Source organism: Neoarius graeffei, chromosome 4, assembly GCF_027579695.1.
Source record: "Neoarius graeffei isolate fNeoGra1 chromosome 4, fNeoGra1.pri, whole genome shotgun sequence".
Classification (NCBI taxonomy): Eukaryota; Metazoa; Chordata; class Actinopteri; order Siluriformes; family Ariidae; genus Neoarius; species Neoarius graeffei.
Window position 1 is genome coordinate 38,487,492 of NC_083572.1, and position 72,089 is coordinate 38,559,580.

General features: G+C 42.6%; 1 protein-coding gene across 2 annotated transcripts; it reads right to left on the reverse strand.

Annotated features, from left to right (window-relative positions):
• Positions 1-28,325: 28,325 nt before the first annotated feature.
• On the reverse strand, positions 28,326-51,514 carry tnfrsf18 (tumor necrosis factor receptor superfamily, member 18). Of its 2 annotated transcripts, XR_009654536.1 has the most exons (8): positions 51,385-51,514; positions 50,862-51,029; positions 50,515-50,602; positions 50,355-50,425; positions 33,323-33,385; positions 31,950-32,060; positions 30,948-31,108; positions 28,326-30,824 (listed from the first exon to the last, which is right to left on the reverse strand). XR_009654536.1 is itself a non-coding variant. In XM_060919222.1 (7 exons), the coding sequence occupies exons 1-7, from the start codon at positions 51,512-51,514 to the stop codon at positions 31,017-31,019; spliced, it is 723 nt and encodes a 240-aa protein (XP_060775205.1). In that variant the 3' UTR covers positions 28,326-31,016. The 2 variants fall into 2 exon arrangements, 1 of the variants encoding a protein (XP_060775205.1); XM_060919222.1 differs by having other exon boundaries at positions 28,326-31,108.
• Between the last annotated feature and the right edge of the window lie 20,575 nt (positions 51,515-72,089).

Here is a 72,089-nt window from a genome sequence, read left to right on the forward strand (position 1 = left end):
CGTTTGGGTTCATTGTGTTTGCCTGGCTTCTAAAGTGCAAGGTCATGAACTGAACTGAGAACTACTGCAGGGACTTCACTGCTCTAAACTAACAACAGAGAACTGGGTACAAACTAATCATGGCAGAACTGAGAGCTACAGGACTGAACCTGTGAGCTTTGTCTTACAGGGCAACTGTTTTACTTTGTGCTAGTCTGCACCACAGGCAAGACAGCACTAGTAAAAACAATAGAACATGTACACAAAACATGTATTAGTGTAGCTTGGTATGAGAAAACAAAATATTCAAAAGTATCTATGAATAAAGGTAAAATACTGTTGCTGTCTTCAAAAGAGATATCATATCAGTATAATTTTGCATGATTCAACAATACAATATATACAAACCTATACAATTTACCAATATATATGTATGCAAGATAAGAACTAGTCAGAGTCTTCGCTTTCGCTTTTTGTTGTCCCCCTCGCGGATGTGCGATCTGTCGCTGTTGTTGTTGGAGTCACGCTGGCTGCCGGTGTCACGGTCAGACCGTGACACCGCCATGCATCTCCCAGAATTCAATGCAGCACAACAAACATGGCTCCCAAGAAGAGGATTGTTTCTTTGGGGCAAGAGTCTAACAAAAATGCCAAGAAAACAAAGACGATTTTGTCGTATCTTGACAAAACCGGTGTCACGGTCTGAATTTACCACCAGTCTGAATTTACCAGGTAAATTTATACTGTAGCAGCCATGGTCTAACCTTACCACAGTATAAATTTACCAACTTGGTATAATTGGGCCTAGTCTGAATTTACCAGCCTAATATGAGATTTATGTTCATGTTCATACTTGAATTATTTACACTTTATCTTGATGAATATTGATTTGTTTAAGTAAGACTCCTCATGATTATAATAATTTAGTTTCGTCTCGTCTCGTCTCGTCTTCTTCCGCTTTATCCGGGGCCGGGTCGCGGAGGCAGCAGTCTGAGCATGGAAGCCCAAACTTCCCTTTCCCCAGACACCTCGGGAAGAACACCGAGGCGTTCCCAGGCCAGCCGAGAGACATAGTCCCTCCAGCGTGTCCTGGGTCTTCCCCGGGGCCTCCTCCCGGGGGGACATGCCTGGAACACCTCCCCAGGGAGGAGTCCAGGAGGCATCCGAAAAAGATGCCCGAGCCACCTCAGCTGATTCCTCTTGACGTGGAAGAGCAGCGGCTCTACTCCAAGCTCCTCCCAAGTGACTGTGCTTCTCACCCTATCTCTAAGGGAGCGCCCAGCCACCCTGCGAAGGAAACTCATTTCAGCCGCTTGTATCCGCGATCTTGTTCTTTCGGTCATTACCCAAAGCTCATGACCATAGGTGAGAGTCGGAACGTAGATCGACTGGTAAATTGAGAGCTTCGCCTTTTGGCTCAGCAACCTTCTTCACCACGACGGACCAGTAAAGTGACTGCATCACTGCGGAGGCTGCACCGATCCGCCTGTCGATCTCACACTCCATCCTTCCCTCACTCGTGAACAAGATCCCGAGATACTTAAACTCCTCCACTTGAGGCAGGACTTCTCCACCAACCTGGAGAGGGCAAGCCACCCTTTTCTGGTCAAGAACCATGGCCTCAGACTTGGAGGTGCTGATTCTCATCCCAGCCGCTTCACACTCGACTGCAAACCGCCCCAGTGCATGCTGAAGGTCCTGGTTTGAAGAAGCCAACAGGACAACATTATCCGCAAAAAGCAGAGATGAAATCCTGTGGTTCCCAAGCAGGATTCCTTCTGGCCCCTGGCTGCGCCTAGAAATTCTGTCCATAAAAATTATTAACAGAACCGGTGACAAAGGGCAGCCCTGCCGGAGTCCAACATGCACTGGGAACAGGTCTGACTTACTGCTGGCAATGCGAACCAGACTCCTGCTCCATTTGTACAGGGATCGGACAGCCCTTAGCAAAGAGCTCCGAACCCCATACTCCCGAACCACCCCCCACAGAATACCATGAGGGACACAGTCGAATGCCTTCTCCAGATCCACAAAGCACATGTGGACTGGTTGGGCAAACTCCCATGAACCCTCGAGCACCCTATGAAGGGTATAGAGCTGGTCCAGTGTTCCGCGACAGGACAAAAACCGCATTGTTCCTCCTGGATCTGAGGTTCGACTATTGGTCGAATTCTCCTCTCCAGTACCCTGGAGTAAACCTTCCCTGGGAGGCTGAGAAGTGTGATTCCCCTATAATTGGAGCACACTCTCAGGTCCCCTTTCTTAAAAAGAGGGACCACCACCCCAGTCTGCCACTCCAGAGGCACTGTCCCCGACCGCCATGCGATGTTGCAGAGGCGTGTCAACCAAGACAGCCCCACAACATCCAGAGACTTGAGATACTCAGGGCAGATATCATCCACCCCCGGTGCCTTGCCACCAAGGAGCTTGCAAACCACCTCAGTGACTTCGGCTTGGGTAATGGATGAGTCCACCTCTGAGTCATCAGCCTCAGTCTCCTCAATGGAAGACATGACGGTGGGATTGAGGAGATCCTCAAAGTATTCCTTTGTGGCAGCAGGGGCGTGGTCAAGCGCCGGTCTGTGACAGGAGGGCGGAGTCAGGGAAGGTAAGTGGCAGAATCACTACACCTGAGAGCAATTAACCTGTGTTTGTGTGTCTTCCCAGTGACCACGCCCTATATCAGGAGGGAGAGTGAGAGCGGAAGGAGCTCAGCCCTGAACAAGATGCCAGTTGTGTGTGTGTGTCTGTTTGAGTGAGTGAAGTATTGTTAAACTGAAAAGTCTAGCAATAAATGCTATTTTGAACCTGATCTCTGTCCTGCTGTCCTCTGTGCTCCACCCACCAATACTGAACCGCTACAGTGGTGCCGAAACCCGGGAGAGTGGAGCACCAACCCAGCAGCCCCATGGAATCCTCCCCGTTCGCCGACCTGGTCCACCAGCCAGCACCAGGCGCTCGTCACACTCTGAAAGGAACAAGAGCGACACTTTAAAGCCCTGGTGCTGGCCCAGCAGGAAGATCGCGAGGCATTCCGGCATCTCCTCACGTCGGCGGGGTCCACCAGCGCTCCAGCCGCGGGCCCGTCTCCCCTCACTGTCACCAAGATGGGCCCGCAGGATGACCCCGAGGCGTTCCTCACATTGTTTGAACAGGTCACTGAAGCCTTGGGTGGCCGATGGAGCAGCGCAAGGCGCGCCTCCTCCCCCTGCTAACGGGAGAGGCACAGCTGGCCGCGCTACAGTTCCCCACCGACCACCAGCTGGCCTACGCGGACCTCCACCGGGCCGTCCTCCAGCGCGTGGGGCGCACACCGGAACAACAGCGCCAGCGCTTCCGCGCGCTGCGATTGGAGGAAGTCGGCCGGCCGTTCGCGTTCGGCCAGCAGCTCCGGGATGCCTACTGGCGGTGGTTGAGGGCCAATGATCGCGATGCCGAGGGAATCGTCGACCAGGTGGTACTGGAACAGTTCATCGCCCGCTTACCAGCAGGAACCACGGAGTGGGTCCAGTGCCACCGCCCGGCGTCGCTGGATCAGGCAGTCGAGCTGGCGGAGGATCATCTGGCGGCTGTCCCGGCAGCAGGACAGCAGATGGCATCTCCTCTTCTCTCTCTCTCTCTCTCTCTCCCCCTCCTCCTGTGTCCCGTCCTCGCCCCATTCCCCCACCGTGGAGGCGGGGGCCGGCACCACCCCAGCCGGCCCGCCGCACCTGCGGTGCCCTCCCATTTCTCCCTTCTGTGTCTGTCTCTCCCCCACCTCAGGTGAGTGAGCCCCAGATCACCGGTGCAGAGGGAAAGCCCGGGCCGGTTTGCTGGCGCTGCGGGGAGCCGGGCCACCTTCAACAGCAGTGCACAGCAATGGAAGTGGGCGTGGTGGTTCGGATCCCCGACGCGCCAGAGGCCGCCCTCGATCGGGCCGGAGTGTATCGCATACCGGTGAGTATCCAAGGGGCTACATATCAGGCATTGGTGGATTCTGGTTGTAATCAGACCTCAGTTCGCCAAAGCCTGGTTCAAAACGAGGCATTGGGGGGAGCACAAGGGGTGAAGGTGTTGTGTGTGCACGGGGATGTTCACAGCTACCCTTTGGTGTCGGTCCACATTATTTTCAGAGGGGAAAAATTTATAGTGAAGGCGGCGGTTAATCCTCGCCTTACCCACTCTTTAATTTTGGGGACTGATTGGCCGGGATTTCGGGGTTTAATGATGCGCCTAGTAGAGAGTGGGTCCTGCCATTTGACAGGGGGAGGTCCCGGTGTCGCTTTGGCGGGAGCAGCTGTCACAGAGCCGTCTACGTCATCTCCGCATCAGAGTGAGGAGCCGCCAGCTCCTCCTCTCTCTCTTGTGGAATCCCTTGTGGATTTCCCATTAGAGCAGTCGCAAGACGAGACTCTGCAGCATGCATTTGACCAAGTGAGAGTAATCGATGGTCAAACGCTCCAGCCAAACGCCACCCCGTCCTTCCCCTACTTCGCAATTATGAAGGATAGATTATACCGAGTGACGCAGGACACTCAATCTAAAGAGCGAGTCACGCAGTTTTTAATTCAGAAGAGTCGCCGGGAATTGGTATTCCAGGCGGCTCACTTTAATCCCATGGCTGGACACTTGGGGCAGGATAAAACACTAGCCCGAATAATAGCCCAATTCTATTGGCCGGGGATTCGCGGCGATGTCCGTAGGTGGTGTACGGCATGCCGCGAATGCCAGTTAGTAAACCCAGCGGCCATTCCAAAAGCGCCTTTGCGCCCTCTACCGTTAATCAAGACCCCGTTTGAGAGAATTGGGATGGATCTCGTCGGGCCATTAGATCGGTCAGCACGAGGGTACCGCTTTATATTAGTTCTGGTCAGGGGTTAAATTGGGATTGGTTATGTGGGGGGGCTCTGCCTCGTACCCGCCCCTGCCCCCGCCGCCCTGCCCCAATATACTTTTTGGAAAATAACCCTCTAATTTGATAACCATATCATATTGCACAGATATATACACCTTATCTGTGTCTTGTAGTGCCCCCCTACACATTATGGCAGTTTGAATGTAGATTGGTTGGCCAATGTAACAGATTGTACAGGTTGTTGTACATTGGTTTGAAGGAAATGATTAGTGGGGGGTCTGGGGGTCCTCCCCCAGAAGTTTTTTATTATCATACATGTTATTTGCTGAATTCTGGTGCATTTTAATAAGTTGTTAGCTGACTTTACAGAGGTAGGTTGAGCAATATCATGTTAAATCTTGTCACATGCCTACAGGTGAAAAATCTCATCTCATCTCATCTCATTATCTCTAGCCGCTTTATCCTTCTACAGGGTCGCAGGCAAGCTGGAGCCTATCCCAGCTGACTATGGGCGAAAGGCGGGGTACACCCTGGACAAGTCGCCAGGTCATCACAGGGCTGACACATAGACACAGACAACCATTCACACTCACATTCGCACCTACGGTCAATTTAGAGTCACCAGTTAACCTAACCTGCATGTCTTTGGACTGTGGGGGAAACCGGAGCACCCGGAGGAAACCCACGCGGACACGGGGAGAACATGCAAACTCCACACAGAAAGGCCCTCGCCGGCCCCGGGGCTCGAACCCAGGACCTTCTTGCTGTGAGGCGACAGCGCTAACCACTACACCACCGTGCCGCCCAGGTGAAAAATGTGAAGGAGAAATGTTCAGTGAGAAAATTTGAAGGCTTGCACAATCTTAAACCAAAACAGTTGATTTATTTTGGAGGATAAATGTTAAATATGCCAAAACACTGTCAGTCAAATTGTCAAATATATTCATGCAGTGAATGCAACCAAATACAAACAACACTATAACATTGGAAGCATTTATTATTATTGTTATTATTATGTATTCAATTATTTATTTGGCATGTGGTGCTTTTTGTATTGTCTAGAACATACATAAGATGAGCATATTATAGCAGCAAAATAGAAGCACAATCATTTGAATGCAGCAAAAGTTTTGCTGCATTCAAATGATTGTGCTTCTATTTTGCTGCTATAATATGCTCATCTTATGTATGTTCTATGGAAATTGAACTCGCCAAATGCACAGACAGTTCGTTCAAGCACCTCTGATGGATTAGGATCGTATGCAGGTAAAAGGGGAGACGGTGTACGGAGAAAATTATAAACAAGTCACAACGCTGAAACACAAGCCCAAAAACCCGCAAACCACGACTTCTGATTTTTTTTTTAAAGCGAGCTCACAAAAAAAGAAACCCCAAAGTCGCTTATAAAAAGCGGAATTGGCAACCCACGCAGTGTTCCAGAAACCAGAATCTCTGATTGCAAGTTCTGTTCTAAATAGCTTTGACAGGTCATCTTGTTATCAGGAAAACTATGATCTATCTCATAAAAGTCATGGGTTTATTGATTAATAAAACGATATTTAATTATTCAGAACTGAAAATCGTGAAAAGGGTTTGTTGCTTTTGATGTGTGCGTGATCATATGCCATCCGCTCCGAGCTTATGTGCCGGGGCTCAGCCCCGGACAGCCCCGGCCCAATTTAACCCCTGGTTCTGGTGGACTATGCAACGCGATACCCGGAAGCAGTGCCTCTGCGCAATATCTCAGCACGCAGTATTGCAGAGGCACTCTTCCGCGTTATCTCCCGAGTTGGAATCCCGAAAGAGATTCTGACTGATCAAGGCACTACGTTTATGTCACGAACACTGCGCGAACTGTATGGGTTATTGGGGATTAAGCCGATCCGCACCAGCGTGCATCACCCACAAACGGACGGTTTAGTGGAACGGTTCAACCGCACCCTCAAAAATATTATTAAGAAATTCGTAAGTGAGGACGCACGTAATTGGGATAAGTGGCTCGAACCCTTGCTGTTCTCAGTGTGAGAAGTCCCGCAAGCCTCCACCGGGTTCCCCCCGTTCGAATTATATAGGCGTAAGCTGCGCGGCATCCTGGACGTGCTGCGGGAAAATTGAGATGAGGGACCTTCACAAAGTAAGAACGAAATTCAGTACGTTATGGACCTGCGCGCAAAACTCCACACACTCACCCACCTAACTCAGGAGAATTTGCGGCAGGCCCAGGAACGGCAAGCCCGCCTGTACAACAAGGGTACGCGCCTTAGAGAGTTCACACCGGGAGATAAGGTACTCGTACTGTTGCCCACGTCGAGCTCCAAATTGATCGCCAAGTGGCAAGGACCCTTTGAGGTCACACGGTGAGTCGGGGACGTCGACTATGAGGTGAGGCGAACGGACAGGGGTGGGGCGCTACAGATTTACCACCTCAATCTGCTTAAACTCTGGAACGAAGAGGTCCCCGTGGCGTTGGTGTCGGTGGTTCCGGAGAAGGCAGAGCTGGGGCCGGAGGTTCAAAAAGGGACATTGGCATCACGTACCTCTCTGGTCCCCTGTGGAGACCACATCTCCCCGACCCAACTCACGGAGGTCGCCCAGTTGCAGACTGAGTTTTCGGATGTGTTCTCGCCCCTTTCCGGTCGCACTAACCTCATAGAGCACCACATAGAGACGCCCCCGGGGGTGGTAGTGTGTAGCCGCCCTTACAGGCTATCCGAACACAAAAAAAAGGTGGTTCAGGAAGAACTTCAGACCATGCTCGAAATGGGCATCGTCGAGGAGTCCCACAGTGACTGGAGCAGCCCGGTGGTCTTGGTACCCAAGGCCGACGGGTCGGTCCGGTTCTGTGTGGACTATAGAAAAGTCAACGTGGTGTCTAAATTCGATGCGTACCCAATGCCTCGTATTGATGAGTTGCTGGATTGACTCGGCACTGCTCGCTTTTATTCGACGCTGGATTTGACGAAGGGATATTGGCAGATCCCCTTGACTCCACTATCCCGAGAAAAAATGGCCTTTTCCACACCGTTTGGTTTACACCAATTCGTCACCCTTCCGTTTGGGCTGTTTGGGGCGCCCGCTACATTTCAGCAGCTGATGGACAGAGTCCTCCGCCCTCACGCCACTTATGCGGCCGCGTATTTAGATGACATCATCATCTATAGTAATGACTGGCAGCGGCACCTCGAACATCTGAGGGCTGTCCTTAGGTCGCTGAGGCGAGCGGGGCTCACAGCCAACCCAAAGAAGTGTGCGACTGGGCGGGTGGAAGTACGGTATCTGGGCTTCTACTTGGGCAACGGGCAGGTGCGTCCCCAAATTAATAAGACGGCAGCAATTGCGGCCTGCCCGAGGCCCAAGACCAAAAAGGGGGTGAGACAGTTCCTGGGGCTGGCTGGCTATTATTGTAGGTTTATACCTAATTATTCGGACGTCACCAGCCCGCTGACTGATCTCACTAAAAAGGGGGCACCAGATCCGGTCCAGTGGACGGAGCAGTGCCAGCGGGCTTTCTCAGAGGTAAAGGCTGCACTGTGTGGGGGACCACTTCTACACTCCCCTGACTTTTCTCTCCCCTTTATGTTGCAGACCGATGCGTCGGACAGAGGGCTGGGGGCGGTTTTGTCCCAGGAGGTGGAGGGGGAGGACTGCCCTGTCCTGTATATCAGCAGGAAGCTGTCAGTGTGTGAGGGGTGCTACAGCACCATAGAGAAAGAGTGTTTGGCCATCAAGTGGGCGGTTCTCGCCCTCTGGTACTACCTGCTGGGGTGCCCTTTCACCCTCTGTTCGGACCACGCGCCCCTCCAGTGGCTCCACCGCATGAAAGATGCCAACGCGCGGATCACCCGTTGGTATCTGGCGCTCCAACCCTTTAATTTCAAGGTGGTCCACAGGCCGGGGGCACAGATGGTTGTGGCGGACTTCCTCTCCCGTCAAGGGGGGGGGGAGTCGGCTGCAGGCTGGATGGCCACCAGGCCTGAGTCAGACGGTGGGGGTATGTGGCAGCGAGGGCATGGTCAAGCGCCGGTCTGTGACAGGAGGGTGGAGTCAGGGAAGGTAAGTGGCAGAATCACTACACCTGAGAATCACTACGCTGTGTTTGTGTGTCTTCCCAGTGACCGCGCCCTATATCAGGAGGGAGAGCGAGAGCGGAAGGAGCTCAGCCCTGAACAAGACGCCAGTTGTGTGTGTGTGTCTGTTTGAGTTAGTGAAGTATTGTTAAACTGAAAAGTCTAGCAATAAACGTTATTTTGAACCTGATCACTGTCCTGCCATCCTCTGTGCTCCACCCACCAATACTGAACCGCTACATCCTTCCACCGCTCGACAATGTCCCCAGTCGAGGTCAACAGCTCCCCACCCGCACTGTAAACAGTGTTGGCAGAGTACTGCTTCCCCCTCCTGAGGCGCCAGATGGTTTGCCAAAATTTCTTTGAGGCCAACCGATAGTCCTTCTCCATGGCCTCCCCAAACTCCTCCCAGTTCCGAGTTTTTGCCTCCACAACTGCCCTAGCTGCGGCACGCCTGGCCTGCCAATACCCGTCAGCTGCCTCAGGAGTCCTGGAGGTCAACATGGCCCGATAGGACTCCTTCTTCAGCTTGACAGCATCCCTTACTTCTGGTGTCCACCACCGGGTTCGGGGATTGCCACCACGACAGGCACCGGAGACCTTGCGGCCACAGCTCCGAAAAGCTGCGTCCACAATGGAGGTAGAGAACATGGTCCTCTCAGACTCAATGTCCCCCGCCTCCCTCGGAAGCTGGGAAAAGCTCTCCCAGAGGTGGGAGTTAAAGACCCCCCCCCAACAGAGTGCTCGGCCAGACGTTCCCAGCAGACCCTCACCATACGTTTGGGCCTGCCAGGTCTGTCTGGCTTCCTCCTCTGCCAGCGGATCCAACTCACCACCAGGTGGTGATCAGTTGACAACTCAGCTCGTCTCTTCACCCGAGTGTCCAAGACATAGGGCTGGAGATCAGATGAAACGACAACAAAGTCTATCATTGACCTCCGACCTAAGGTGTCCTGGTGCCACGTGCACTTATGGACACCCCTATGCTCGAACATGGTGTTTGTTATGGACAAACCGTGCCTAGCACAGAAGTCCAATAACAAAACACCACTCGGGTTCAGATCAGGGAGGCTGTTCCTCCCAACCACGCCCTTCCAGGTGTCACTGTCGTCACCCAGGTGAGCATTGAAGTCCCCCAGTAGCACAATGGAGTCCCCCATCCGAGCATCCCTCAGTACCTCTCCCAGGGACTCCAAGAAGGCCGGATACTCTATACTGCTATTCGGCCCGTAGGCACAAACAACAGAAAGAGCCCTCTCCCCAATCTGAAGGTGCAGAGAGGCGACTGTCTCATTCACTGGGGTAAACTCCAACACATGGTGGCTGAGCTGGGGAGCTATAAGCAAGCCCACATCAGCCCATCGCCGCTCACCGTGGGCGACTCCAGAGAAGTGGAGAGTCCAGACCCTCTCGAGGAGCTGGGTTCCAGAGCCCAAGCTGTGTGTGGAGGTGAGCCTGACTATCTCTAGCCGGTACCTCTCAACCTCCCGCACAAGCTCAGGCTCTTTCCCCCCCAGCGAAGTGACATTCCATGTCCCAACAGCTAGCCGCTGTGTCCGGGGATCAGGTCGTCAAGGCCCCTGCCTTCGACTGCCACCCAATCCACACTGCACCAGCCCCCTACTGCTACCTCTGTGGGTGGTGAACCCACAGGAGGTCGGGCCCACGTCACCTCTTTGGGCTGAGCTCGGCCAGGCCCCATGGGCAAGGGCCCGGCCACCAAGTGCTCGCATACGAGCCCCAACCCCAGGCCTGGCTCCAGGGTGGGGCCCCGGCTGCGCCATACCGGGCGACGTCACGGTCCTCGATTGTTTCTCCATAGAGTTTTGGTGAACTGCTCTTGGTCTGGCCTGTCACCTAGGACCTGTCTGCCTTGGGAAACCCTGACAGGGGCGTAATGCCCCCGACAACATAGCTCCTAGGATCATTGAAGCACACAAACCCCTCCACCACAATAAGGTGGCAGTTCTAGGAGGGGAATATACCAGGTATAATTTATTCTCTCAAATATACCAACTTGGTATAATTAGACTACTGTCATTGGGCCTAGTCAGAATTTACCAGCCCAATATGATATGGGATTTACGTTCATACTTGATCCACAAATAAATTATTTTCACTTTATCTTGATGAATGAATGAATGACCTGTGTTTTAGTTCCAGTTTATGCACTAAGTAGGCTGATCAGGAGCAGCCAGCAGCCAGGAATGATGAACTTTGTTTCCTCATCCATATTCAACAGCTTGTCTACTGATAATCAAATCTCACAGTTGGAGTCACAATTCGTGTTCTATTAGTCCACAAATGTGTTGAAATGCTCAGTACAAAATCGCAGCAAGAAATCGTAAATTTAGACTTCCCAGAAGTTGACCGGGAAAAAAAAAAAATCGGTCTGCGCATGTGCATGGTAAATTTATACCAGCACACGATCAGACCGTGACAGCGGAAACTGCCGAACACTGCCGAGGTAGTTGTCGGCTCCTCCCATTACGTAAATATTGCTCAACTTTGACCTGGAAAACGGCGTCAGGTTCGCGCGGCGCAGGTTTCAGTTTATTTACAGCGCCGTGAGTTTGCTAAATTGAGAACCATTGAATTCCGAGCCTGATTTTTTCATTCTGCAAAATTGCAGCTAGTTTAATTTTTCTTCTGCAATCTTGAAAATCATTCTGCAAAATGCAGACTGCAGACGGGTATTTCAAACACTGATTTTTATATATATATATATATATATATATATATATATATATATATATATATATATATAAAACACATACAGAGTGGTGCGTGAAAGTTTGTGAACCCTTTAGAATTTTCTATATTTCTGCATAAAAATGCAGACCTAAAACATCATCAGATTTTCACACAAGTCCTAAAAGTAGACAAAGAGAACCCAGTTAAACAAATGAGACAAAAAGATTATACTTGGTCATTTATTTATTGAGGAAAATGATCTAATATTACATATCTGTGAGTGGCAAAAGTATGTGAACCTCTAGGATTAGCAGTTAATTTGAAGGTGAAATTAGAGTCAGGTGTTTGTCATCCCACTGATTGAAATCAGGTGTGAGTGGGCACCCTGTTTTATTTAAAGAACAGGAATCTATCAAAGTCTGATCTTCACAACACATGTTTGTGGAAGTGTATAATGGCACGAACAAAGGAGATTTCTGAGGACCTCAGAAAAAGTATTGTTGATGCTCATCAGGCTGGAAAAGGTTACAAAACCATCTCTAAAGAGTTTGGACCAATCCACAATCAGACAGATTGTGTACAAATGGAGGAAATTCAAGACCATTGTTACCCTCCCCAGGAGTGGTCGACCAACAAAGATCACTCCAAGAGCAAAGTGTGTAATAGTCGGCGAGGTCACAAAGGACCCCAGGGTAACTTCTAAGCAACTGAAGGCCTCTCTCACATTGGCTAATGTTAATGTTCATGAGTCCACCATCAGGAGAACACTGAACAACAATGGTGTGCATGGCAAGGTTGCAAGGAGAAAGCCACTGCTCTCCAAAAAGAACATTGCTGCTTGTCTGCAGTTTGCTAAAGATCATGTGGACAAGCCAGAAGGCTACTGGAAAAATGTTTTATGGATGGATGAGACCAAAATAAAACTTTTTGATTTAAATGAGAAACATTATGTTTGGAGAAAGAAAAACACTTCATTCCAGCATAAGAACCTTATCCCATCTGTGAAACATGGTGGTGGTGGTGGTGGTATCATGGTTTGGGCCTGTTTTGCTGCATCTGCGCCAGGACAGCTTGCCATCATTGATGGAACAATGAATTCTGAATTATACCTGCGAATTCTAAAGGAAAATGTCAGGACATCTGTCCATGAACTAAATCTTAAGAGAAGGTGGGTCATGCAGCAAGGCAACGATCCTAAGCACATAAGTCATTCTACCAAAGGACAGTTAAAGAAGAATAAAGTTAATGTTTTGGAATGGCCAGGTCAAAGTCCTGACCTTAATCCAATCGAAATGTTGTGGAAGGACCTGAAGCGAGCAGTTCATGTGAGGAAACCCACCAACATCTCAGAGTTGAAGCTGTTCTGTACAGAGGAATGGACTAAAATTCCTCCAAGTCGGTGTGCAGGACTGATCAACAGTTACTGGAAACATTCAGTTGCAGTTATTGCTGCACAAGGGGGTCACACCAGATACTGAAAGCAAAGGTTCACATACTTTTGCCACTCACAGATATGTAATATTGGATCATTTTCCTCAATAAATAAGTGACCAAGTATAATATTTTTGTCTCATTTGTTTAACTGGGTTCTCTTTATCTACTTTTAGGACTTGTGTGAAAATCTGATGTTTTAGGTCATATTTATGCAGAAATATAGAAAATTCTAAAGGGTTCACAAACTTTCAAGCACCACTGTGTGTGTATATATATATATATATATATATATATATATATATATATATATATATATATAATAAAACATATATGGGTCTGTCTCAGAAACTGGTCTCTCATTTGGGACATTATGGTCAAAAAATACATTTTCTAATTTTACTATTTTTTTGCATTACTTAACAATCAATGTTTCTTTTGTCATGTTTAATAAGAATAAAGATAGCATCTTGCTTTATCTGACCTACACTGTGGAAAATTTTAACGATGTTCTGAAGTTCACTCATGTAACATGGAAACATGTATGCATTTAATAATCCTCTTTAATAACCAAGGAATATCTTTTTTTCTGTACATATTTGTTTCTTTAAATGCAATTATTGGACAGAAAAACAAACATATTTGTTATCATTATTTTTAAATTTTACTCCTTAGTTTCAAATGTTCATCAGTTATCATACATTTTATTAAAATTTACTTTGTTGTGCCTGCAGGATGTCATGTAGATACACCCCTTATTTTGTACTAAATTATCAATTAGCATAATAGTAATACACAGACAAAAGTTTGAAACTGTCACACAATATCCCATTGATTTATTCAATTATTTGTTTTTTCATCACTAATGTAACATGGAAACACGTTTTTTCTTTACAAGTTTCTTTTTACAGTGAAGATATCATTACTTATCACATCTGAACAAGCTGCAGATTTACACTTAAAATGTAATCATTCTCACAACTTAAAGTTAAATTATATTTTGATTACAATTCAAATGTTTTGGTAAAATTGATTTACATGTAAAACAACTACATCATGAAGAATTAAAGCCCCTCCTTCACAGATGAGTGAAAATATTGAATAAATTTCCTCTTTTTGATTGCTTGGGTTAAAAATGTCAAGTTATGATGACTGAATTGATTATTCACTTAAATATGAATAATATGATACATTTTGGGTATTTGATATGGCGAAATAGGACTGTTTGCTTATGAAATGACAGTGAAATATAAGCAGTATCAGTGATACTGTTAAAAATGACCCTTTCAATAATGCATACCGTCAAAACGATCCATTTTCTCATCCTGATCAATTACATACAAAGAACTACTGAGATATAGAATAAATATGTGATTTTTCCTTTATATGAAATTTCAATCAATTTCACCTGTGAAAGAGGGGCTTTAAATATAAGGAGGCAGTGACAGGAACAACGGGCATGGAGGCAGGCGAGTCGGCAGTGGCAGGAACCGCAGGTAAGTCAGCATTGACTGGAACAGATCTACCCGCATAACAGAAAGACTGCAAATGGAAGCATAATCAACTACTAACTGTTGGAGTGGAAAATTCCATTCTACACATGCAAATTGTTAATGTCTGTCCTTCCGCGCACACGAATAACATGCTACGGTAAAAAATAGACCAAAACTCATTTTATAGCTCAGAAATTCATACAAGACCAGCTACCATTGTAACATATTCTGGAAGAAACATATTCTATACCTACTTTCAGCTTTTGTTTAAAAAAAAATAGCAGATTTAGAACTAAATGTTTATATGGCGTAGTGATTTTAAGTTACTACTTTTGGTGAGGTAGTGACCTTGACCCTGAGGCTTTCCATTTAGATCAAAATACACGATCGTATTGGTTTTGGGTATGCGGAAAACAGAGTTACGATAATGATCAAATATTTTGCATGATATTTTATTACAGTTATGATTATTCTGTGAGCGCACCAATCCTTAGGTGTATAAAGTTACAACTTAAAATACAATTAGTGATAACTGTATACTTTTCAGTGGACTACAACCTTTTTAAGGGAATGTGATGTAGTCAACCATTTATCATGTCCCAGATCAAGCTGCCATTTTTCCACAAATTTGCAGAATTTTTACCAAATTCTGAATAGAGTATTCACATCAAAGATTTAGTTTTACTGGATCTGTATTATTTCTTTCATCATGCCGGCACAGTGGTGTAGTGGTTAGCACTGTCACCTCACAGCAAGAAGGTCCGGGTTCGAGTCCCGTGGCCAGCAAGGGCCTTTCTGTGCGGAGTTTGTATGTTCTCCCCGTGTCTGCGTGGGTTTCCTCCGGGTGCTCCGGTTTCCCCCACAGTCCAAAGACATGCAGGTTAGGTTACCTGGTGACTCTAAATTGACCGTAGGTGTGAATGAGAGTGTGAATGGTTGTCTGTGTCTATGTGTCAGCCCTGCGATGACCTGGCGACTTGTCCAGGGTGTACCCCACCTTTCGCCCGTAGTCAGCTGGGATAGGCTCCAGCTTGTCTGCGACCCTGTAGAACAGGATAAAGCGGCTAGAGATAATGAGATGAGGTGAGATTTCTTTCATCATTTTATTTCAATTAAAACCAACATCACCATTCAAAACCGTATAGTTTATTGACTGTGAGTATATTTAGAAGGGGTACCCCCACAGTACCCAGTTTCTGAGACATATATATCATTATCTCTAGCCGCTTTATCCTGCTCTACAGGGTCGCAGGCAAGCTGGAGCCCATCCCAACTGTTATAGCCAATGGATTTCTTATTTTTCTTTGAATTATTACTTTTTGTTTTGAAGTATGGTCGTTTTTGTATGATTTATGGTTTTAAACCACATTTCCCTGCCTGACGTGGTGACCAGCCATCTTTGATGTGACGCTGAAGGGGCAAAGGGTATATGGTGTTAGGCACAGGTGTTAGTTGGGGGGGGCGATGGATAATGGGAGTGTGGGCAATCACACTGTTTTTGACCACTCTCTAGTTTACATTCATTTCGAAACAGTTCTTTCGTTGGCATCACATCTATGGACTAATTTTACCACCACTTTTCTTTCAAGTTTATGTTTTGTTAACGGACAATAAATTAATTTTTTCAACGTAAGCAAAGAGGTGCGTTAATCCCACCTGGCTTTCCATTGTTCATGGCTCATGGAAACTTGGACTTTAAAAATGTATCACAAAGTCAAAAACAGTGCAGGATTAATGGATTTCGTTTCGTTTGGATTTTAGAAAGGATGCATCGCTGGATTGGAAGCACGCCGTGAGTAATAAGGACTTCGGGCCGCTGCGGCCAACAAAAGATTGGCCTGTTTGCTACGCGCAGGAACAAGGGGGAATGTTTTAACAACGTTTTAAGTTTATCTGAAATGTTGATTTCGAACTGAACTAAAAGTGGGCAGTGAAATAAACTGTAAAGATGCAGGAGCACGAAATTGATGATGAGGAAACAGCAATCCAGAAAGAAAGGGAATTGTTTAAATTAATCAGAACCCGTAGAGGGAAGCTGGGTGTTTTGACGCGAAAGCGCAATGAAATAAATGTTTTAATCGAAGCAGGTGACACAAAAGATGAAGTCGAACAACAAATCGGAGATTTTATTCATTATATGCAGGAATTTGAGGCGTTGCAAGAAAGCGTCCAATCTTTATTGCCACATGATGAGAGAGGGCACGACCGAGATGACTGGTATGAGCCTAAAATGTCGCAATTTAAAGAGTTTATGACCAGTGTCAAGTTTTGGCTGAAAGCCAGCGAAGTAACAGCTGATGAACATGAGAAAGAAACCGATCTATCGCAAGGTGCTTGTGTTGACTCCGTGTCGCCCCACAACAGCATTTCGCAGGCCGCAACAAAGCCCCCCAGTAGAGTCTCAAGTCGGAACAACAAAACCTCTGATGCACTCTCAGAAGCACGGGTCCAACGTGCCGTGTTAGTTGTGCAATCTCAGTCTGTTGAAGATCAGTTTGCGCTTGATATGGAAGAGTTGCAACTAAAATCTCATTATCTCTCATTATCTCTAGCCGCTTTATCCTTCTACAGGGTCGCAGACAAGCTGGAGCCTATCCCAGCTGACTACGGGCGAAAGGCGGGGTACACCCTGGACAAGTCGCCAGGTCATCACAGGGCTGACACATAGACACAGACAACCATTCACACTCACATTCACACCTACGGTCAATTTAGAGTCACCAGTTAACCTAACCTGCATGTCTTTGGACTGTGGGGGAAACCGGAGCACCCGGAGGAAACCCACGCGGACACGGGGAGAACATGCAAACTCCGCACAGAAAGGCCCTCGCCGGCCATGGGGCTCGAACCCAGGACCTTCTTGCTGTGAGGCGACAGCGCTAACCACTACACCACCGTGCCGCCCGCAACTAAAATCAAAAAGGGAAAAACTTAAACTCCAAGCTAAAATAGCCGAAGCAGAGGCTAGAATTAAAGTGCTCGCTGAACATGAGTCCTTGTTTGCAACTGCGTCTGGAACATCTACCGAATATATTATTCCAACAACAACGCGAAAATGTCAAATAAGGCAAAGAATATTTTCGGAGCAAAGCAACTCAAACGAACTCGAACATATCCAAACTGAGGTCAAGCCAGAATGGCAAAGCTCATTTTCAATTGTAATTGTAATTTATTTCATATCAGGGACAGTGCACAAAAAAAACATTAATCTTGTACAAGATAATATGCTTTGTGCCAGGTTATAGCAGATTGCTACTTTCCGCCTGCAGTCCCTGGGCAGGTTGATGGAATAATGAATACAAAAAAACAAAACAAAACAAAACATATTAAAAATAAAAACAAATAAAATTACAGAACACAGATTGTAAAACTAAACTACTATCTCCACCAACCATAACACACAGACGTTAACACACATGCTGTACAAACACACACTCACCCAACACACAATCACCCACAACCACAACACAAACATTAACATACACACACTCACCCAACATCCCCCCGCCTTCAGATACACCCACACACACCCACACACACACATTTCATGGATGTGTACACTCCTGACTTGACACTAGCCAGCGCTTAACAAGATGTGAAAAAGTGTGTGGGCTTCTACAAGAAATAATTTCTGATGGCAGAGTATTCCACTCAGTCATGGCTATACAGGAGAAAGCTGACTTTCCAAATGCCGTTTTACGTTGGGGTACACTACACTCACCCCTTGTTACAGATCTTGTATTTCTTGTTGATCGCTCAGAACGAAGAGTAATGAATTTTTTCAAAGGGGGAGCTACAGCATTATGAATGATTTTAAAAAGCAAATAAACATTTGAATGCTTGATTAAGTTATCAAAATTGAAAATACCATATTTGTTAAGTAGCTGACTGATGGTAATGACGTGGCTTTTTATCATGAATTTTGAAGGCACTGTTATATAATGATTTAAGTGGTTTTAGAATAGTTTTATTTGACTGGGACCAACTTGTAATACAATACAGAAAATGTGGTATAATCATGGCATTTAAATATATGCTGGAGGCCTCAATGGAAAGAGAATTTCTTATAAATCTAAAATTGGCTAAGTTGAATTTCAGTGTGTTCGCCAACTTTTTCACGTGATGTTTAAACGTGAGGGTTGGATCAAGAGTAACCCCTAGATATTTGAATTTATTTACATTCTCAATTTTTTGCCCATTTACCGTGACGTTGGGACACACCTTGAACACATTTCTGTTTGTAAAAAACATGGTGACAGTTTTTTCTAAATTTAAAGTAAGGCAAGAATCACGTAACCATAAAGTGACCTGTTGCATTGATTTTGATAATTTCTGAGCAACTTCAGTGGCACTTTTCCCATGGGTATATAAAACCATTCAAGTTGGGACTTAGCTTCTTTAAAACCTTGCTCTGGTGGCAAATGAAAACAACTGCGAACGAGATTTCTGGGTTCTCCAGAAGTATATTGCTCCAAATAGTATAGCCTTTGCTGCATGTTTTCAGTTTTATTTTCGATTGTTTGTTCGAACGATTTGATTAAGGATCTAAAATGAAGTCAATGAAATGAATTCAACCTAAAATGCCCATCCGAAGCTCAATAAAATAATGAAATGCTGTTAAAACAACAAGCGCTCTCACAACTTCCCCAAAGACAATTTTCTGTTTTCCATGGGGATCCACTTCATTTTAGATCCTTAATCAAATCGTTCGAACAAACAATCGAAAATAAAACTGAAAACATGCAGCAAAGGCTATACTATTTGGAGCAATATACTTCTGGAGAACCCAGAAATCTCGTTCGCAGTTGTTTTCATTTGCCACCAGAGCAAGGTTTTAAAGAAGCTAAGTCCCAACTTGAATGGCATTTCGGAAACAAAATAAAAGTAACATCTGCATACACCATAAAAAATGCTGTGGTGTTGTTTCTGGTGTATGGCATGCAGTGTCAAAGAAAGGAATAAATATGTATTCATAATTGTGATACGTATCTCATTATTGCTGTCACAAGACAATGCAGCAATTTATTGACGTGAAATACACTACACTATTGTCAGTTCCCTGCAGGGAACATTTCTGGCCTTGTTCCTGTACACCCTCTACAATACAGACTAACTTCTCCTATGATTCACCCACTGACTCTGCTTTATGCCTGGTGGACAACAGTGAACCAACACTTTCTCTTTACATCATTACTATATAGTTACAATCAAATATTAAACTTGATGTCAAACAGTTGTCTCGTTACATGTTTCAAGTCCATGCACATTGGAGCTCAGAGCATGCACCCACATATTGCAAAGCACATGCATGCCATTAGGACTAATTAGCATGCACGTTACTGATTAGAGCTCACAGCACATACATAAGGGCTCTCAGTAACACACAGACTTTGCAAAAGCCTTGTATTTTGTATCGTTTTTCTGGTTTTGACCCTGTTTGTGTTTTTGGACTTTGAGTATTGTATTACCTCTGATATCCTGTCTGTGCCTCGCTCGACCATTCCTGTTTTTCAGTTCTGCCTTGGTCTACATTTTGAATGTTTGCAAGTGTGTTTTCAATAAAACTCTTCATGTGATTCCATCCATTTATCACCCTTACATGACAGAAACTGTCAATTGTCCAACAAGCTCATAGACTAATAAAACTCTTTTAACTAGTTTTGTATGAAACTGCCATGTATGTTTTCCATAAAATGTGTTAAAAATAATCCTATGTTATTTTTAAAAAAAGTTGTCAGAATGCAGGCACTCATAGATGTATGTGCAGGGGAGAATGGGGATGCAAACAGGAAATGTAGCCAAATCGGAAAGTGAACTTGTAGTCAGGAAACAGGCAGGGGCCGATTGATCAGCAGACAGTATAGTAGAGAGCAGGCAGAAAAATAACACGGGGAAATGTAGCAAAGGTTCGACAACAAAAGGCATGCAGACAAGAAACGCTTGGTATGACTGGTAGAAACACAGAACGATACTTTGCACTGACTGTGTGTGAGGGAGAGGCTTAAGTAGCGTAGTCAATTAACAGAGTTAACGAGAGTCAGCTGAATCTAATAGGAGGGAGACGGGGGCGTTGTGAACTTTGAGTGTTGTAGTCCTTGGAGGCCGTGTTTGTAGTTTGTTCAGCGCTTTGGCTTACAATGCCATTACTGACAGACCCCCCCCCAGGAACTCCCTTTGGGATCTATACTCTTCTTAGGATGACCTCTCCCTCTTAGTGCAGGTTTGTCTGGGTGCTGGGCATGGAATTCTTGTTTCAACAGATGATCTAGCATGTCCCTTGAAGTTACCCAGCTCCATAGCCCTCCCATTCTACCAGGTACTCCACCTGTCCTCTTCTCCTTCTGGAATCAAGGATTCTGTTTACCTGGTAAACGGGACCTCCCTCCAGATTTATGGGTTGTTGTTCATGGACGAGGGTGTTTTCAGCTAGAGGACCCTGAATGGCAGGTTTCAGACATGACACATGGAATGTGGGAGAGATGCCATTATGAGATGGAAGCTCAAGTCTGTAGGAGACCTCATTAATGTAATGTAGAATCTTGTACGGGCTGATGTAGCAAGCTTGTAGTTTTTTGCAAGAAGTAGGTTCTCGTATGTCACATGTAGATACCCATACCCTGTTGCCTGGTGAAAACTCTGGGTTGTTACCTTGGTGTTTGTCAGCATACTCCTTGTACTTGGCATTAACTGTTTAATTCTTTGATGAACCTCCTCCCATACTGCTTCGCTCTTGGAGAACCAGTCCTCCACCGCCTGTACAGTACCTACGCTGGTGCATCATCCCATGGGAACAAAGGTGATTGGTAGCAGTGTATGCACTGGAAAGGTGTTAGTTGAGTAGCTGAGTGCTTTAGAGAGTTCTGTGCATACTTGGCCCACGGGATATAGTGCAACCAATCGCCTTGGTTCCTCATACAAAAGATTCTCAAAAAACAGCCAATCTCTTGGTTGGCATGTTCCACCTGGCAATTGGACTATGGATGATAACCTGAGGTGAGGCTTACTGAGACTCCCAAACGCTCCATAAAACAAGTCCATAGTCTTGATATGACTTGAGGCCCACGGTTGCTGACAATATCCTCGGGGATGCCAAAGTATCTGAATACATTTTGAAACAGGAGTTCAGCAGTTGGGAATGCTGTTGGAATATCTGGTAGAGGGATAAGTCTCAGAGCATTAGAAAACAGGTCTACAGTTACCATGATAGTTGTTTTGTATTGAGAAGGAGATAAATCCGTAATGAAGTCTATAGCCAGGTGAGACCATGGTCTCTGAGATACAGGGAGGGGCACTTGGAACCTTAGTCTGGGCACAGTCTGAATAGGAAGTGATGAAGTAATTGATTTCTGTCCTCATGTTCTCCCACCAGTACTTACTCTGTAGCATTTGGTAGGTCCTTTGACTACTAGGATGACCAGTGGCAGGAGATGCATGTGCCCATGTGATGAGTCTGCTTCGAAGTGGCTTGGGAACATATAGTGCTTCAGACGAACAATCCTCTGGAAGTCTATGGGATTGGGAAGCTCTGATTTCTTTATCCAAATCCCATGTGATGGATTAAATGAAGCATTCTGGTGTTAGGACAGGATGTGGTTCAGGATTGCAAGGCTCTGGACTGAAAATTCTGGACAGAGCATCAGCTTTAGTGCTCTTTGACCCAGGATTGTGAAGTTAAACCGTGTGAAGAACAGTGCCCATTGGACCTGATGTGAGTTCAGTCTCTTTGCCTTTTTGAGATACTAAGTTCTTGTGGTCAGTTAGTATTATTGGAAGGATGTGAGGCTCCTTCTAACCAATGCCTTCATTCTTTGAGGGCGAGTTTAATGGCTAAAAGTTCCCGATCCCCAATGTCATAGTTCCTCTCATCAGATGATAGCTTCTTGGAAAAGAAAGCCACTGGGTGAAGCTTTGGTCTTTCACCGAAACGCTGTGATAATACCCCTCTCACTCCTGTCTTAGAGGCATCTACCTCAACTGTGAAGGGCTTAGTTGGGTCAGGACGCTGCAGGATAGGGGCTGAGGTGAATGCTTTGAGTCAGTTGAATGCTTCTTCAGCTGTTGGGTTCCAGAGGAGACATTTGGGACTTTTCTTTAGCAGGGCAGTCAGGGGTGATGTTATGGTACTGAAGCCCTGATAAAGCACCGATAGAAATTAGCAAACCCAAGAAAACATTGCAGTTATTTCACTGAAGTGGGTACTGGCCATGACGTGACGGTAGATACTTTTGAGGAGTCCATGCTGACTCCATCTGCCTTAATGATGTACCCCAAGAATGAAATCTGATGTATGTGGAATTCGCATTTTTCAGCCTTTATGTAGAGGTGGTTGCTGAGCAGACGTTTAAGTACTGACCTGACGTGTGCCTGGTGACTAGCTTCATCAGAGGAGAAAATCAGGATGTCGATGTACACGATGACAAACCTCCCCAGCATGTCCCCGAGTACATCATTAATAAAACATTGGAAAATGCTGGGTACCAAAGATAGACCATATGGCATGACCCGGTATTCAAAATGACTGGCGGTAGTGCTAAATGCAGTTTTTCATTCATCGCCCTCCCTTATTCTGATAAGGTTTTAAGCACCACGTAGATGAAGTTTAGAGAATACCTTGGCAGACCTGAGTTGCTCCAGAGCTAAGGGAAATAGTGGAAGGGGGTAAGGGTATTTCACTGACACCTGGTTAAAGTGCATATCACGGGTAAATTCAGGAGCAAGATCAATGTAATTCTCCTATTTTTTATTAAACTTTGGTCAAAGATCTGTCACATTTTGCATTTTGTGCAATTTTTTTACCTTGCGCAATACCAGAAAAATTCAGTTGAAATCAAGCCATTTGAGGCGAATTCGTCCGCCTCTGGAAAAAACTTGGCATTTGGATTTCCCGGCAAACATTGATTTTCGTGATGTCACGTGCAGGACGCCTCCTTCTGAATCCTATGTCAGCGCTGGTTTGTTTATGAGAAAACGACCTGGTGGTTTTCTGCAAATTTCTTCAACATTATCACGTAATTATTAAAATGGTTAACAGATGTATCATAGGAGAGTGTAGCAACACCAATCTTGATGGGATTAGTACTCATCATTTTCCAAAAGACCAGACAATGAGAGAGAAATCGGAGCACTTCGTGTGAGGCTCCCGGAAAAAGCCAAGGACCAAGCAGAGCTGAGAAAAAGACCAAGAAAATCGGCAATTCACAAGTTGACTGTTGCCAGAGTAAGAAATAAGAGAGACTATACTCTAAATTAGGTGTTCCTGTGTTTCTGTGGTACAGGGATAATGTTATTTATTGATACACACAAAAGTAAACAACACGAAAGCACTGGGCAATAATACACTTAGATTAGATTAGATTAGATTAGATTAGATTAGGTTAGATTAGATAGAACTTTATTGATCCCTTTGGGAGGGTTCCCTCACGGAAATTAAAAAGATACAGGCCACAGCCTGGTAAAAAGCAACCAAAGTAGAGTCTAAAGTAGCATGTTTAGAGTCCCCAGAAATGATCATAAATGCCTCAGGGTGCTGTGTTTGTAGCCTTGCTGTGACAGAGTGAATCCCCTCACATGCAGCGGCTGCGTCTGCCCTCGGAGGGATGTAAACACAGATGGTGATACTAGCAGCTCCAAGTCCTGGCAACATAAGACTGTCTTTACGGAGAAATGTCCCGGGTTACACCAGCGGTTGTTCATGTAAATGATGAGTCCCCCACCTTTGCCTTTCCAGCATGCTTTAGTGTCTCTGTCGGCTCTCACAGCAGTGAATCCTCACAGGTCCATGTTAGCAGCTGGTACAAGGTGTGTTAGCCATGTCTCTGTAAAAATAAATAAGTTGCTCTCCCGGTAAATCTGCTGGTTGTTCAGTGCGGATAGCTCGTCGACCTTATTCGGCAGCGAGTTCACATTCCCCATGATAACGGAGGGAATGGATGGTTTGTAGTGCCACCAATTGTCTGCTAGCCTAGCCTTTAGCTTAGACCCGGCTTTGCAGCCCCTGGGTTTCCTCCTCAGCTCAGCCAGGATGGGGTGTCGTATCCCGGCTCGTCCCATTGTTTTCAGGGCCAGCAGCTCCTCTCTCAAATAAGTGAGAAAACTGGCTCCTGGTTGTGTGTTAAAGTTAAAAATATCCATGGGATATGAAGAAAAACACACTATGTCTTTGTAAGAAGAGCAGAAAAGTAAAAAGGTGGAAAAAAAGAGGTTTAAAGAGCTAAAAACTACAGAGCTACTGGAGAGGCAGCCGTCTCACAGCACCCAAGGTCACATTTTCTTTACATTTTACTTCATATGTATCAAGGGTGTGTGAGGGCTTGAGATCTTGGGACCTGTCAAACACATTAAATGTATATACAACCCTGCTTAGCCGATTCCATCTGTGTAGCTTATGAAATCTTTCTCCTACAGTAGCCAGTACTCTTCTAAATGAAGAAAAATATAAATATATAATAGTAATTAGAAAAAATATGATTTATGTAACAATAGATAGATGAGCATTGATACATGAATCCATGGGTTTAGAAGCTGAAGGTGACAATTCCATATTTCAATGCAAAATCATTAGCTGTTAAACTTGGTCTACACAGGCTGTGCACTGAAACCGTGCAAACTCTCTCAGCCTGCTGGTGGTTCCACAGGTGACGTTACGAATCTGGCTCCAGACTCCCTTGGGATTTTTCCAGACGCATTTTGTTATTTTATTTTTTTTCTGCTGTAGACAGATGGCCTTGTGCAAAATTACCCTTCTGGATGAGTGTGTAAAGGGACATACTTTCATATAAAAAAACGAAATTGGTCCAGGATATGCACTTTAAAGGAACAGTCCACCGTATTTCCATAATGAAATATGCTCTTATCTGAATTGAGACCAGCTGCTCCGTATCTATCCGAGCTTTGCGCGACCTCCCAGTCAGTCAGACGCAGTCAGACGCGCTGTCACTCCTGTTAGCAATGTAGCTAGGCTCAGCATGGCCAACGGTATTTTTTGGGGCTGTAGTTAGATGCGACCAAACTCTTCCGCGTTTTTCCTGTTTACACAGGTTTATATGACCAGTGATATGAAACAAGTTCAGTTACACAAATTGAAACGTAGCGAATTTCTATGCTATGGAAAGTCCGCACTATAATGACAGGCGTACTAACACCTTCTGTGCATTTCGGCAGCGCATTGATACGGAGCTCAGATATCAATGCGCTGCCGAAGCGCACAGAAGGTGTTAGTACGCCTGTCATTATAGTGCGGACTTTCCATAGTATAGAAAATCGCTACGTTTCAATTTGTGTAACTGAACTTGTTTCATATCACTGGTCATATAAACCTATGTAAACAGGAAAAACGCGGAAGAGTTTGGTCGCATCTAACTACAGCCTCAAAAAATACCGTTGGCCATACTGAGCCTAGCTACATTGCTAACAGGAGTGACAGCGCGTCTGACTGCGTCTGACTGACTGGGAGGTCGCGCAAAGCTCGGATAGGTACGGAGCAGCTCGTCTCAATTCAGATAAGAGCATATTTCATTATGGAAATACGGTGGACTGTTCCTTTAAGACCTCTATAGTTAATGCAAGGCCAACGGACCCCCCCACACACATACACACACACACACACGCACACAAAGAAGAACCTGGCTGAGGCAGGTGACTTGGATGGATGAATATAACCTTGTTTGAGCACATCTTGAATATATTCCTCCATGGCAGCCTGTTCCTTTTGGGAGAGCAGGTAGATTCGGCTGCGTGGAGGTGATGTACCAGGGAGGAGGTTTATGGCGCAATCATACGGATGATGTGGAGGTAGGCCACAGGCTTTACCCTTGCTAAATACCTCCTTCAGGTCTGAGTAGCACTCTGGCACACTGTTTAAAGAGTTTGGTTGAGGACTCTCGACAGAAGTTGAAGAGCTGCATAGCTGTGGACGTGACAAACAGTCTTGAAAACAGGTGGGGGACCATTGGAGGATCTCCTTGTTCTGCCAAGAGATCAATGGATCATGGAGCTGTAGCCATGGGTAACCCAGGATGATGTCATGGTTAGCAGTAGTGGTTACAAAAAGTGAAACGAGATCCGAAAGAAGAGCTCCTACTTGGATATGAAAAGGATTAGTTCTGGTAGTGATGAGGCCTTCTCCTATTGGTCCTCTGTTGATGGTCCGAATGCTGAGTGGACTCTGAAGTAGTGTTGTGGACAGGTTGAACTCCTGGACGATGGAACTGTCAATGAAGTTCCCTTCCGCCCCTGAGTCAACAAATGCAGACAATACATGGGTCAAAGCTGGCAGTTTCAACAACACTGGCACATTAAATGATTGAGAATTAAATTTTCTCACTGGACTCACTGCTTCAGAGACAAGTAGGGTTACGAACTGGGCAGACAGGACACTGTAGAAGTTGGTGTGTGGAACTCCCACAATAAAAACCTTTCTTCGCATTGTCTTCTCCCTCTTTCAGAACATCTCAGTCTTGTTTGAGAAATCTCCATAGGTGTGGAGGTATCAGTGGATTGAACGGGCTTGGTGTCTTCTTTGAGAGCGGATCGAGTTGGATAGCGAGGTCTATGAGGAAATCCAGGGTGAGATGTTCAGCTCTACAGGCTAGTTCACTCACAATGTTGGGACAAAGACCTTGGTGAAACATTGCTTTCAGTGCAGGCTCATTCCATCCACTGGCAATGGCCAGAGTTCAGAATTCTAGTGTATACTCAGCTACTCCTCTTACCCCTTGTGTGATGGTAAGTAAACTTTTGCCAACTTCAATCCCTTCAGGTTCATGGTCAAACACTCATTTGAACAGCCCAAGAAAACGTTCATAAGATGAGGTGTGTTCCTCTCCACTCTTCCATACAGCACTAGCCCACTGTAGCACCTTCCCAGTGAGGAAAGAGAGGAATTTGGCCTTCTTGTGTTCATCTGAGAGGTTCAGCATGGCAGCAAAGTACATGGAACATTGGAGCAGAAAAGCTTTGCAGGTAAGGGCATTGCCAGCATATTTCTCTGGCATAGGGAGAAGTTGCGTGGGAGTAGTAGTTGCTTTAAAGCATGTTAGGAGGGTCTGCAACATTACAGCAGTGAGCTGTGCCATCCTGGTGTTAAGGTCGGCAAGCATCTGCTGGTGTTCTCCTAAAAGGCATCCCTGAACATTTAAAGCTGTTTGCTTTGCCTCCTCTGCTACATCCATATCGAGGTGAAGTATCCTGTCAGAATGCAGGCACTCATGGATGTATCTGCAGAGGAGAGCGGGGATGCAAACAGGAAACATGGCCAAATCGGAAAGCGAACTCAGTCAGGAAACAGGCAGGGGTTGATCGATCAGCAGACAGTGTAGTACAGAGCAGGCAGAAGAATAACATGGGGAAACATAGCAAAGGTTTGACAACAAAAGGCATGCAGACAAGAAACGCTTGGCATGACTGGTAGAAACACAGAACAATACTTCATACTGACTGTGTGCAAGGGAGAGGCTTAAGTAGCATCGTCAGTTAACAGAGTTAACTAGAGTCAGCTGAATCTAATAGGAGGGAGATGGGGGCATTGTGAACTTTGAGTGTTGTAGTCCTTGGAGGCCATGTTTGTAGTTTGTTCAGCACTTTGGCTCACAATGCCATTACTGACAAAAGCAAATTAAAAATAAGGGCTGGATTAAAAACTCATCTATCTTATGTAAATAAAGATACAAATTTTGTTGTCTGGTGGTCAAGTGATGATGAGACATTGCCTTGCGCTTATGATCGGGTTCTCTGTGATGATACACATTCATCAAAAATCAGGTCAATGCATTTATTTACAAGTATGGGGCTCTGCTTCATGCACGCAGACATCACATGACACAGGTGGACTCAATTCATCTATTTATTTGACTTCTAAAGCCAACTGTTTGCACAAAAACTATTCAGGCATTTCACAGAAAGAGGAGTGACTACTTATGCAATATTTACATTTTACATTAAATAATTTTGATTTGGGCGGTGTGGTGGTGCAGTAGTTCGCACAGTTATCTCACAGCAGGGAGGTTCCGAGTTTGCACCTCACGGCTGACAGGGGACTTTCTGTGTGGAGTTTGCATATTCTCCCTGTATCTGTGTGGGTTTCCGGTGCTCTTGTCCCCCCCCAGTCCAAAAATATGCAGTTAAGTTAACTGGCTACTGTAAATTGCCCATAGGTGTGAATGGTTGAGAGGAGAAAACCTCTAATGCCGCTTTTCCACTACCAACGCAGCTGAGTTGGGCTGAGCTGTGCCATGCTCAGTCGGGCTGAGTCGAGCTGAGCGGGGCTGTTGGAGTTGCGTTTCGACTACAACCGCGCTGAACCGTGCTGGCTGGAAGTGGGTGGACACATTGGGTGGAGTTAGCGAAAGTGGGTGGACGTCAGGTGATGTCGTTAGGCGGCGCAAACAGTGACATCAGTGATCTTTTAAGCGGTAGTCTCACGACCCGGATAGTAAACAATAAACATGGAGGACATGGAGTCGTTAGTGCTGCTGTGGCTTGTTGTCACCGACAACGCCAACAGATACTGGCAAGAGCGTATAGATGAGGCGAGGCGCATAAGGCTTCATAATTCTCGTAATTCGTAGTTCTCCTTCTTCCGGGTTTACGGTGTTTACAGATCCCAGCGTGCTCGCGGGGCGTGTGTGGGCATGTGAGGACACTCCTCCTCACCAATCAGTGCACAGGGGAGTGTCTGCTCACGCCCCTAGCCCCACTCGGCTCGGTTTGGCTCGCTTCAGCCCTACTCCAAAACCGTGCGAGTTTTGGGGGCTAAGCAGGGCTGAAGCGAGCTGAGTCGTGCTGTTCTTAGATAGTCGAAACGCGAGCCGTGTCGGGCTGAAGTGAGCTGAAGCGAGCTGAAAAAGGGTAGTGGAAAAGGGCCATAATAATCCAGTAGAAGGCAATAGGAAACCACAACTGTAACCTTCCCTAGAAATATTGATGGCTGGAAAAAAAAGCTGTCAGAGTGGCCACATCACTGTAGTGATATGCCAAACAGAGAGAAAGAGAGAGAGAAAATTTTGATATATATTTTATTATTATGGGCTATTTTGTGTAGAATGATGTCTAATCCTAGTTAGGTCCATTTCAGTTTCAGGTTGTAAAATTATAAAAAGTAGAAATGTGAAGACACTATGCACTGTAGCTGCAACATCCATCATCATAACATAACTTGGAAAGACATTTTTACAAATATTAATAACAATTAAAGAAAGTGTCAGTGAAAAGTAATACAAGTGTTTATTACAATAGTTTATTATAGCCAACACAGTAGCTAATATCACAGAAACAACTGATAAAATAAAAAAAAGGGTTAAATTAGGGTTTAGGGAGCCCTTCTTCCTCTGTGGGTGCTATTTATCAATATATTTACAGTATACAGAATTCTCAAGTGTTTCTAATGGTCTTTGACATTTCAGTTTTATGCTTACTGCAGACAATTCTGGTTAATTACAGATTATCAGATTATTTACACTAAAATGTGTCTTTAAAGTATTCTGGAATACCCTTCTTTTATCCCAGCAAACAGTTTGAACACCAAATACTTCAAATTACCCAAAGATACAACTAATCAATGTTTACTTATATCCATCCATCCATTATCTGTAACCGCTTATTCTGTGCAGGGTCACAGGCAAGATGAAGCCTATCCCAGTTGACTATGGGCAAGACGCAAGGTACACCCTGGACAAGTCACCAGAGCATCACAGGACTGACACAGAGACAAACAACCATTCACACTCACACCTACGGTCAAATTAGAGCCATCAATTAGCCTAACCTGCGTGTCTTTGGACTGTGGGGGAAACCAGAGCACCCGGAGGAAAGCCACGCAGACATGGGGAGAACATGCAAACTCCATGCAGAAAGGCCCCCGCCGGCCACTGGGCTCAAACCCAGAACCTTCTTGCTGTGAGGTGACAGTGCTAACCACTACACCACAATCCTGTTCACTTACATTTACTCTTTAATTACATTTATGTAATATCACTACCATTACTAATTATTTATATTCTTAATAATAAATTTGTTACATTTGTGTACATTTATTTGGCAGAAACAAGTGCAAGGCATCTGTAAGAAGAAAACTAAACACAATGGAGGTAAGTGCTAGTCTGTAAGAGTGCTACAAACATTCATCACAAAACAGTAAAAAAAAAAAAATTATACACACTCATCATCTAATGATGCATACTAATTTTGTGACCAAGTTCAAAATAACCTGGTATAGATTTGAAACAATATTAGCAAATAGAACATAAATACACAAGCAGAGAAGTAAATATGGTTTTGCATCAGAGTTCAGGTGTTTTTACAGTAGTTGGGTCTTTAGGGATTTGTTGAAAACTGTGAAGTAATGTGCAGAATTGAGAAGTTAATTTCCCCACTGCAGATCCATGAGTGAATAGTCTGGTTTAAGGAATCATACCATGGAACTACTGGCTGTTATTCACATGCAACAGTTCCTACCTAAAGCTTTAGAATCATTGGTTCATTATCCAGACTTTATAGCTGTTTGAGTTGATGTAGCTGAAACTGTTAAGGGTGCACTTCTCCTATTTCTTCTTTAGACAGCTTGCAGACACATTCATCAGAGGGAAATTTCAGGGAACTTGAGGTCGGAGGGTATTCTGACAAATGAATTCAAACATTCCATCTCAATTTTTTTTAAACACCTTTGCATCTGGTACAAACAGATGTAAGATTTCCCTCATGGTATGACATTTTGTGGTATATTTGTTATCATGGTAAATATGTTTACATTAATCTCAGAAGCACAACCTCAAGCTCTGCAAGAAAATCTTGCACATTTCAACAATAATTTCCTGCTTTCACAGAAAGGGCCACAAACCTTTTCTGTTAATTTGTCAACAAACACAAGATTATTAATTGCTTTACATAGATTTTTTTTAAAAAAACCTAATTTTGTAAAATTCCATGAACATTTTTGCTCCAGTTATTACTTGCTCCTAAAAGCTTACTGTGTCATGGTGCTCATAATTTTGTTTTTCCATCTAGAAAACAGAAAATGGTAGTTCCAGATTGCAATTTGCAAGATCCTGAAGGCTATGGCCAGAAAAGTATACAAAATATATAATATGCCCACACCTAAGGCTGAGACTACATTTCCACTGTGACTTTTTGAAGAACTATCCTGAATTAGAGCTAGACAGTTAAAGCCCCCAGACCCGTGCCCATGATGTATAATACCATAAGAATGCCACCTATGGAATGGCTAAGCTATTTGAGCACATGGTTTAAAATAAATAAATAAATAAATAAATAATTTCCATACAGACTAAAATGAGAGTGTATAGGATTGTACTAAATATAATGTCTCAAGCACTGAGTGACTCAAAACTAATAACGTTTATAAAATTGTGTTTTCTATGATATCCAAAATATGCCTTGATACAGTATATTGTATAGTCTGATTAAATCGAATGGACAAAAATGTTTGACGTCACTTACTTTTCTTTGTTTTCTGTACCCTGGTCCTTTGAATGCAGAAATAAATAAGCATTGCCAGGCTAACCAAATTAGTGATGGCTAAACACACCACCGGGCCATCATGATAACTGACTGTTAAGACAGAACATATATGAGTCAGAGAATTTATAAAACAAAAATATGGCATTGTAATGCATTAAAAGGAAACTTCGGTATTTTTTAACCTGAGCCCCATTTTCCTCATCTCTTTGGGTCCATATTTTCACTCGGGACAAAAATGACTGAAATCGGTCCAGTATTAAGTCAGAATGCTATAACCGACAACTACAAAATGACTATACAGTGTTATTCTATGGGAAAACATTCCTCATCTGCATCAAAGTAAACTTGTTTTTGGCCACTGACAGGCTCATAATTTTATTATAAGTGTCTGAGAACATGGAAAGAATCCCTATACAGAGACCCCTGTGTCTCTTTACCTCAACAGCATTAAAGAAACTGTAGAAAATGACTACAGAAACAATGTTTTACCTTTCTCTTCTTGTGGTCTCTGACACAGTACCCCATTCAGTACCTGTAGTCAATTATCACACAGGGCTGTTTTCTGATGTTTACAAGAAGGATCCTTTCCATGTTGTCAGACATTCATATTGTTGTAATCAGTGAAATACTGGGGCATTACTTTGGAAATAGACTTCTTTCCAAGTTCTCTATGACTTCTCCCTTTGTAACCATCAGAAAACAGCCCTGTGTGATAATCAACTCCAAGCACTGAATGGGGTGCTACATCAGAGAGCGGGATTGTTTTTTTTTCTTTTTTTATACAAATGATTAAAACAACTGTATGCATGAATCTGTAATGGTTATAAGGGTAATCACTAATGAACTGTTCATACCACATTTAAACAAGCAATAATAATCTGACGTGCTAATGTTTGTTGTTTGAAATTTCACCACATGTCAACCCTCCTTTCTAAACATACTGTAGCCTACAATTACTGTGTTACACTTACTGTGGTTAAATGAGGTTTGCTTAGAGTATCATGCTTAAGAGAACATTATTTTCTTCACATTTTAAGTATTTAAGTTCTTAAGTTATTAAGTTTACCTGGCCTACTTTTAACCCTCTGAAAATGATGGTGGGTCATCTGGCATTAAGATTACTGTCTTTTGAAGACCACTGCATGCTCAGTGTTTCAGTTGTTGAACCCAGTGATATCATATGAATCTTGAGATTGGAGTGAATATGTTGATACTAAACATGTCATGCTAGCTGACTGGGAAAAGGGCTAAATATCTCTCCAAGGTCGAACTGTCTTTATTACGAGCTCCATTACACCTCAATGCCAAATGAATGCTTGTAATAACTTTTAGTAGCCATTTCATAAGCTCACCTTGTCTCTTGCCCACGGTAACAGATGAGGGGCCTGTTGTTACACCAGACTCAGTCGCTGTTTCTGAAACAGAAGGCCATGTGCTGCATGATATTAAGCATTGCTAGGTAATGATGACAGACAAATGTCATATGACATTGTAGCTATGATGCTGATTAATTTATGTTATACAGTGCAAATGTATTTCAAGCTAGATTTCTGACATCAACATCACCCCTTTCCCCCACTACCCTGGTTACACTATGATACTACCAATGGTGCGCTATAATAACAAAAAAAGTAGCAACCCTGGGACAGTATTTATATATGTTCTCAGATGAACTAGGAATCTGAAAATTTACTAATATATGGAAATGTTTGATACATAAGAATGGTAAAGGTAGTGATTGGCCTTGCTTTATTGACATTGTTTGCTGGTACTGTTCAACTGTACTGTACAGTCTTCTTTCAGCTGCTTCCATTAGGGGTCACCACAGCAGCTGATCATGATCTGCATATTTGATTTGGCATAGGTTTTTACACCAGATGCCCTTCATGACACAACACTCCCCAATCTATCCAGGCTTGGAACTGGCACTAAATATGCACTGGCTTGTACAACCCCAGTGGCTGGGTATTTTTATCTAATTTGCGTGTCTTTGAACTGTGGGAGGAAACCAGAGCACTCAAAGGAAACCCACACAGACACGGGGAGAACATGCAAACTCCACACAGAAAAACCTCCATCAGGCCATGAGGTTCAACCCCGGAACTGTCATGCTCCGCCCCAGACATCCACTCCGGAGATTACGGATGTCTCACGCCAGCGCCGATCCGGATCCAGGATGGGAATTCCATCTCACCTGTATTCACTTCCTGGTTTTCACCACTGCTTATAAATACGCCGTTCTCAGACTCTGACTTTGCCAGAACGTCTCGTTTGCTACTCTAGCTGTTTCTGTGCCTTTTTGCGGCTCATGATTTTTTGTTCTAGCTATTTTTCTGGTTCATGGTTTTTTGTACTAAGGTTTTTTTTTTCTTGTTCACGGTTTTTTGCACTAGCATTTATTCTTGTTCATGTTTTTTTGCACTAGCGTTTTTGCCCTTGCCTGTCTCGTGTTTTTGTCAATTTTTTTGTCTCTTTTTCCCCCCCGAGCTATTTTTGCCGTTTGTTTACCTTTTTGCCACACCCTTTTTCCCTGGATTAAATCACCCTATTTATTGGATAACTATCTGTGTTCTGCTTTTGGATCCTATTTCGCCACACCTTCACCACCCCTAACAGGAACCTTCTTGCTGTGAGGTGCCAGTGCTAACCACTGCACTACCGTGCTGCCCAATTCAACTGTATAGTGACATGGGTAAGCTCTGCAGATATCTAGTTAGCCATCTAGTTAACTGCTGGTAAACTCTCAGTTGTTGCACATAGATTTTCCAGTAACACAATTTACATCATGATATTCTACAGCCCCAATTCCAAAAACATTGGGATGCTGTGTAAAACATAAATAAAAGCAGAATGCCACACATTTTCAATGGGAGACAGGTCTGGACTGCAAGCAGGCCAGTTTAGTACCCACACTCTTTTAGTCAAGTCTATTTGTATAGCGCTTTTAACAGTAAACATTGTCACAAAGCAGCTTTACAGAATTTGAACGACTTAAAATATGAGCTAATTTTATCCCTAATCTATCCCCAATGAGTACACCTGTGGTGACGGTGGCAAGGAAAAACTCCCTCAGACGACATGAGGAAGAAACCTTGAGAGGAACCAGACTCAAAAGGGAACCCATCCTCATTTGAGCAACAACAGACAACATGACTAACATTAACAGTCCTAACAAAGTCAGCTTCACTGATGCTATAAACCCCCCACCAACGGAAACCCGAGCGCAAAACCGTTCACGACAACCGCAGTCCCAAAATCAGCAAGTCAACTGCAGTCCCCAGCCACAAAAGCACCACTGCAAGAGTCCAGAGCGTCCTTCAGGCGCAACCCCCAACTGTCCACATGGGGCCACCCTCCATAGGAGCGATGCGATGAGACTCCAACCAGACATAGGGCACCAGGATGGATCAGGCAGGTCCAAGGAGCAGAAGAGGTCAGCATCTCGATCCCAGGACCGACATGTAATTCAGAAGGATGGATTGGGGGGGAGAAGAGAGAGAAAACACAGGCTGTTAGGTATGCCCAATGTCACCTGAATAAGTAGGAACAGTATACATATTGCACTGAGTACAAGCAGGGACTCCGGCAACTAACTATGACAGCATAACTAAAAGGGGAGAGCCAGAAGGTAACACTGACATGAGGACGCCCCGGGACATAAAGCAGCCAGCCACTACACTGTCAACAAACTCAAGTGAGCAAGCGAGTAGGGGACTGACAGCATCCATACATCCCAGTTTACCAAAACACTGTCTGAAGACCCTCCAGATCTACACCTTTACCTCATAAACACCATTAACAAAAGGCTTGACTAAACAGATATGTTTTCAGCCTAGACTTAAACACTGAGACTGTGTCTGATTCCCAAACACTACTTGGAAGGCTGTTCCATAACTGTGGGGTTTTGTAAGAAAAGGCTGTGCCCCCTGACGTAGCCTTCACTATACGAGGTACCAGCAGATAGCCTGCACCTTTTGATCTAAGTAGGCGTGGCGGGTTATAGAGGAGCAGAAGTTCACTCAGGTACTGTGGTGTGAGACCATTCAGTGCTTTAAAGGTCAATAGTAGTATTTTATAATCAATATTAAATTTGATTGGGACCCAATGCAGTGTGGATAAGACAGGGGTGATGTGGTCATATTTTCTAGTTCTAGTAAGGATTCTTGCTGCTGCATTTTGAACTAACTGGAGCTTGTTTATGCACTTATTGGAACATCCAGGCAGTAAGGCATTACAATAATCCAACCTGGAGGTAACGAAAGCATGAACTAGTTTTTCTGCATCATGTAGTAACATTAAATTTCTTATCTTAGCAATATTTCTGAGATGAAAGAAAGCTATCCTGGTAATGTTATCAATGTGAGTTTTGAATGAAAGACCGGGGTCAATAATCACTCCGAGGTCTTTTACTGCTGCATGTGAAGAAACAGAAAGGCCATCCAGAGTTACTGTGTAATCAGAAAACTTACTTCTAGCTGCATGTGGTCTGAGTACAAGTACTTCAGTCTTGTCAGAGTTAAGCAGAAGGAAATTAACAAGCATCCAGTGTCTAATGTCCTTTATACATTCATCAATTCTATTAAGCTGGTGTCTCTCATCTGGTTTTGAAGAAACATACAACTGTGTGTCATCAGCATAACAGTGGAAACTAATACAATGTTTATGAATAATATCACCCAGAGGTAACATGTATAAAGAAAAAAGCAGTGGATCCAAGACAGAACCTTGTGGAACACCAAACTTTACCTCAGTACGTCTAGAAATATCACCATTTATATCAACATACTGATAGCGATCAGATAAATAAGACCTGAGCCAGGAGACGGCCATTCCCTTAACTCCCACAACATTTTCTAGTCTATCCAGAAGAATGGAATGATCAATGGTATCAAATGTTGCACTAAGGTCAAGCAACACAAGCAGCGAGACACAGCCCTGATCAGACGCCAACAGTAGGTCATTTACTACTTTAACCAGAACTGTCTCTGTGCTATGATGAGGTCTAAATCCTGACTGATACATTTCATGGATGTTATTCCTATGTAAATATAAGCATAACTGCTGTGCCACAGCTTTTTCAAGGATCTTGGAGATAAAGGGGAGGTTTGATATTGGCTGAGGTACTTTCAAGATAGTGCGGCTGCGTCCAGACGCCGTCGGGGTCGCTCTGTAGAGTTTAACTTTATCTAACCTTATCTTTCTTGTTTTTACCCTTTTTAAGTTTTCACTGACCAGTTTTAAGTATGATTACATACGATTGCGGGACACTTCTAGAAATTAGAAACCAGTGCTTACCTGGCGACATGCCCTTTGACAACAACACGGCATTTCCATTTGAGATACTCCGGCACAGTGATGGGACTCAAGACGCAAGTAGGCCCAAGCGTCGGACCAAGAAACACAGGGGCAGACGAGCAGGCATCCGAAATCGACTGAGAAGTAAGGCAAACCGTCCACCTCTGCCCAGTATCCTGCTAGCTAATGTCCAGTCGTTAGTGAACAAGCTGGACAACTTGAGAGCAAGGATCGCCTTCCAGCGGGACATCAGGGACTGCAATGTTCTGTGTTTTACTGAATCCTGGCTGTCATCTTCAATACCGGATCACTCAATTATGCCTGCTGACCACTTTTCCATCCTTCACATGGACAGAACCGAGGAGTCTGGGAAATCCAAGGGCGGGGGAGTTTTATTTTATGACCAACAACAGGTGGTGTGTGCCGAGGAACATCACTGTTCTCTCCAATGCCTGTACTCCTAATCAGGAACACTTGTCCATTTTATGCAGACCACACTTTCTGCCCCGTGATTTCACAGCAGTTATTATGACTGCAGTTTATATCCCCCCAAGTGCAAGCACTGACATTGCCATATCTGAGCTACAGGAGGTTATAAACAAACAACAGCATCGTCACCCTGGGGCTGCCTTCATCGTCCTCGGTGACTTCAACAAGGCTAAACTTTCCCACGGTCTGCCAGAATTCAAGCAACACATCCACTTTCCAACGAGGGGCGATAACATCCTTGATCACTGCTATACTCCATTTTTAGACTGTTACAAAGCCCTTCCAATGCCCGCTTTTGACAAGTCCGACCACGTTGCGGTTTTCCTAGTACCAAAATATAAACACAAGATTTTGCAGGAAGCGCCAGTGACGAAAGCAGTACAACGTTGGACTGACCAATCAGAAATGTTGCTTCAAGACGCGCTAGAGAACACGGATTGGGAGATTTTCCGGGTATCCTCAAATGACATCAGTGAATATGCGGACGCGGTTGGGAGCTACATTCACTTCCTTATCAATGACATCATACAAACTGTCAAAATAAAAGTTTACCCAAATCAGAAACCCTGGGTAGATAAAACTGTGAGGAAAGCACTTTCAGCTCGAACTGCTTCATACAAGGCTGGCATTTTATTAGGGGACATGACAGGCTATAAAGAAGCAGTTTATGGCCTAAGGAGGATTGTGAGGGCTGCAAAGCTCCGCTACAAGGACACAGTGGAAGCTGACTTCCAGGCTGGTGATCCTGCCAGTGTGTGGAAGGGCCTTCGGGTCATGACAGATTTTAAAAACAAGCCCAGCTCCATGCATAGCTCTGACCCCTCACTTGCTGATGAGCTAAACACATTCTATGCTCGCTTTGACCTTGCTAACCCCATGGTAGCTGTGACTGAAAAGTCTAGTGGTAACGGGACACCTCCTTTCATTATCAGTGAGAGTGATGTGAGGGGAGTGTTCAGAGGCGTAAATGAGAGGAAAGCAACAGGCCCCGATCAGATCCCTGGCAGGATTCTGAGATCCTGCACTGATCAGCTAGCCCCTGTTTATGCTGAGATCTTCAATATGTCACTGGCTGAAGCCGTGGTTCCATCTTGCTTTAAACAATCAATTGTTGTTCCTGTGCCTAAGAACAGCAAGCCAGCAGGTCTGAATGACTACCGCCCAGTGGCCCTTACATCAGCGGTAATGAAGTGCTTTGAGAGGCTTGTGAAAAAACACATATGCCACACCCTGCCCAGTTCTTTCTATCCTCACCAATTTGCCTACAGAGCAAACAGAAGTAGGGACGATGCCATCTTAAGCCTACTGCACACTACATTGGCCCATCTGGATGAGGGGAGGGGAAATTATGTAAGAATCCTGTTCATAGATTACAGTTCAGCATTTAATACCATAATCCCCCTTCGCCTGGCTGACAAGATGAGGGCGCTGGGATTTAACACCCAGTTGTGCAACTGGGTGCTCAGCTTCCTCACGGATCGCCCCCAAGTGGTCAGAATGGGGGGGGGGGGGGGGGGGGTGTCACTTCAGGGAAGTTGACCCTCAACACTGGCTCGCCCCAGGGTTGTGTTTTAAGTCCATTGCTCTATAACATCTACACACACGACTGCACAACCACCAGCAGTTTCACTTCCATCATCAAATTTGCTGACGACACCGTGGTGCTGGGTCTTATCTCACAAAAAAACGAGCAGGCTTACCTGAAGGAGGTGGCTGACCTAGCACTGTGGTGCCAGTCCAACAACTTGGCCCTGAATGTCAGCAAGACAAAGGAAATGGTGGTGGACTTCAGGAAGGTGCAGAGCAGGACATATACACCACTCACCATCAGCGGGGAGCCTGTGGAGAGGGTCCCCAGCTTCAAGTACCTGGGGGTACACCTGACTGAGGACCTCTCCTGGTCACTACAAACACAACACCTCACAGCAAAATCCAGGCAGCGGCTGTACTTTCTCCGCCGACTGAGGAAGTTTAAGGTCTCCCCTTCCATCTTGACCACATTTTACTCCTCAGCGGTGGAGAGTGTCCTTACAGGCTGTATTACGGCCTGGTTTGGGAACTGTACAGCACGCGACCAGAAAGCACTGCAGAGAGTGGTGCGCTCTGCGGAATGGACAATCAGAGCCCCCCTACTGAGTCTGATGGACATATACACAAAGAGGGTGGGAGCTAGGGCCAGGAAAATCATGCAGGATGTCTCACACCCTAACTCTAACCTCTTCACCCTGCTGAATTCAGGCAGATGACTACGAAATCTCCATGCACGAACAGAGAGACTGAGGAAGAGTTTTTATCCACAGGCAGTTAGACTGCTAAACTCAGTACATTTTAAATAATCCCTTTTACTACAGTTTTTATATTAGTGCTAGAGGACTCATATTTTCCTCTTTTTAACTGTGCACATTTCATTTTAATCTTGTTGTTATCCCCAGGCTATTTTAACTTGCTCATTAGTATTTTAGACTTATTTTTTACATGTCATGCTTCAGGAGTCATCTTTTACTTTTCTAGTGCGGTTACTTATTTGCATATGTTGTTTTTATTTATTTATTTATTTATTTATTTATTTATATATATGCTGAGCTGATGACCCCTTCAACATTTCACTACATGTAAAATGTATGTGACAAATAAAAGCACTTGACTTGATAATTGAACAGCTGACAGGGATCAAGGTCAGGTTTTTTAATCAGGGGTTTGATAACTGCTAGTTTAAAGGATTTGGGTACATAGCCAATCGTAAGAGAAGAATTTATTATTTTTAGAAGCGGTTCAATTACTTCAGGTATTATTTGTTTGAATAGACGTGTAGGTAAGGGATCTAGTACATAAGTTGAGGCTTTTGATGCCGAGATTAATGAAAGTAATTCAGTTTCTTTTAGGGGAGTAAAACTTTCTAATTGATGATCTGATACAGTTATATTGTTAACTACAGGGCCACTTACATTGTCTAACCTTAAATTAGTAGTTTGAATTTTTTGTTGGATATTCTCAATTTTGTCATTAAAAAAAAATTCATGAAATCGTTGCTACTACATACTACAGATGTGCATGTGTCTATAGTGGACTTATTCCTGGTTAATTTTGCTACAGTATTAAATAGGAATCTAGGATTATTTTTGTTATTTTCTATTAGGGAGGAGAGATATGTTGATCTAGCAGCACTAAGAGCTTTTCTATACATCAGGAAGCTCTCCTTCCATGCTAATTTGAACACTACCATTTACGTTCCAATTTTCGAGTGGTCTGTTTTAATGTGCGAGTGTCATCATTATACCAGGGTGCTAATTTTTTTTGTCTCTGGCTATTTTCTTTTTAAGAGGAGCTACATTATCTAAGGTATGACGGAATGTTGACTCTAAGCATTCAGTTGCCTGATCAAGTTCTGCAGGGGCTGACAGTGACCCAATCAAAGTTGATAACTCTGGGAGATCATTTATAAAGCTCTGTGCAATAGTTGACGTGAATGCACGTTTAATACAGTAGCGTGGTGAGGTGCATATATTATTACTCAGACATATTTTGAATGAGATGAGATAATGATCTGAGATAACTTCAGACTGTGGTATGACTACGTTTAACCCGAATGTTAGTATTAGATCGAGAGAGTGACCACCATTATGGGTCGATCCTATGACACACTGATTAATCCCTACTGAATCTAAAATGGACACAAACGCTGTTTTCAAAGGGTCTTCTGGGTTATTGAAGTGAATATTAAAATCTCCGACAACTAAAGCTTTGTCTAAGGAAATAACCAGATCTGAGATAAAATCTTCAAATTTAGAAAGAATCTCAGAATATGGCCCCGGGGGCCTGTACATAATAAGTAACGGAATTAACTGAGTAGACTTATTTTTCGAGGCTACATACATTATATGAGTATGAAGAACTTCAAAAGTATTAAATTTATAACCAGGTTTTTGTGTTACACCTAGATAATCATTATAAATAACCGCAACGCCTCCTCCTCTGCCAGTTAGACGAGGCTGGTGTATGTAACTGTATCCAGGAGGACTAGCTTCATTTAATGCTATATATTCATTTGACTTAATCCATGTTTCAGTTAAACAAAGTACATTAAACTCCTGATCAGTAATGAGTTCATTAACCATTAGCGCTTTAGATGTAAGAGATCTAATATTTAATAGCCCCACCTTTAGATCAAAGGTGCTGGCAGTGGCTGTACAGTCAGTATGATCTAATTTTATATTGATTAGGTTACTGGAACAAACTCTCTGAATATTTTCATTTTACTATGAAGTATAATGTTGTAACACACAGAATCTGGATTGGCATTGTCTTGCTGGAATAAGCAGGGACATCCCTGAAAAAGACAGCATCTACATGGCAACATATGTTGCACCCATATCTGTTTGTACCTTTCAGCATTAATAGTGCCTTCACAGATGTGCAGGTCACTCATGTCCAGGACACTGGTGCATATTTTGGGGGAAGGGGGTGCATGCCGGGTGCATCCCCCTTCCAAAAAAAAAAAAAATTAGTATTGCAGATACTGTGATATGCCCACTGCTTTTTATTTAATTAATAAGGTTAAAAAAAAATAAACAAAATAAATCATTATGTGGGATTGAGCTGAAGAGTTTATGGTATAAATTTATATTTAGTAGTAGGTCCTAGCTTAGGTTTTTTCACTCATGACACGAATGCGGTGAAAAGCGAGCTGGGCGAGTCCTGTTGGATTTTAACAGGGCGCGGAAACTTCGTGCATTGACATAGTGTGGGAAATAAGGCTGGACCAGCAGACATTTACCAGTAATTTTCACATTTCTGTCTGTATTTTAAAAGCATCAGACTGGATGACCTATGAAAAATTGTAAAGATATGGGTCTAATCTACTTCTAATTTTCTTTCAAATGTTACACTGGGCGAATACATTGTCGTAACTCGGCCTGTGATTGGCTGATGGTGGACGCTGTCAATGAATGACAAGTCGCCTCTCATCAGTGAGTAGGAGTGCATTCTGGCATGACACCACTCTATGCTGTTATCAGCTGGGTAAGGTATATCACTAAAGAAAATAGACTACTACAGGTTTTGGACCCTGACAAAAGTGTTTTTTCCATCATAGTTTAACCCTCTGTGTCAGACTGCAGGCACTCATGGACGTATGTGCAGGGGAGAGCGGGGATGCAAACAGGAAGCGTAGCCAAATCAGAAAGCAAACTCAAAGTCAGAAAGCAGGCAGGGACTGGTTGATCGACAAACAATAGTACAGAGCAAACTACCAAGAAACTAGAGGAAGGCAGACAAGAAAGGCTCGGTATGAGTAAGTAAACACAGAATGATACTTTGCACTGAAGGTGTGTGAGAGAGAGGCTTAAGTAGCATTGCTGATTAACAGTTAACGACTGTCAGGTGAACTTAATAGGAAGGAGACAGGAGGTGCTGTGAATTTTGAGCATTGTAGTCTTGGGAAGCCATGTTTGTAGTTCAGTTAGAGTTTTGACTCACAATGCCATTACTGACAGAACCCCTCCCGAGGAACTCCCTCTGGGGGCTATACTCTTCTTGGGACGTCCTCTCCCCCTTGGTGCAGGTTTATCAGGGTGCTGGGTGTGAAATTCCGGTCTCAACAGGGGGCCCAGAATGTCTATGGCCTCCACCCAGCTACATTCCTCCGGTCCATAGCCTTCCCACTCTACCAGGTATTCCAACTGTTCTCTTCTCTTTCTAGAATCAAGAATTCTGTTTACCTGGTAGATGGGTTCTCCCTCAAGACTCAGGTTGGTGTTCCTGAATGAGAGCGTTCTCAGCAAGTGGACCTTGAATAGCGGGTTTCAGACATGACACATGGAATGTAGGAGCTATGCAACTGTGCGGTGGGAGCTCTAGTCTGTAGGAGACCTTGTTGATGTGACATGGCACCTTGTATGGGCAGATATAGCATGCCTGTAGTTTCTTGCATGAATTGGGTTCCTTGAGGTCAGGTGTGGAGACCCATACTCTGTCGCCTGGTGAAAATTCTGGATTGTTACCTTGGTGTTTGTTGGCGTACTCTTTGTTCTTGGCGTTCACCACCTCAATATGCTGGTGAACCTCCTGCCATACTGCTTGGCTTCTGGAGAACCAATCCTCCACTGCTTGTACCTGTGCTGGTGAGTCATCCCACAGGAACAGGGGTGGTTGGTAGCCGAATATGCACTGGAAAGGTGTTAACTGTGTAGTTGAGTGCTTGAGTGAGTTTTGTGCATACTCGACCTACGGGATGAAGCGAGACCAGTCCCCCTGTTTCCTCATGCAGAAGATTCTAAAGAAACAACCACTCCTCGTTGGCTCATTCTACCTGGCCATTGGACTGCGAGTCTGACGTGAGGCTTACTGAGACTCCAAGAAGTTCCATGAAACAAGTCCATAGCCGTGATATGAACTTGGGACCATGGTTGCTGACAATGTCCTCAGGGATACCAAAGTATCTAAATACATTCTGAAATAACAGTTCTGCTGTCTGAAAAGCAGTAGGAATGCCCGGTAAGGGAATAAGTCTCAGCACCTTCGAAAAATCGGTCCACAGTAACCATGATGGTTGTATTACCATGAGATGGTGGTAGGTTAGTGATAAAGTCAATGGCCAGGTGGGACCATGGTCTCTGAGGTACACGGAGGGGACACAGCTTACCAGAGGGAGGGGTTTGTGGAACCTTTGCCTGGGTGCATTCGGAGCAGGAGGTGATGAAGTGATTGATTTTGGTCCCCACCTTCTCCCACCAGTGCTTACTCCTTAGCATTTGTTAAGTTCTTTGACTACTAGGGTGACCTATGGCAGGAGATGCATGTGCCCATGTGATGAGTTTACTTCAAAGGGGCTTTGAGACATATAGCAGGTCAGGTGGACAGTCCTCTGGGCGACTTCGAGGTTGGGAGGCTCTTATCACTTTATCTAAGTCCCAGGTGATTGAATGAAGCATTCTGGTGCAAGAATGGGATGAGGTTCAGGGTTACGAGGTGCTGGGCTGAAGGTTCAGGACAGAGCATCTGCCTTAGTGTTCTTTGACCCAGGACGAAAGGAGATCGTGAAATCAAATCTCGTGAAGAGGGCCCATCGGGCTTGACGTGGGTTCAATCTCTTTGCCTTTTTGAGATATTCTAAGTTCTTGTGGTTGGTTAGTATCACAAAGGGGTGGGTAGCTCCCTCTAGCCAGTGCCTCTATTCCTTGAGGGCGAGCTTGATGGCTAGTAGCTCATGATTCCTGACATCATAGTTCGTCTCAGCTAATGAGAGCTTTTTTGAAAAGAAAGTCACAGGGTGAAGCTTGGGTTTCTCACTAAAGTGCTGGGATAGTCCTCCTCCCACTCCAGTCTCTGAGGCATCCACCTTGACTATGAATGGCTTGGTTGGGTCAAGATGTTGCAGGATTGGAGCTGAGATGAATGCAGTCTTGAGTCAGCAGAAGGCTTCCTCAGCTTTAATGTAGAGGTGATTACTGAGTAGACATTTAAGAACTCACCTGACGTGTTCCAGGTGACTGGCTTCATCAGGAGAGTAGATCAGGATGTCGATGTATGCGATTACAAACTTCCCCAGCATGTCCTGGAGCATGTCGTTTATTAGGCATTGGAAGATGCTTGGCACTGAAGAAAGGCCATATGGCATGACCTGCTACTCAAAATGGCCAGAAGTGGTCACAGCTGCTAACTGTGCCATCTTGGTGTTGAGGTCGGCGAACATTTGCTGATGTTCTCCTGAGAGCTGTCCCTGAGCATTTAAAGCTGTTTGCTTCGCCTCCTCCACTACATCCATTTTGAGGCGAAGTATCCTGTCAGACTGCAGGCACTCATGGATGTATGTGCAGCGGAAAGCGGGGATGCAAACAGAAAGCGTAGCCAAATCAGAAAGCAAAGTCAGAAAGCAGGCAGGGGTTGGTCGATCGGCAAACAGAATAGTAAAGAGCAGACTAGAGAGTGAAACAGGTAAATGTAGCAAAGGTCCAAGAAACTAGAGGCAGGCAGACAAGAAAGACTTGGTATGACTGGATAAACACAAAACGATACTTTGCACTGAAGTTGTGTGAGAGAGAGGCTTAAGTAGCATTGCTGATTAACAGTTAACTACTGTCAGGTGAACTTAATAGGAAGGAGATAGGAGGTGCTGTGAACCTTGGGCATTATAGTCTTGGGAAGCCATGTTTGTAGTTCAGTTAGAGTTTTGACTCAGAACGCCATTACAGACACTCTGGGGTTAAGAGCTTCATCGGTGAAGCTCGGCAGATTTAGAATGAGTAGGTCATGTATTTAGATAAATAATCTTTGTGATTTTTTTTTTTAAATCAGACAAGCATGATGAACATATTGACAAACTTTATATTTTACACTTTCCTATGGACCACTGCCAAATAATATTATATATATTTTAAATTACCTAAATTAGATGAAACAAAATTTGTCACCTTACTCAGTCACACCGGAGTCTGAGCGCTGAGTGCCTACTTACGCATTCATACTGGGATGTATGGATGCTCTCAGTCCCCCACTCACTTGCTCACTCGAGTTTGTTGACGGTGTAGTGGCTGGCTGCTTTATGTCCCAAGGTGCCCTCATGCCTGTGTTACCTTCTGGCTCTCCCCTTTTAGTTATGCTGTCATAGGTTTTACCGTACTTAAATTACTGCTCAGTGGTGTGGGGAAATACGTATAAATGTTCAATTCATGCAATAACTATACTTCAAAAAAGAGCTATAAGAATAATTCATAGTGCTGGTTACCGAGATCATACTAATTCATTATTCTTAAATTCAAAATGTTTAAAATTCAGGGATATTATTAGAATATAAAACTGCCTTAATAATGTACAAAGTAAGGAATTATAAAGTACCAAGCAATGTAGCAAACAATGTTCTCAGATAGAGAGGGGGGCTATAATTTTAGGGGGAAATTGAAATTTAAAATTCGCAGTGCTAGGAGAACGTTAAAAATGTTCAGTATTTCTATTTGTGGAGTAAAGCTATGGAACAGTTTGAATGTGGAGCTCATGAAATGTACAACTATAAACCAGCTCAAAAAAAGGTATAAGGAACAGATCTTTATGAGGTACAGTATAGGGAGGAGGAATTACAATAACATTCTATTGATAATATAAGTGTATATATGTGGGTATGGGTACATACGGATATATGCATAATTATGATATTGGTGTCTGTGTATGTATGGATGTGTATAGTTATAGGTATGTGTATATGTATGTACTGTATATACAGTTAGGTCCATAAATATTTGGACAGAGACAACATTTTTCTAATTTTGGTTCTGTACATTACCACAATGAATTTTGAACAAAACAATTCAGATGCAGTTGAAGTTCAGACTTTCAGCTTTAATTCAGTGGGTTGAACAAAATGATTGCATAAAAATGTGAGGAACTAAAGCATTTTTTAAACATAATCCCTTCATTTCAGGGGCTCAAAAGTAATTGGACAAATTAAATAATTGTAAATAAAATGTTCATTTCTAATACTTGGTTGAAAACCCTTTGTTGGCAATGACTGCCTGAGGTCTTGAACTCATGGACATCACCAGACGCTGTGTTTCCTCCTTTTTAATGCTCTGCCAGGCCTTTACTGCAGCGGTTTTCAGTTGCTGTTTGTTTGTGGGCCTTTCTGCCTGAAGTTTAGTCTTTAACAAGTGAAATGCATGCTCAATTGGGTTGAGATCAGGTGACTGACTTGGCCATTCAAGAATATTCCACTTCTTTGCTTTAATAAACTCCTGGGTTGCTTTGGCTTTATGTTTTGGGTCATTGTCCATCTGTATTATGAAACGCTGACCAATCAGTTTGGCTGGATTTGAGCACACAGTATGTTTCTGAATACCTCAGAATTCATCCGGCTGCTTCTGTCCTGTGTCACATCATCAATAAACATTAGTGACCCAGTGCCACTGGCAGCTATGCATGCCCAAGCCATCACACTGCCTCCGCCGTGTTTTACAGATGATGTGGTATGCTTTGGATCATGAGCTGTACCACGCCTTCGCCATACTTTTTTCTTTCCATCATTCTGGTAGAGGTTGATCTTGGTTTCATCTGTCCAAAGAATGTTCTTCCAGAACTGTGCTGGCTTTTTTAGATGTTTTTTTTAGCAAAGTCCAATCTAGCCTTTTTATTCTTGAGGCTTATGAGTGGCTTGCACCATGCAGTGAACCCTCTGTATTTACTTTCATGCAGTCTTCTCTTTATGGTAGATTTGGATATTGATACGCCTACCTCCTGGAGAGTGTTGTTCACTTGGTTGGCTGTTGTGAAGGGGTTTCTCTTCACCATGGAAATTATTCTGTGATCATCCACCACTGTTGTCTTCTGTGGGCGTCCAGGTCTTTTTGCATTGATGAGTTCACCAGTGCTTGCTTTCTTTCTTTCTCAGGATGTACCAAACTGTAGATTTTGCCACTCCTAATATTGTAGCAATTTCTCGGATGTTTTTTTTTCTGGTTTTGCAACTTAAGGATGGCTTGTTTCACCTGCATGGAGAGCTCCTTTGACCGCATGTTTTCTTCACAGCAAAATCTTCCAAATGCAAGCACCACACCTCAAATCAACTCCAGGCCTTTTATCTGCTTAATTCAGAATGACATAACGAAGGAATTGCCCACACCTGCCCATGAAATAGCCTTTGAGTCAATTGTCCAATTACTTTTGGTCCCTTTAAAAACAGGGTGGCACATGTTAAGGAGCTGAAACTCCTAAACCTTTCATCCAGTTTTAATGTGGATACCCTTAAATGAAAGCTGAAAGTCTGGACTTTATGTCCATGTCCATTATATAACTAATAACTTGAATATGTTTCAGTAAACAGGTAAAAAAAGAAAATTTGTGTCAGTGTCCAAATATATATGGACCTAACTGTATGTACTGTATGTGTGTATATATGCATAACATAAGTATCTGTATATATGATTTGATTTGGTTGATATTATACCATGTTGGTATGTTTTCTTTTTTGTTTGTTGCTTTTGTTTTCTTTTGTATAGTTTATTATGGCAGAAAGTGACATTTGATTAGCGGTGGTATAGAGGGTTAGGATTTGATAAGTTATTTACTTCTTCCTAATCCTTTCCGAACATTATTATGTTACTGCCTTGTGGCTACACTATTCTGTTTGTTTATGACGATGTTTTGATGATTGCATTTTTTTATTTTTGTTTTTATATCTGCTTTATTCCAAACAGTAAAGAAATCAATCAATAGTTAGTTTTGCCGGAGTCCCTGCTTGCGCTCAGTGCAAAATGTATGCTGTTCTTACTCATCAGGTGACATTGGGCATACCTAACAACCTGTGTTTTCTCTCCCCCCGTCTGTTCCTCTGAGTTACATGTCAATCCTGAGCTTGAGATGCTGACCTCTTCTGCTCCTTGGACCTGCCTGATCCATCCTGATGCCCTATGTCTGGAGTCTCATCACATCGCGCCTGTGGAGGATGGCCCCCTATGGACAGTTGAAAGTCACACTTAGAAGATGCTCTGAACACTTATAGTAATGCTTTTATGGCTGAGGACTACAGTTGGACTTACTAACTTTAGGACTGCAGTTGTCATGAACAGTTTTGCATTCAAGTTTCCATCAGTGAAGAGTTATAGCATCAATGAAACAGACTTCATGTTAAAACTGTTAAAAATGTTATAATCATGTTGTCTGTTATCACCCAAATGAGGATGGGTTCCCTTTTGAGTCTGGTTCTTCTTGATGTTTCTTCCTTATGTCGTCTGAGGGAGTTTTTCCTTGCCACTGTCGCCACAGGATTGCTCATTGGGGATAGATTAGGGATAAAATTAGCTCGTGTTTAAAGTCATTAAAATTCTGTAAAGCTGCTTTGTGACAATGTTTATTGTTAAAAGCGCTATAAAAATAAACTTGACTCATAAAAGACTATTCATATGGTAATGACAATCACTTTCACTTTTTCAGTTTCAATTGGTTTCTCTTTTGAGGTGTTTTCTTCTATTTTCTAAGTTCTAGTCCAGCAGATTTTAGTCTGAATGACAAATGATATTACCATGTCTAGTTTAGGGTATCCCTGTACTTACTATACCCTGTGTACGTACATGGGACATGTGCCATTTGGGGGGTGAGCATCACTTTGATTTTTATGACAACAGCTGGATAGGTCTGTGAGAGATGTTGATTTTTGCAACAGCTCTGAAGAATATCTGCATGAAATCCCCTGAGTCTTCGGAACTGAGCCTCTGGCAGCCCCCCTGGCCCCCTGCCCTTACTGGGTTGATGCCCCCCTCATTTTCCTGGATCTGCCCCTGCTAAGACATCCCCATACCCTAACAGATGCCTGCTTTTTAACTTTGTTCTGGTAACAATCTGGATGGTCATCTTTAGCCCTGAGGACACAATGTCCATAATTTCCAAAAAAAAACAATTTAATACATTGTCATAATACTTAAAGTATAAAACACATGGTGGTTGTTTACTTGAATTAAACTGTGCAAGGTATAGTTTACTTGAAAACCAGATAAATTATACAATTAAAATGTCCATTTCTGCAGTAAGATAATAAATACTAATCACTAAATCACTAAAGGATTTATATAGTAAATTGTAATGACACAAGACTTTGCCTGATTGAGAAAAGGCACTGACCTTGGGGTGCACATATTGCATTGTGAGTGCTGTTTCCAGGAAATATTACACGAAAACCACATTTTCTGCAGCTGGTTACAACAACAGAGTATCAGTAATAAGAATATAAAGGAACTTAGCAGGTGAAGGTAATTCTGGACTCAGTTGTAAATTGACTTACTCCAACATAGGCTTGCACATTTTGTCCTCCTCATCGTTGTATGTTTGGTTCAGACATGGTTTACATATATAGTCAAATTCAAATGAACCTGTGGAAAGTACAGACATTATTAACATTTGGTTATTTTATAATTGTTTGATCAACTTATATTTAATAAATATTTAATTTCACTTCTACTTATACTCCTCCTCATACACCCAAGTGTGGTATGACTCATAAAATGGGTTCCATTTTAAACTACGAATGAAAGCCTGACCACAGCCTTATGAGCTTAAACAGCCAGGCAGTAGAAAGAATTTTTAAAAAATGACATGAAATTGTGAGGAAAATAATTTGTCTGCTCTTACCCAGTCTCCTGAGTTCTTCTCCCCGTCTGCACCGTGGACTGGTTACACAGCGAGAACAATCATCATTTTCACACAAATTATTATTACAGAAGCAGTGGTTATGTTTATTCTCGCACTTCTCACATACAGTCTGATTGTTTTCTGTGCAGTGTTGCCTGGGAAATTCACCTGAAAAACCACACATAGATCAAAGATGATCTTACTTAAAAATGATTATAAATTACGTTATTGTAAATTCTAATCTCTAGTAACAGTGGAATTTAACTGAAGCATTTAGTTGAATGTTTTAGTTTAACACAAACATAAATGACTAAAACACAAAATTTAGAATTCTACTATGAACAAAAAAAGAGCAAGAATTACTGAATAAATGTTACTATAATAAACTATTATAATAATAATAATAATAATAATAAATGTTAGAATACAAATATAGTTATTCATATGAACAGTATTGTTATTTTACTTGTATTACCTCTGTCTTAACATAAGAGAAGTATTTTAATAATTGTAGTGGCCTTACCTGAAGGGCAGATTTGACAACATCTCCCCTTGTATTCATACTGTGTCTTCCATTTACAGTTTAAAGCCATGCACATGGGCAAGACACAGCCTGTGGCAAACAGTATCACACAGACTTTCACACTGTCCATTTCAGCAACATACTGAAAGGTAATGTTTTGTGCTGCTTATATAGCCTGTTTGCACGTCACTGGTGTTTCTCAAACCACAAGGCTAGACCAAGAGAAATGAGGAACTAACAAATGACAGGGAGAGTGATGAGTGGTTGTGGGTGGGGCTTATCAGAAAATGATAAGATTTATTTTCAACTGAAGTGTGAGATTTGGAAGTTTACAGTTACAGCAATGAGTCAGTTCATAATGTACTGCTTTATGTAAATCAGTGGTATGGAGGAGAAACCAGACCTACTTCAAAACATCATTTTGAAAACACATTGAATTTAACACAAGCCAGAAATCATAGTGTAGTACTACCCAGGGAAAAGTTTAGACAAATGTGGATTACACAAATTAAAAAAAAACAAACAAAAACACAACAAACAAAAACCCAAGGTCACTTGGCCTCTGATTGTTTTTGTTTTAGATTATTTCAATAATAGTGTTTTAGATTAGTCATTTGTGTGATAGTGAATATTTCAACTTTACATTTCTTGACAAAGGAATGAGAAATGTCAGAATGGCTGCACTATTGAAATAATCATGATCTACATCAGTACTGTATAAAGTTAGAAAGCTTTTAACAGCCTGAAAATCTTTCCAGGTTTACCAGTAAAACTCATCACCCAAAAATGGTTAATAAGCTGCCTGCCACTGTTAAATAACAGGACAGTAAAACTCAATTTCATCGATTTTTATTGACGCAGGAATGATGTATGCTCTGTTGGCATGCTCAGTTGATCAGTGCAGCTTTTTAAGCTAACTGCACTCTTAGAAGGAATGTGTAGAAAAATTAAACAGATTATGTCTAGCACAGGCGGCACGGTGGTGTAGTGGTTAGCGCTGTCGCCTCACAGCAAGAAGGTCCTGGGTTCGAGCCCCGGGGCCGGCGAGGGCCTTTCTGTGCGGAGTTTGCATGTTGTCCGCGTGGGTTTCCTCAGGGTGCTCCGGTTTCCCCCACAGTCCAAAGACATGCAGGTTAGGTTAACTGGTGACTCTAAATTGACCGTAGGTGTGAATGTGAATGGTTGTCTGTGTCTATGTGTCAGCCCTGTGATGACCTGGTGACTTGTCCAGGGTGTACCCCGCCTTTCACCCGTAGTCAGCTGGGATAGGCTCCAGCTTGCCTGCGACCCTGTAGAACAGGATAAAGCGGCTACAGATAATGAGATGAGATGTCTAGCACACTAGTTTGCACATTTTGTCAGCTGTTTCACACATATGGTCAGTTTTAAAATGAACACAACCTGTGTATTTGTTCACAGCATTCAACACAATTTGTGTAGACCAGTGATTCTCAAACTGTGGTACGCGTACCACTAGTGGTACGCGGGCTCCATTCTAGTGGTACACCAAAGAATCCCTTAATTAAATATAAATAAAATTTAAAAAATAAAATAAAACGTGAAATACTATCCATAATATCCGAATGGATGAAAATATCTTATCAACCGATGACAAGAAAATGGAAGGAGATACAAATTAAGTTAATAATTTTAAAAAGTTTGCAAGTGCTTCTGGGTAGCCATACGTAGCGTACGTACGCATTCCCGCCGGTTCCGCTGACAGACGGTTATCCGCCATTGGTAGACTAGGCTGTGATGGGAAAAGGTGGAGGTGGCTTTGCTAATTATGACGAGTACGACAAAATTACTGTCGTGGCTTAAATCCGCGAATGGGAGCGTGGATCAGGGGAGAGGGAGAACTGAAGAGGATGTGTGTGAGCCGAGCGCAGATGCTAATGACAGTGGCAAAACCAGCCCCAAAACTGCTAGCAAACGGCAGAAACCAGTGAGGAGGAAGTATGACGAAAAATACATAAAACTGGGATTCATTTGGAGCGGGACAGAGGAGCTGCCCAGGCCGCAGTGTGTTGTATGCGGCAACGTTCTGAGCAATGAGTCCATGAAACCATCACATCTCAAACGGCATCTTACAACCAAACACACAGCACTAAAGGACAAACCAATGGATTTTTTTTTTTTACGAAAACGTGATGAACTGAAGCAGTCCAAGTCCACCATTCTGTCCTATGGTACACCCGTAGCCAAAGCACAGGAAGCTTCATATCGTGCCAGCCTCCTGATCGCCAGAGCCGGTAAGCCGCACACAATTGGGGAACTGCTGTGTTTGCCATTAGCCAAAGAGATGACACGTATCATGTGTGGAGAGAAAGCTGCCAGAGAGTTAAACTTGGTGCCGCTTTCAAATGACACCGTGTCAAGGAGAATAAATGACATGGCTGACGATGTTAAAAAGACACTGATTGAGCGCATTAAGAACAGTAGATATTTTACCATACAGCTTGATGAGACTACAGATGTTGCAGATTTGGCCAATTTATTTGATTCATTATTTAAGTACAGTGTTTTATTTTCCTATATTTAAACACAGTGTTACTGTTCAAAGTACTGTGTGTAATGTTACAGTGGCCAACAATATTAAATATACTTGGTAAATAAAACCTCCGCCTTGTTTTTAATGAATACTTAGGCCTACTACGCTACTGTATTTTAATGTTGGTCATTATGGTGGTACTTGGAGAGCCAAGTATTTTCTGAGATGGTACTTGGTGAAAAAAGTTTGAGAACCACTGGTGTAGACTGTTTTGCTTTACATAGCACACAATGTGTTAATGTTACATGTATACACATCCTCATGCCAAAATTCCTGACACATGCACTGTGTTAAAATCATTAACATAGTGAATGTGTCAAAATTAACGCAACAAGTTGTCCCAAAACTAACCCATTGATGTGTAAGAATTTAACACAGCTTGTGTCAGTTTTAACACATCCTTTTTAAGAGTGGTGGAAGTAGCAGAAATGCACAACATCTTAACTGATTTATGTTGCTTTATGCCAGTAACATGCTGCAAGAAATACAGCAGTGCCAACACACCACATAACATTCATGACTAGCATGTAAATTCAAAAGTGATGTGGAAGCACTATTCTCATTCTAACAGGCTAGTACTTTATGTTGTCATGGAGACACTGATGTCAATCAATGCGATCTGACTTGTTCTTGTTATATATTAGGGCTGTATTTTAATTCTATTTTGTATTAAGCATTGGGACAATCCTACCTAAAATACCTACCTATTCCTATGCATAAAAATTACATGTGTAAATATATGTGTTTGCTGTGCATTTTGGTATGTGTTTGAAATGCTTATGACATTTCCCTTAAAGGCCAAAAGACTATTATTTACATGCTTGCCTTGTGTCACATACGCCAAAAAACCACAAGTTTACCACATTGCCTAAGTATTTTTTCAAGACAAGCTGGGAATACCCAAATGTTACCGATTACTAGCACTGCAACTTCATGCTGTGGAAATTCTACTTCTTCAAGGATTTTTATATTGTCATGGATTAAATGGTAGTCACACCATAAGAATATATATATATATATATATATATATATATATATATATATATATATATATATATACACACACACACACACACACTAGTGCATCTCAAAAAATTGGAATACCATGAAAAAGTTCCTTTTTTTCATAATTTAATTCAAAAAGGTAAACTTTCATATATTCTATATTCATTACATGTAAAGTGAAATATTTAAAGCCTTTTTTGTTTTAATTTTGATGATTATGGCTTATAGCTCATGAAAATCAGAAATCCAGTATCTCAAATTATTAGAATATTCCCTAAGATCAATCAAAAAAAGGATTTACAATACAGAAATGTCCAACTTCTGAAAAGTATATTAATTTACCGTATACACTCAATACTTGGTTGGGGATCCTTTACCATGAATTACTGTATCAATGCGGTGTGGCATGGAGGTGATCAGTCTGTGGCACTGCTGAGGTGTTATTGAAGCCCAGGTTGCTTCGATAGTGGCCTTCAGCGTATCTGCATTTTTGGGTCGGGTGTTTCTCATCTTTCTCTTGACAATACCCCATAGATTCTCTATGGGGTTCAGGTCAGGCAAATTGGCTGGCCAATCAAACACAGTAATATCATGGTCAGCAAACCATTTGGTAGTAGTTTTGGCACTGTGGGTAGGTGCTAAGTCCTGCTGGAAAAGGAAATCAGCATCTCCAAAAAGCTCGTCAGCAGATGGAAGCATGAAGTGCTCTAAAATGTCCTGGTAGATGGCTGTGTTGACTTTGGACTTGATAAAATACAGTAGACCAACACCAGCAGATGACATGGCACCCCAAATCATCACAGACTGTGGAAACTTCACACTGGGCTTCAAACACCTTGGATTCTGTGCCTTTCCACTCTTCCTCCAGACTCTAGAACTGTGATTTCCAAATTAAATGCAAAATGTACTTTCATCTGAAAAGAGGACTTTGGACCACTGAGCAACAGTCCATTTCTTTCTCTCCTTAGCCCAGATTAGACACTTCTGACATTGTCTCTGGCTCAGGAGTAGCTTGATATTAGGAATGCGAAAGTTGTATCCCCTTTCTTGAAGATGTCTGTTCGTGATGGGTCTTGATACACCGACACCAGCCTCAGTCCACTCCTTGTGGAGCTCTCCCAAGTTCTTGAGTCAACTTTTCTTGACAATCCTCTCAAGACTGCGGCCATCCCTGTTGCTTGTGCACCTTTTCCAGCCACCCTTTTCAGCAATGACCTTTTGTGGCTTGCCCTCCTTGTGGAGGGCATCATTGATCATCCTCTGGACAACAGTCAAGTCAGCAGTCTTCCCCATGATTGTGGTTGTGTGTATTGAACTAGACCGAGAGATACACTGTGTTCATACTGTTTTACTCAAACTCGAAATGAAATATTCTAATATTTTGAGATGTTTTTTTTAATGTTTTTGTAATGTATGCCATACTGATTCAAATTAAAATAGAAGAATGCTTGAAACATTTTAGTTTATGTGTAATGAGTCTATAATACCTGTATATAACATTTTCACTTTCTTAAATAACTGATGGAAAATATTGAACTCTTTCACAATATTCTAATTTTTTGAGATGCACTAGTATGTGTGTGTGTGTGTGTGTGTGTGTTGATACGTACAACACCAGTCACAAGTCTTCTTGTAAACTGTCATACATTCTTGATTTACAACATACAGTATCGTTATCTCATATGTTCTGTTTGGGGTCCCTGAGATCACAAATAATTTTTATAGTTAACAAAACATACTTAAATTATTTTTAAAACAGCTTAATCATCAAAACTTTTTCTAATTGTCTTGGAACTGCTAGTAAACAATTTTGTATTGATACTGTGTTCTAAACACCACTAAAGTAATTTATATACAACTTTTGACCCCAGCTATGATACATGATTTAATGCAATAAAATTCCGTGTGCACTTATTTTCTGCACACGCACACACATACGTTCACATTTTTTGTACCCGCCATACAGACACTGCATCGTTCTGTTAGGAGGCACAAATTAATTCCTAGGGATGAATGAACTATGGTCTGAAAAGTGCATCTGAACCCCAAGACAAACAACAAATGAACTGGTGAAGGAGGTTGAGCTATCAGTTACCAAAAGTATGTACATCCACCATTAAGATAGTCCAACATCGATGGTCTGAAATGCTTCTATGCAAAGAAGAAGCCACTACTCCAAGGCCAGCATAAAAAAAAAAATCCAGACTAAAGTTTGTAGTTGATCACTAGAACATTATTCTGAAATGGTGCCTTATTTAAATAAAGTAGATATCCTAATTGACTTAACACAAGAACTGTAATGATAATATAGCTACAAGCAGAAGTTAAGGGGGCCAAGCACATTCTGTCCCCATCCCTTAGCAACAGAGGAAGTCGAAATTAATTTATAGCTCCCCCAACCATTGTTGAGATATGCCCTCACATTCTGTTCAGTGACTTCATCATCAAATTCATTTGACCCTAATAGATGAACCATGCATCATATCAAAAATGTGAGAAATTGTTGGTTTGGTCTCCTGAAGTTGTCTTACAAATTTCATGGCTATTCAACAAAATTTGTGGTAAAAAAAAAATTCAAAATAACCAATTTCCTGCTTGAGAAATCACAAATTGCTTAGATCACCCACACTTGGAACCCTCAAGAGAATCACTCAAAACAAGAACTGTCTTGTTTTGATGTTGAGCGGTTCAAAAGTTATGAGCAGTTTTACAAATTTGATAATTATAGCATATTACAATTTAGACAAAACTTCTTGGAGACCCTTATGATCTACAAACTTTGGTCAAAATATGTCACACAGTTGCTGAGCTGCCCTCATTTCCAGTTTGGCAGCTTTGCCATTTGCGCATTATGGTTGAACCATCCTGTACATAAAAAATGTAAGTACAGTACAAACTTTTTCTCAGTATGGTCTTCAAATGTTGCATGCTAACTTGGGTGATGATGAAACAAAGTTTGTAGGAGAAGAAGACAAAATGCTTATAAAAAAATCAACATAGTAGAAAATCCAATATGGTGGAAATTAACATCATGATGTTGAACTCTGCTTGACCCAAAGAATCAGAGAAAAGTGGATTCACATGTCTATGATGCTCTGTTGCAGAGATATTATTGTAAGCATATGTTCAAATTCACCCTTTTGGAGGTGCTAGAGAGTTTGAGTGGTGTATACTAAAATTGCTGTCAAGGTAGTTGAGACTGTCCTCTATTACTGTGCCAAATTTGATAAAAAGCATATGACATAATCTAGGCACTGCAATAAACTTCCATAGGAAGTACAATAGTAAAATAAATAAAATTACATACTATACTACTACTACTAAATAATAATAATGATGATGATGATGATGAATATTGCTGCAAACAGCAATGAGGGGGAACAAGCACTTTCTGTCCCCGCTCCTTAGTAAAAAAAAAAAAAAAAGAAGAAGAATCATGATTGCAGGTTAACCAGTTCAAAAGTTATGAGCAGTCTTACTAATTTGTGAATTATAGTGCCCCCTAGAGCAGGGTATGACAAAACATTTTGGAGTCTCTGAGGACAAGGTCATTTACTAATCTCCACTGCCCAACCAAAAATAAATAAATAAATAAATAAATAAATAAAGTTGCCATTTGGATTTAAATAAGCAAATACATAAGAGCCTTTGGGCGGCACGATGGTGTAGTGTTTAGCGCTTTTGCCTCACAACAAGAAGGTTCTGGGCAGTGTTGGGCACGTTACTTTCAAAAAGTAATTAGTTATAGTTACTAGTTACTTTTCCCAAAAAGTAACTGAGTTAGTAACGGAGTTACTTTGTCATAAAAGTAACTAATTACCAGGGAAAGTAATTATTCCGTTACATTTTGTTCCCCCTCAAAAAAATCAAATTCAATTAGTGTAATCATAATAAAAGTGAATGTTAAATGTGTTTAATGACTGAAATGGACACTTAACAGAACCAATTAGTAATGTTATCTACACTATATTACTATTTTTGTGGGACAATGTGAGATAAGACATCTATCAAATGTACTAATATATTTTTGTAGTTATTAAAATTATGTTACTAATTACTGGCCACTGACGAGGACAAACGCTTTGTTCCTCGACATAATGTGCATTGCACGTAAACACTCTTGCCTTTTATTTCAAGTCATGAAAAGTCCTGGCTGTATTTCCAGTGTGAAAGCGCAGTGCTGGGCTGACCGCTCGCCATCGCTGGGTCTTCCGATTGAAAGAGTGCGCAGTAGTGCAGTAGGCGTGGCCTACCTACATATGTTGTCCAAATCTACTCTGATTGGCTTACTGTGCCGTTGTCTCGTGTCTCCCCGCCCCACACTAAAGCAGAGGAAAGAAAGGCTGAACGAGCAGCGTGCCAGATGAGAACAGCTTTAATAAAGTAACGCATAGTATTTTATTGTAAGTAACGGGAACGGCGTTATAACGATGTAAAAAGTAATTAGTTAGATTACTCGTTACTAAAAAAAGTAACGCCGTTAGTAACGCCGTTTATTTCTAACGCCGTTATTCCCATCACTGGTTCTGGGTTTGAGCCCAGTGGCTGACAGGGGCCTTTTTGTGTGGAGTTTGCATGTTGTCTGGGTGGGTTTCCTCCGGGTGCTCGGGTCCCTCCCCAGTCCAAAGACATGCAGGTTAGGCTAATTGGTGACTTTAAATTGACTGTAGGTGTGAGTGGTTGTTTGTCTCTATGTGTCAGCCCTGTGATGATCTGGCAACTTGTTGAGGGTGTACCCCACCTCTCGCCCATAGTCAGCTGGGATAGGCTCCAGCTTTCCCACAACCCCACACAGGATACGTCATTATGGATAATGGATGGATAAGAGCCTTTGATTGGATAATTGCTGCAGTGGTTAATGTGCTTCAGCTGGCAAAAATTCTTTTAACCCTAAGTGATGCAGTGAGGAGCTTCTCTTTTCTTATACAAACATTTCGGAACATGTATTGCGTGCTTGTGGAAAAGATGTTACTGTGTTTCAGAAGGGTCAAATTATTGGCTTGCATCACACAAAGAAAACAACTAAGGAGATTGCTGAAATTACTGTAATTGGGTTAAGAACAGTCCAGTCCAGAAACCTGGAAGGATAGTGGCGAACCATCAACTTCATGGAAAAAAATGTGGTTAGAAAAAGATCCTGACTGACCGTGATCAGAGATCACTTAAATGCTTGGTGAAGTTGAATCATTTTAAAAAAAAATTGACAGTAGAACTCACAGCCAATAATACTAATTATTAGTCATACTACTAATGTTTAGTAGTTAAATTAAGAGCATTTCTACACTCACAATGTGATGATAACTCACAGTATTCATACTTAACAGCTGTGTGGCCATAAGAAAACCACTAGTTCATGAGACTAATCAGGAGAAAAAGCTTCAATTTGCTAGGGAGCATAAAGGACTCTGGAGCAATGGAAAAAAGGTCATGTGGTTTGTCCAGATTTACCCGATTCCAGAGTGATGGTTTGTCAGAGTAAGAAGGGAAGCACATTAAGTGATGCACCGCTCATGCATAGTGGCCACTGTTATGATCTGTGGTTGCTTCAGTTGGTCAGGTCAAGGCTCAGCAATGTTATGTGGCAATAAAATTAATCAGCTGACGACCTGAATGTACTGAATGACCAGGTTATCAGATTAATAGATTTTTTTTTTCTTCACTGATGGCACAGGCATAAAATTAGGGCTTAAAATGTGAAACAATGGTTCAGGAAACATGAGGAATCATTTTCACACATGAATTGGCCACCAGAGTCCTAGCCTTAACCCCACTGAGAATCTTTGGGATGTGTTGGCGAAGACTTTACACAGTGGTTCAACTCTCCCATCCTCAACACAAGATCTTAGTGAAATATTAATACAACTCTGGACTGAAATAAATGTCGTGACATTGCATATTTTTATCAAAACAATGTGTCTGTGAAGATTCTCAATCATCCAATCATCAATTATCATCTCAATCATCAATTATCAAAACAATGCCACAGCGAATACATGCTGTAATCAAAGCTGAAGATGGTCCAACCAAATATTAGAGTGCGCAACTTTTTTTTTGGCAGGGCAGTGTACATTCCACCCTTGCTGAGATCTACCCTCAGATCCTGTTTGATGACTTCACTGTCAAATTTGTGTGGGTGTTATGGACAAACCATCCATCACATTGAACATCTCAGCAGCAAGTTTTGTTTGTGCTGGTCTCTCAATGCTGTCTTAGCCTTCATCATTATTTGACAAAATTTGCAGGAGAAGAAGGGAATTTAGTTTTTTTTTGTTAAAATACAAAATGGCTGATTTCTGTTTGAAAAATCACAAATTCCTGATGTCAGGAATATAGGAATGAATTATAGCATCACGTAGAGGTGAATTTAGACCAAACTCCTTGGAGTTCATAAGGATGAGGCCCTTCAGTTATGTACAAAATTTGGTCAAAATACATCACACAGTTACTGATATACCCTCAGTTGGCAGCTTTGCCATCAAATTTGTTTGTGCATTATGGATGAACCATCCTGTACATGAAAAATCTGAGAAACAACAGAATGTCTTTTGCCTAGCTGTATGTAAACACTTGTCATCAACTGCGTATGCCTGTGTGTCTTGTAATGAGAGCAGAATGCCAGACGTAGAATTGGTGCTGATCAAAATCTGATAGCATGGTGCTGAACCTGTGTCAAGCTTGCCTTCTTCTGCTCTTTTTTTTTCTTATTCTACTAGTGCATCTCAAAAAATTAGAATACCATGAAAAAGTTCCTTTTTTCATAATTTAATTCAAAAAGGTAAACTTTCATATATTCTATATTCAATACATCTAAAGTGAAATATTTAAAGCCTTTTTTGTTTTAATTTTGATGATTATGGCTTATAGCTCATGAAAATCAGAAATCCAGTATCTCAAATTATTAGAATATTCCCTAAGATCAATCAAAAAAAGGATTTACAATACAGAAATGTCCAAGTTCTGAAAAGTATATTCATTTATACACTCAATACTTGGTTGGGGATCCTTTACCATGAATTACTGTATCAATGCGGTGTGGCATGGAGGTGATCAGTCTGTGGCACTGCTGAGGTGTTATTGAAGCCCAGGTTGCTTTGATAGTGGCCTTCAGCGTATCTGTATTTTTGGGTCGGGTGTTTCTCATCTTCCTCTTGACAATACCCCATAGATTCTCTATGGGGTTCAGGTCAGGCAAGTTGGCTGGCCAATCAAACACAGTAATGTAATATGGTCAGCAAACCATTTGGTAGTAGTTTTGGCACTGTGGGTAGATGCTAAGTCCTGCTGGAAAAGGAAATCAGCATCTCCAAAAAGCTCGTCAGCAGATGGAAGCATGAAGTGCTCTAAAATCTCCTGGTAGATGGCTGTGTTGACTTTGGACTTGATAAAATACAGTGGACCAACACCAGCAGATGACATGGCACTCCAAATCATCACAGACTGTGGAAACTTCACACTGGGCTTCAAACACCTTGGATTCTGTGCCTCTCCACTCTTCCTCCAGACTCTAGAACTGTGATTTCCAAATTAAATGCAAAATGTACTTTCATCTGAAAAGAGGACTTTGGACCACTGAGCAACAGTCCATTTCTTTCTCTCCTTAGCCCAGATAAGACACTTCTGACATTGTCTCTGGCTCAGGAGTAGCTTGATATTAGAAATGCGAAAGTTGTATCCCCTTTCTTGAAGATGTCTGTTCGTGATGGGTCTTGATACACGGACACCAGCCTCAGTCCACTCCTTGTGAAGCTCTCCCAAGTTCTTGAGTCAACTTTTCTTGACAATCCTCTCAAGACTGCGGCCATCCCTGTTGCTTGTGCACCTTTTCCAGCCACCCTTTTCAGCAATGACCTTTTGTGGCTTACCCTCCTTGTGGAGGGCATCAGTGATCATCTTCTGGACAACAGTCAAGTCAGCAGTCTTCCCCATGATTGTGGTTGTGTGTACTGAACTAGACTGAGAGATACACTGTGTTCATACTGTTTTACTCAAACTCGAAATGAAATATTCTAATATTTTGAGATGGGATTTTTTAAAATGTTTTTGTACTGTATGCCATACTGATTAAAATAGAAAAATGCTTGAAAGATTTTAGTTTATGTGTAATGAGTCTATAATATATAACATTTTCACTTTCTTAAATAACTGATGGAAAATATTGAACTTTTTCACAATATTCTGATTTTTTGAGATGCACTAGTAGGTTAAAAATAGCCACGTGGAAAAGCATGGAGGGAAAAAAAAGGAAAAAATAAACAGCACAACTCTTTCTCTCATGTCTGCCTATATATATATATATATATATATATATATATATATATATATATATACACACACACACACACACACACACACACACACACATACATACATCAGACGCGCCAGCATTTCGCGATGTTGCGATTTGCAACTTCAACGCAAATTCAACCAATCCCCGCGAATTCAGGGCAGTGTTGCAATTATATCCAATCACCGCAACTTTCCTGCAAATTTGACCAATCGTTGGTGTCGTCTTGAGGTGATGTCGACAAACTACCTTCCGCCTTACTTCTGTGTATAGAGAGCGTGCACGTGACGTCACGAGGTCACGTGATATTTGTTTATCTGCCATCTTGGACGGCATGGCCGCGCATAGAACTTAGACAAACCCGTTCTAATTATCAAGTGTGTGGGAGTAGATCTTTCGAGAATGGTTATATCTTGTTCAGCATTTGGTTGTACCAATAGACAGGGCCAAAAGGAGGACCTGTCATTTTATAGATTCCCTGCAGACAAGGAGAGATGCACAAAATGGGTGTCCGCTGTGCGAAGAGAAAACTGGTACCCCAGTTCTACCAGCCGAATTTGTAGTGAACACTTCATATCAGGTAGGTGTAATCTTCTAATACATTTATATCTGATATTGAATAATAATTCTGCACAAATAAAGATAGCGGTGATTTGTGATTTTTTTTTCAGACAAAAACATACATATTTATAACCCTGTCATTATCTGGAACTGAGTTTAGATTTCGAACATTCTTACGATAAAACGTCCTGCATAGTCTCTTTATGGTGAACGTCTTAATGCCACTTACCCGTGAGGTTATCAAGTAAACATTCTTCTTCGGAAGCTTCCAGAGGTATAGTTGGGATACCCATCCCGCAACAAAATATTTATAAGCTTCCAGGCTCTTGTAAGCTTTGAGGGCTTTGCCAGTGTAACACGATTCATGATTAACAAGAAAATTGTAAATGTCGTGGTAGGCCAGATCGGGCAAATCGCTGGCACCGCAGCTCCCAATTTCCCTGAACAAGGATTGCGGCAAGTTGTACGGATCTGCAATCCCCAACCTGGAACACTTTTCCACGTAATGCTGCCTCACGTCACCTTCAAGATGCTGAACAAACTTAGACAAGTTATCGCGCGATGTAGATGGAGTATTTTCCGAATTTTCTTGGGGATTACTCCCTGGATCCATTACGCTCGCGCAAGGTAAACAATCCTGAAGCCGTCCAATATGGCGGAGTAAACACGGACGGGTCATGTGACTGCACATCCTCTATACATTCAAGAGAAGCAGCATGTGCGCAGTGTTGCCAGATTGGGCGGTTTCAAGTGCATTTTGGCGGGTTTTGAACATAATTTTGGGCTGGAAAACGTCAGTAGTATCTGGCAACACTGCATGTGCGAGTCAGTGTTTATGTAGGCTTAAATTCTGTTACTGAAAGTGTGTTATGTTTACAGTGAAGGACTGTGTGCACTTTACATTTTTTTTACTTAATACAAGAAATCAATGGATGCCAACATTTTTGCCAAAATGGTATTTTATTTTCCATTGTTTAGGCAGCTTCAGCATCATGCTGTGAGATTCTGTTCAAATTGTTTTTTTTCTCCTATGAAGCCTGAGCCATTTATTTTATTAGTTTATAATTATTGTTTAATTAAGTCTTCAGGAGAGACTGCCTGCCCACAGTACTAGTATTAATAGTTTTTTTTTCTTACATGAAAGCTGAGGCATTTATATTATATTTTAAGGTAACTTCATGTTGTGCTGTGAGGTTCTATGCACTTTAACTTTTGAACCAACAGGTGCATTTGGATAAGTAAAGCCTATTTTTCTGCATTTTTGTAGTCCTGGTAATCCATTATATTGGTAAAGATGTTTATAGGACCATTTCTCAGTGTCTTTGTTTTTTTAATCAATAGTTTTTCAGTAATAACTTAATATCACTCAATTTTAATCACAAAAAGAGAAAATCACAACAATTTCTCGCAACTTTCACTTCCTCCCGCAATGTAATTGCAACAAAAACCTAAAAAACACCGCAACTTTCATTGCAATTTTTTGGAACCCCCCCCGCAACATCAGACATTTTAGCCCGCAACAATCACAAAAAAGGCCCGCGAAATCCTGGGGGGACTGATACATACACACACAGTGGTGCTTGAAAGTTTGTGAATCCTTTAGAATTTTCGATATTTAGATTAGATTAGATTAGATTAGATTAGATTAGATTAGATTAGATAAAACTATTGATCCCTTTGGGCGTGTTTCCTCAGGGAAATTAAGATTCCAGCAGCATCATTACAGATAAACAGAGAAAATAGAGAAAACTTCTAGATAAATTAAAATAAATTATTTACATATACAAAGATAAAAAAAATAAGATATGGGGAAGGAGGGGGGAAAAAAGGGGGGGCGGCAGCAGGAGAGATATTGCACTTTATATTGCACATTGTCCCGTATTGCTTATTGTTAGGCTAGGCTACTGCTCCTTCCCATCCTCTGTCCTCCTGTTACCCCTCCTCCCCCCCAGAGAGGAGTTGTACAGTCTGATGGCATGAGGGACAAAGGAGTTTTTAAGTCTGTTCGTCTTGCACTTGGGAAGGAGCATTCTGTCACTGAACAGGCTCCTCTGGTTGCTGATGACGGTGTGCAGAGGGTGACTAGCATCGTCCATGATGTTCAATAGTTTGTCCATAGATCTCTGCCACCGTCACCAGAGAGTCCAACTTCATGCCGACCACAGAGCCGGCCCGCCTGATCAGTTTGTCCAGCCTGGATGTGTCCTTCTTGGATGTGCTGCCCCCCCAGCACACCACGGTGTAAAACAAGACACTGGTGGCCACAGACTGATAGAACATCCACAGGAGTTTCCTGCTGATGTTAAAGGACCACAGCCTCCTAAGGAAGTATAGCCTGCTCTGTCCCTTCCTGTATAAGCGTTTGGTGTTGCAAGTCCAGTCCAGCTTGCTGTCCAGCCACAGCCTGAGGTACTTGTAGGAATCCACAGCCTCCACCTCGACTGCCTTGATCAGAACTGGTCGTGACCTTGGTCTGGACCTCCCAAAGTCAATGACCAGCTCCTTGGTCTTCGAGGTGTTGAGCTGCAGATGGTTCCTGTTGCACCACACAGCAAAGTCCCTCACCAGGCTCCTATACTCCTCCTCTCTGTCGTCACTGATACACCCAACGATGGTTGTGTCATCGGCAAACTTCTGAATGTGACACAGCTCCGAGTTGTAGCAGAAGTCCGCGGTGTACAGGGTGAAGAGAAGAGGGGCCAGCACTGTGCCCTGGGGTGCTCTGGTGCTGCTAATCACAGTGTCAGACGTGATGTCCTTCAGCCTGATGTACTGTGGCCTGTCAGTGAGGTAGCTGGAGATCCAGGTGACCAGGCAGGGGTCCACTCGCATCCTGTTCAGTTTGTCCTGAAGCAATAGGGGCTGGATGGTGTTGAAGGCACTCGAGAAGTCCAAGAAGAGGATCCTCACTGTGCCATTTCCCTTATCCAGATGCGAGTGGGCTCGGTGTAGCAGGTAGAGGATGGTGTCTTCCACACCGACACCTGCCCGGTACGCAAACTGCAGACAGTCCTGGACTTGTTGTACCTGAGGTCTGAGGAGGCTGAGGAAGAGCTGCTCCAACGTCTTCATCAGATGTGAAGTGAGTGCCACCGGTCGGAAGTCGTTCAGCTCGCTGGACCGATTCTTCATGATGTCTGCATAAATATGACCTAAAACATCATCAGATTTTCACATAAGTCCTAAAAGTGGATAAAGAGAACCCAGTTAAATAAATGAGACAAAAATATTATACTTGGTCATTTATTTATTGAGAAAAATGATCCAATATTACATATCTGTGAGTGGCAAAAGTATGTGAACCTTTGCTTTCAGTATCTGGTGTGACCCCCTTGTGCAGCAATAACTGCAACTAAATGTTTCCAGCAACTGTTGATCAGTCCTGCACACCAGCTTGAAGGAATTTTAGCCCAATCCCCCATACAGAACAGCTTCAACTCTGGGATGTTGGTGGGTTTCCTCACATGAACTGCTCACTTCAGGTCCTTCCACAACATTTCGATTGGATTAAGGTCAGGACTTTGACTTGGCCATTCCAAAACATTAACTTTATTCTTCTTTAACCATTCTTTGGTAGAATGATGACTTAGGGTCGTCGTCTTGCTGCATGACCCACCTTCTTTTGAGATTTAGTTCATGGATAGATGTCCCGACACTTTCCTTTAGAATTCGCTGGTATAATTCAGAATTCATTGTTCCATCAGTGATGACAAGCTGTCCTGGCCCAGATGCAGCAAAACAGGTGCAAACCATCATACTACCACCACCATGTTTCATGGATGGGATAAGGTTCTTATGCTGGAATGCAGTGTTTTCCTTTCTCCAAACATAGCATTTCTCATTTAAACCAAGAAGTTCTATTTTGGTCTCATCTGTCCACAAAACATTTTTTCCAATAGCCGTCTGGCTTGTCCATGTGATCTTTAGCAAACTGCAGACAAGCAGCAATGTTCTTTTTGGAGAGCAGTGGCTTCCTCCTTGCAACCCTACCATGCATACCATTGTTGTTCAGTGTTCTCCTGATGGTGGACTCATGAACATTAACATTAGCCAATGTGAGAGAGGCCTTCAGTTGCTTAGAAGTTACCCTGGGGTCCTTTGTGACCTCGCCGATTATTACACGCCTTGCTCTTGGAGTGATCTTTGTTGGTCGACCACTCCTGGGGAGGGTAACAATGGTCTTGAATAATAATAATAATAATAATAATAATAATAATAATAATAATAAGTTCAATTTATGTAGCGCCTTTCACAAACCCAAGGATGCTTTACACAAGAGTTACCACCAAAAAAAAACTAGGAAGAATAGTGTGAGGTAAAGAGAAAAGTTTTCAAGTTAGCTTTGAAGGAAGAGAGAGTGGAACAGTCACGAAGTGATTGTGGTAACGAGTTCCAAAGTTTAGGAGCAGCAACACTAAATGATCTGCCACCCACAGATGCCAGTTTAAAACGTGGAACAGTCAGAAGTCCACAGACAGAAGATCTGAGGGAGCGGGAGGGACAGTACAAATGAATTATCTCACAGAGATAGGAAGGGGCGAAACCATGAAGAGCTTTATAGGTTAAAAGCAAGATTTTGTATTTGATCCGAGACATAACTGACAACCAATGCAGTTGCTGTAAAACAGGAGTGATGTGAGCAGTGCGCTTGGGGAGTGTGAGGACTCTTGCTGCTGAGTTTTGGATGTACTGCAGGTGATTGAGCAATGTGGCAGGGAGACCATAAAAGAGAGAATTGCAATAGTCAAGAAGAGAAAAAAATAAATGCATTGACCAACATATTGGCATCAGTTTCCAAGAGAAAAGGGCGGAGACATGCAATATTGCAGAGGTGAAAGAAAGCATTCTTAGTAATTAGTTTAAGATGGGGTTCAAACGTAAGGGTGGAGTCAAAGATAACTCCAAGGTTTTTTATAACTTGGGAAGGATGAATAGACACACCATCAACATCAATAGTAAAACTGGAGAAATTCTGAACCTGTCTTTTGGTACCTACTAATAGAACCTCCATTTTGCCAGCATTAAGTTTAAGGCAGTTCTTATGCAGCCATTGCTTAAGGTCAGTGATGCAAGTCCTTAGCAGCTGAACAGAGGCTATGGAAGGGGTAATAGTGATGTAGATTTGAATATCATCAGCATAACAATGAAAGTTAAGGCCATGGTTACGAATAATCTGGCCTATAGGAGAAACATATAATATAAAAAGAAGGGGACCAAGGACAGAACCCTGAGGCACACCTTGAGCAACAGTAGCAGTGGATGATTTATGAACACCAATAGAAATAAACTGTTGCCTGTTTGCTAGATATGACTGAAACCAGGATAAAGCTAAGCCAGTAATCCCAAAAGAAGATAGTCTGGAAATGAGTCTCTCATGATGTATGGTGTCAAAGGCAGCTGTGAGGTCCAAGAGAACAAGGACATTGAGATAACCAGCATCAGTTGAGAGCAGGCGGTCATTAACAACTCTTAAGAGAGCAGATTCAGTGCTATGCATATTGCGAAAGCCTGACTGAAAGGGTTCATAGAGATCATTATGAGCAAGGAAAGTATGAAGCTGAGAGGCTACAACTCTCTCCATTACCTTAGCTAGGAAAGGGAGATTTGAAATGGGTCTGTAATTTGACAGTGAAAGAGAATCTAGACCAGGTTTCTTGAGTATTAGTGTAACTGAAGCAATTTTGAGGGAGATGGGAACAGTGCCTGTTCCCATCAAATGAGCAATATAAGGGGAGATAGCAGATACACAAGATTTAAGAAGTGCAGTGGGTGCAGGGTCCAACAGACATGAGGAGGAGGAGGACTTAGTCATAATTTCTGATACTTTAGAAGAATCAACAGGAGAGAAAGCAGAGAGACATCAGTCAGCTTTATGAGAAAGCTACTAGCGGGACAGAAGAATGAATTTCAGAATGAAAGTGTTGGTAAATACTGACAATTTTATCCTTGAAAAAATCCAAAAAAGCCTGACACTGAGCAGGGGAATTGGGAGTGGTTGAGGAAGGAGGCTGAAGAAGTTTATTTATTGTATTAAACAGGGTTTTGGGTCAATGATTGCCACTCTTAATGATGTTAGCATAGTAGGAGGATCGAGCAGCATTAAGAGCATCCTTATACTTTGTGATGTGTTCAGAGAAGAGTGAAAGATGAACAGTAAGGCCAGTTTTCTTATAAAGGCGCTCTCGCCGCCTTCCCTTGGCCTTCATGGCCCTAAGCTCAGAGGTGAACCAAGGAGAGGCACGATTTGCGGAGACCTGTCTAGTTTTAAGGGGAGCAAAAGTGTTAAGTGTGTTAGATATAGTATTATTGTAAATAGCAACTGTATCATCAGGAGAGGAAACCTCAGCAAATTTACAAAAAGAAGAGAGGAGAGAGGCAGAGAAAGAATGCACATCACTAGAAGAAAGATTACAGAAAGAGACAGTAGAACACAGAGGAAGTTTAGAAGAAGGCACACTGAGACAACACTTGTGGTCAGTAAAACCTACATCAGAACCTGATACAGATACAATTTTTGTACCAGTAGAGCAAAGCAAGTCAAGTATGACCATGATTATGTGTGGGAAAGTCAACATGCTGAGTTAAACCAAAACATTCAAAGACAGTCAAGAGCTCATCAGTAAGGGAGCAACTAATATCAACATGAATGTTAAAGTCACCCAGAAGAATGACAGCAGTACAGACAGATGAGGCTACAGTTAGCAGTTCATTCAGTTCAGACAGAAAAAGAGATGGTGATGATTTGGGAGGTCGATAGATTAAGATCAGCAACATCGGTGTGGGCGTGGAGGTTTTCAAAGCCAGATATTCACAGGCTGTAACATCGTGAAAAACAATCTCTTTAAGTTTCAAACCACATCAGAAAACTGCAGCTAGACCTCCACCCTTCCCTGTGAGATGGGGCTTTGAAATATATGTGTATCCAGATGGTGAAAACATATTTAAATGTAGATAGGCCTCAGCCTGTTGCCATGTTTCCACCAGCAGAAGTATGTCCAGGGTCTTTTGGATAATTAGGTCATTAATGAGTGACGCTTTGTTGGTGATAGAGCGGGAGTTTAAAAGCCCAGTCTTCGCAGGAAACACAGGTGACAATCCAGAGACAGCAGAACATTGCAGTTTCCCAAGTGAGCAAAGAACACCATGATTAACTCCATGAGCGTTCTTATTGACCTTGGCAATATGATTGTGAGTCCATATGATGGGTATGGAAGACTCCGAAGCATAATGAGCAGTCGGAGAGCAGTGAATATACCGAGGGCGGCGTGCGATTCCAATAGAGCAGTACAGATTAAATGCTGCGGAATCCAAGCGGTGCCGCGCACTAAGGCTTTTTAATTCCTCCGGCGCGTAGGTGTAAAACATGGGTAAAAGCCGGGCCACAAAACCAATACCCAGACCCACAGTCACGATCCAAAAACAGATGGACAGACGCAGTCCAATGTAAGGTGCAAAGCCACCTAGCCTAACACCGCTCATAAACGTAGCCAAAACACCAGCAGTTCCACACCCAGAGTACAGTGCAGGGAAGCAATTTGACTAACCAGCACATAAAACAGACAACAGCGTAGTGCAGGGGTTTTCAAAGTGTGGGAGAGTCAGCCCCCCCTCAGAGAGCAAATAAACAACAGCCCCCCCTTACAATTTTTGTTGTTGCTATACTTAAACGTTCCATTTGTATTTAAAAAAAATGGTTGTTGTACACATTTTTTTTTCTTTTACACATTTTAAACATCTGTGCTTTTTGAAAACATCTTTTTTACACATTTAAAACATCTGTGTTTTTTTAAAAACATCTTGTTTTACACATTTTAAACATCTGTACTTTTTTAAAACATTTTTTTTTACACATTTTAAACATCTGTGCTTTTTAAAACCTCTTTTGTACACATTTTAAACATCTGTGCTTTTTTTAAACCTCTTTTTTACACATTTTAAACATCTGTGCTTTTTTTAAAACATCTTTTTTTTTTTTTTACACATTTTAAACCTCTCATAGCATCGTTAGCTAGCACCTCTTGGCAGACAACACACTGTGGCAGTGGAGCATCTTCAGATCCAGTCCATGAAAATCCAAACTTTAAATAATCGTGGTCATACTTCCTTCTTTTTTTGCTTGGCCCAGACTCGGTCTTCTCACTCACTGTAGCTTTAGGTACTAAAAATCGATCCATTTTGTCTCTGGCAAAGGCTAGCTGAAGTTCGCTAAATGTCCGCAATAGTAACTTATTCTGGTTTATTTTTCCTCACGTTGCGCCCCCAAGGGGAGGTGCGCCCCACACTTTGAAAAGCCCTGGCGTAGTG

Bases quoted from the DNA above. Each gene is read 5' to 3' on its own strand.
- tnfrsf18 (XM_060919222.1), bottom strand. From the start codon at position 51,514: ATGGACAGTGTGAAAGTCTGTGTGATACTGTTTGCCACAGGCTGTGTC. The intron at 50,426-50,514 runs GTAAGTCAATTT...TGTTGTAACCAG, and splicing joins ATGTGCAAGCCTATGTTGGA to CTGCAGAAAATGTGGTTTTC. The intron at 33,386-50,354 runs GTCAGTGCCTTT...CTTCTGTTTCAG, and splicing joins TGCAATATGTGCACCCCAAG to AAACAGCGACTGAGTCTGGT.